Here is a 72089-nt window from a genome sequence, read left to right as displayed (position 1 = left end):
TTTTCTCGTAAAAGAAAAAAACGTTGAACCTTTTTTTTTATTTTATTTTTTTTTTCCTTTTTCCTCTCTCTCTCTCTCTCTCTCTCTCTCTCTCTCTCTCTCTCTCTCTCTCTCATTTACGTGAATCCATTTCCGGTTGAAATGCACGCTTACGTTAGTGTTGAATAATTTTTCACGTTGACGAAGGTAACCGATGTCGATACGAACTTTTCGAATCATTAAGATGCGGTTTTTCTTTTAAACCGTTTTTTTTTTTTGATTTGTTCTATTTGAATTTTGAACTTTTTTCTTCCCCCCACTCTCTGCCCTCCCCTCCCCCGAATCACAAACTTTTAAAATTACAAGCATTCAGTTGAAAAATACGCGTAATTAAATGTTGAAACTCGGTCGTCGTCGTCGTCGTTACGTTGGCAACACTCTTCCTGTTCTTCTTTTTCTTCTTCTTCCACTTTTAGCAAACCGGAAATAAGAAAATAAAGGATGTCATGTGCCTTAACATTTTAATTATTATTATTATCTCTCGTATTTTTTCCTCTCGAATTCACGATTCTCGAGAGACCGTAAATTAATTTTATATAAATATAACGAAACGTTTCGAAATATCAAAAAACAGTCCCCGCCTCCCCCCGTTATTATCATTATTATTAATTAGATATCCTGTGTTGTTGTTGTTGTGTGTGTTGTTGACTTAAAAGCATTAATATCTGATTGAATTTGAAAAGGATTTACGCCGCGTAAAAAGGATTTCCTTTTTCTCATCCCCATCGAAAACGAATCATTGAAATAAATGATTATCGCGATAATAATATTAGTAATAATAATAATAATAATAAATACGTCATTTTCGTTTTTTATTTTTTTCCGTTAGGAAAAATAAAAAATCAGTGATAGTAATAATAATAATAATAATAATAATAGTAATAGTAAAAAGAAATGGAATGACCGAGTGTTTCGTTTTACATGTTCAAACGTTCGGATGTGAAATTGTCGAATAAAAATATTATTAATAATAATAATAATAATAATAATAGTAGTAGTCGTAATAGTAGTTTAAAATTAAAATCGGAAACCGGAAACGTGATTCGTAAATCGGTGTCATCCGTGGAAGAAGATTTAAAAATATTAGATCGGATATTGGACGATATAGAAAACATAGGAGATGATAATTATGTTGTTGATACTATGTTAAATAGCGGTAATAAAAAAAAGGAGAGTAATAGTAATAATAATAATAATAAAAGTCACAATACGAATAATAATAATAATAATAATAGTAGTTACAATAACAATACAAGGAAAAGTCATAAGAGATCGAATTTGAAAAAAAATGTTTCTGGAAAAACAGAAGAAATACAAAAGTTGGTCGTGGAAAAAAAGTTAACAGCAACAGAACAGGTAAATTTAATTAATTAATTAATTAATTACGTTATTTAATTGATAAAATTGGTCTTTCGTTGAAAAAAACGTTTCTTTGTCCGCCATTTTTTATTTTTTTTTAAACAAATAATAATAATAATAATAATAATAATAATAATAATAATAATAATAATAAAAAGGATACGTGGGAGAAGAAAAATTGATATCGGATCCCGCGCGCGTTTTTTTTTTTTTTTTTCGAGCGAATAAATTCGGATTTAGAGATAAAAAAAAAAAAAAAATTTCCGTTTGATTGTTTGTTTTTGTTCGTTTGTTTGTTTTGTATATATTTTTCTCTCTCTCCACGTCGTGCTTTATTATTATTATTATTATTATTTAATGAAATATTTTACGGATTACCGGTAGAGGGGGGAAGGGGAAATTTCGTGTTTTTTTTATTCAAAAGGTTGTCGTCTTTTGTATTGTTCGATTTTGTTCACTCCCGTATAAATTTCTTATGATTATTATTATTATTATTATTATTATTATTGTTGTTGTTGTTGTTGTTGTTGTTGTTAAAAAAAATAATCCTCGTGATGTTGGAAAATCGATTTCGAATTTTTTTTTTTTTTTCTTTTCAAATTTTTTATTGTTTTGGTTTTTTTTTACGTACTAAGATAAAAAGGAAAGACAAACAAACAAACAAACAATATAAACGCGACGACAAACGTAATAAATTATTAAAAAATAATTCTTCCAATTTTCGTTCCGTCGTTTTTCTTTTATGGTATAATAAATTTATTATCATCATCATCATCATCATTATCATTATTATTAATAATATTTCATTTATGATAAATTGATTGAATGAAAATTCTCGAGTTGAAATGAGTTGGGGGGGGGGGTTAAAAAAAAAAGAAAGGAGGGGGGAGGAGGGAAAAAGAAAAAATGAAAATGAAAAAATTCTAAATTTTATTGTACGAATAAAATAATAATAATGATAATGATGATGATGATGATGAAAGGGCGGTTGTGGGGTGGGTGGGGGAAACGCCACAAAACGAAAACGAACAAAAATAATATTAATAATAATAATAATAACAATTTTTTTATTTTTATTTTTGTTTTTCTGCCCGTCAGCAAAAACATCAAATAATTTTCTGACAGCAGAAGGAAAAATTTTTTATTTTTATTTTTCGGTTCAAAAGAAAAATGATAATAATAATAATAATAATAATAATAATAATAATAATAATAATAATAATAATAATAATAATAATAATAATAATAATAATAATGATGATGATGATGATGATGATGATAAAAATAAGTCGAAAAATAATTTTTCACATTTATTAAAAAGTTTTTAATAACCTTATTAAAGTTCAAATTATTGAATGATAATGATAATAATTATGAAAAAGATCGACACGGAAAGAAACGAAAAAAGGGAAAATTTTCCAAGTTTATTCCATCGGGATAAGGTAGATCCAGGAACGGAATGAATGAAAACAAAAAAAAAAAGTCGCGTTAATTTTTATTTTTTTTTTCTAAATTAATTTTCCAGGTAAAAAAAAAAAAATTATGACGATGATAATAATAATGATGGGTTAATGGTAAATCATGGAGAAGTTGATTATTATTTGACGCGAATTTTACTGGAGAAAAAAAGAGAAGGAAAACGATTTCCATTTTTCCCCTCCCACTTTTTTTGGAAAAAGTTTGTTTTTTTTTTCAAAATGTTTTTCTCATATTCCACGTCCGCCATTTTTATCCTTTGGGTATTTAAACTTTTCCAGATTATTTACATTTCGTGTTTGGAGAAAAAATAATTTCCAGTCGAACAAAAAAAAAAAAAAATAAAACTTGACAAATGAATTCGTCATTCGGTTGTTGGTTGTTTGGTTGTTGTTGTTGTTCGGTTTGGTTGTTGGTTTGATTGACGACAAAAAAAAAATATTTTTTTTTCCTCCTCGCGTTCGGGTTTCTTATTTTTTTCTCGTTTTTCCAGCCTTCCAGATTTTTATTCCAAAAAATGAAATTTTATTTTCCAGTCGAAAATTTCAAAAAAAATTTGATTTTGATTCTTTTTTAAATAAAAAATATTTTTTCCTTTTTTTTCTTTTGTTATTATTATTATTATTTATTTATTTTTTTTAGAATTTTCTTTTTGCCGTCGCGGATTTTTTTGTTGTTTTTCGTGACGTTTCGTTCCAGTTTATTTTATTTTTTTTCAATATTAAAATAATTCAGGGAAATTCAGGGATAAATTTATTTTATTAAAAAAAAAAAAAGAAAAATTTATTGGAAAATTTTTTTTTTATTCTCGAATTATTTACGATTGAAACAAATTGATTGAACCTTTTCTACCATCCCTTTCCTTTTCCTCTCCTTACCACCGACCTTTGACCTTATTTTACCTCTACCGTTATTACATGTTCGAATGAGGAATTTGAAAACGGGGTGGGGGGAGGGAGAGGATGGGGGGGAAATAAATGAAAGTATGCGGGAATCCGAGCGGAAAAGAAACAAAAAAAAATTTTTTTTTTTTTTCTCTAAAATCAATCACGAGCACGTTTGTTGCATTTTAAATTTTATTATTATCATCATCATCATCATCGTCATTATTATTATTATTATTATTTAAATTTTCTTTATTAAAATGAAAAGCGGTTTAAAATTATTTAAAATAAAATAAATTTATATTTTAATCAATTACGTAAATCATCATTTTCTCGTTCGACGGGCCGATTTTTAAATTATTATTACTATTATTATTATTATTATTATTATTATTATTATTATTATTATTATTCTTAAGGTACAGTTACGTGAAAAAAAGATTACTTTGGATTTGATTTTGATTTATTATAGGTATGTAGGCCCTCCCCTCCCCCACAAAATTTACACGATGTATTGATCAAATATGGCGTGCGAGTTTAAATTTTAATAACTTATGGACGTTTGTTCGGTGAAAAAAAAAAAAAAACTCCCTCGACCTTCTTTTTTTTTGGCGGGGAGGGAGGAAGCGTTTCGGGTCGGGTAGAATCGCAACATGGTCGCCTGTCATTTTTTTTTTTTTTTTTTTTTTTTGCCAAAAGGATCTTTCGTTGAACGAGGAAAAAAAAAATATGTAAAAAATGGTGAAGGGAATGAATGAATGAATGAATGAATGAAAAATAGGAGAGAGAGAGAGAGAGAGAGAGAACGTATAAATGACGAATGGAAAAATTGTAAAATATTTTTTGCATGCACGAATTTTTTATTCAAATACGGGAAGAAAGAAAGAGAGGAAGATAGATAGATAGATAGATAGATAGATAGATAGATAGATAGATAGATAGATAGATAGATTGAGAGATAGATAGATAGATAGATAGATAGATAGATAGATAGATAGATAGAGAGATAGATAGATAGAGAGATAGATAGATAGAGAGATAGATAGAGAGATAGATAGATAGAGAGATAGATAGATAGAGAGATAGAGAGAGAAATTTTCCAGATTTACCAACCAAACAAATACAAATGCAAAAAAAAAAAAAAGAATTGAAAATTCACAAATTTACGATTCCCTATTATTCCTTTTCTTCATTTCTCGCTCTATAAAACAAATATTTTAACCTTCGTATTATCATCATTATTATCATTATTAATTAGCGCGAGTATTGTTTTAACAGTTTTTTTTTTTTTTTTTTTTAAATGAAAAAATTAAAAATTTTAATTTTCTATTCATTATTCGGGAAATTTTACGGTACCGTGGGAAAATTTTTTTTATGTAAATTTTTTTTTTTTTTGACGATAATTTTTAAAAAATTCGTTAAGGATTGATTTAAGAACACAAATTTTTTTTTGTCCTCTTCCCACCCCCCTCCTCGCTGAAAATTTTATAAAATTTAAAATAATGTTTTCTAAAGGATTAAGAAAGAGAGAGATAGAGAGAGAGGAGGAGAGAGATGATTTTATATTTTTACGATGGAAAACGTTTTTACTATTATTATTATTATTATTATTATTATTATTATTATTTTATCCAAATAGAATTATTATAATTTACGATTAGAGGGAAAGGCGTTAAAAAAATAAATGGGAGAAAAATTTTTTTCTTTTTCCAACGGTCACGTGATGTAATTTAACCAATGAGAAAACTACGAAAAAAACTCGCTTTCTCATTGGCTCAATTATTTTTTTCGTGTTTATAAAATGATCGCGAGTAAACGATTATTATTATTATTATTATTATTATTACACGAAGAGAGCGGGGATGTTTTTCGAGGGGGAGAGGTGAGGGGTAGGGAGGAGAGGGAGAATGAGGGAGAACAGGGGCAACGTCATTATTATTATTATTTTTTTAATTTTTCCGTTTCGGAATTTAAAAAAAAAAAAAATCCCTGCTTTCCCTTATTCGTTTCTTTCACTTTTCCCCTTCCCCCTCCCCTCGTAAAATTTCCTTTGAGAAAAGTGAAAGAAAAAAAAGGTTTTAATTTCCCCCCTCTCTCCCCTCCAAAAAAAAAAAAAGATTCGAATGATGATGATGATGATAAATGGTTTTCGAATGAGTTTCGTTTATCAAATTAAAAAGAAAATTATTAAATTTTCCAGACGGACGGACAAACGAACGAACGAAAAGGATTTGGCTGGCAAAAGTCTGGAAAATTTATATTTTTAATTTTACTGATAGGAAAAAAAAAAACTAAAGAGAATTTCCCGAAGAAAAAGAACGAATGGCGTCGTAGATGACGAAAGTTTTTTTTTTTTTTTTAAACGCCCCCCTTTTCCTCCTCCCCCTTACATTCTTTTCGATTTTTTCACCGGACGCCATTTTTTTTTTTTTATTCTATTTATTATAAAAAAAAAAAAAATTATTTTCGGTTGGCCTTTAAAATAACCTTTTCGGTTAACTAATTCCAGCGTATTCTGCATTGCTGATTTACGGTTTGTTTTTAAATATCAACCCATGAAAATAGAAAAAAAATATATTTTTGTCGTTTCTCTTCCTCCCCTCACCTCCCCTCATCCCCCTCCTTCCTCATGTTTCCCTTTATTATTATTATTAATATTGAATTCCATATTCGGGTTTTAATAGGAGCCCATACACACACACACACACGCGCGGACGCACTTTGACGACTAAAAAAATAATAATAATAATATGTAAAAGAAAGGTGACGGATGGGGAGGAGTAGGAGGAGGTGGGGGTGGTGGCGATTGAGAGAAAAAATCGATTTTTGGCAGATGACAAAATTTAAAAAAAAAATTTTTTTTCCTTTTTTTTAATCTATTTTTTCTTAAAACGCTTCCAGAAACATTTTTTTTCTGGAATCTCCGCCCAGCAAAAGTTTATTTTTTTTATTTTTGTTTTTTTATTTTTTATTTTTTTTTTTTCAATGAAAATGAATGAAAAGATTTTGCTGGAGAAAAAAAGGAAAAAAAGGAAAAAAAAGGAAAAAAAAACGTCTTTTATGAATTTTTATTTAAACGTTACTTTCTCTCTTTCTCTCCCTCTTTCTCTTTCTCTTCCCCCCTCTCTCTTTTTCTTTCTCTCTCTTTCTCTTTATCCCCCCCTCTCTCTTTCTCTTCTCCAGTTCGAAACACGAATTTTATTCTTTTTTGAATTTCCATCTTTAAAACTAATAAAAGGTTTTGATGAGGTCGATAAAAAAAAAATAATAGTAATAATAATAAAGGCGAGAGAGAGAGAGAGAGAAATATATATTTAAATATTTTTTTTTTTTTTTTTTTAAAAAAAAAAAGGAAAAAAAAAGTATAAAGAATTACATAAGTAAAAATTACAATGTATAATCAATATTATTATTATTGTTGTTGTTGTTTTTGTTGTTATTATTATTATTATGTTGGCAATACTGCTGTATTTTAACACAATAATAATTTTTCACTCGTTTCGCGTTACTTATCTTTTCTATCGGTTGGCAACAATAACGAAATGAATTTTTTTTTTTTTTTTTCTATGACGTAATTTTTAATTAATTTTCTTTTGTTTTATTTTATTTTTTGTTTCTTATCGAGGTGAAAAACAAGGAGAATATTTTTTATCTGGCAGGGAATGAGAGAGAGAGAGAGAGAGAGAGAGAGAGAGAGAGAGAGAGAGGTGAAGAGCAACAGAGAAAAAGAGAGAAAGGGAAAGATAGAATGATAAAATAGTAAAGAGAAGAGAGATAAAAAGCAACAGAGAAAGAGGGAGGGAGGGAAGAGAGAGAGAGAGAGAAATACAGAGAGAATGAGAGAAAAGGAAAGAGAGAAAGAGAGAGATAGAAAAAGAGAGAAAGGAAGAAAGATCATTAAAAAGAGGAAAAGGTGAATTTTTCTTTTTTAAGATCCGACCCAGTTTTTTTTGCTCCTTCTCCCTCCTCCTCCCGGCTCCCCACGATTCGTCTTCGAGTTTTCTTATTCCCTTTCAGGATGATAAATTTTTCAAGAAAAAATTTTTTTGGCGACTCTTCGACTGGTGATCCGCATTTTTTTTTGCATTTTTAAGCTCCGATGTTTTTCCTTTTCCTTTTTCCTCTCTCTCACTCTCTCCCCTTTTCTCTCTTTCTCTCTCTCTCTAATTCCTCTCAATATTTTCGCCATTTTTTTTTTTTTTATTATATAATACTTTTCAATTTTCTTATCCCTCAAGTTTCTCGTGTAATTTTTTTTTTTTTTATCCGGGAAAAGAAAACCCTTTTCTTATTTATATATTTATTTTTTCTTTCACCCTGCGGCGGCAACAGCAGAATCAGCAGCAGCAGAGCAAAAAATTTTCTTTTTTCTTTCTTTTTTTCTTTTTTCCTTTTGTTGATATTTCTCATCCGGATAAGTTATATGTTTCAATGGTTTTAAAGTTTGTTATTATTATTATTATTATTATTATTATTATTATTATTATTATTATTATTATTATTATTATTATTATTATTATTATTATTATTTTAGTTGAAACATTGATTTTATTTCATTTTTTTTTTATTTAGAACGTTCTAGAAAGGTTTCATTCAATGTATATAATAAACGTTCATCTTTTTTTTTTTTTTTTTTTTAATTTTAATTTTACTTTTAAAGTTAATAAAATTTTTCCGGTAATAACTAGGATTGATTCCAAGTATAATTTAAAGTTGGAAAATTTGGGAAGAGGGGAAAAAGGGGAAGGGAAAAAGGGAAGGAAAATTATTTACGTTGAATAATTAATTGCGTGCAACAACGATCGAAGCAAACGAGAAAATTACCGTTTTTGTATACAAAAAATTAAAATTACCCTAAGGGAACAGACAGACAAAACAAACAAACAAACATTGTAGGAACAATAAACAAACAAACAAACAAATCAATTTCACATATAGAAAAAAAAAAAAATCACGAAATTAATTTAAACTTTGTTACTTTACTTTATAAGGGACGGGGAGAAGGGAGGAAGTAAAAACTTTTTTTTTTTTTCGTTTTGTCTATTTACACGACATTTTGTAAAGATTAAAAAAAAAGAGAGAGAGAGAGAAACGGGGGAGTGAAAGATTTTTTTTGTTTGTATATTGCGTGCGGTTAATGTGAAGATTTTACCCTGATCTGTAAGTAAAAATTTTTTAACGGGAACTCAAACACTCCCTTAAAGACCCTCCTACTCCTCCTCGTCTTCGTGTCTTCCCATCTTCCCGTGTAATTTTTTTTCGTAATTAAGGGAGGATAAAAAAAAAAGAAAAAGGAAAAAAAGGAAAGGTAGATGGGAGGGTTTTGTGGATTTTGTTTGGCGTGAGTGTTTGTGTGCGTGTATCCGTCCGTCCGTGCCGATGGTAAGATGATAGGATGAATATACATACATATTTTTTTTCTGGAACGTTCCTGGAAAACTTTTCTATTTTGTCTGTTTGTTTTTTGAAAAAGTCTGGAGTAATAATTTAAATCTCATTTATTCAATTTTAATAAATTTCTCAAATGACAAACATTTAAATGAATTTCATTTTTCATTCTCTCTCTGTCTCTCTCTGTCTCTCTCTCTCTCTCTCCCTCCTGTTTCTTTTCTCTCTTTTTAAAGCTCTCTTTTATCCCTTTTCTCATTCTCTCTCTCACTTAATCATTCATTTTTTCTTTTTTTTTCATTCTCCTATTTATTCATTCATTTTATTTTTTTTCTCATTCTCTCTCTCGCTCTCAATTTAAAGCTTTCTCTTTTTCTCCTGTTCTTTCTCTCTCACTCTTTCTCTTTTATTCGTTCATGCTTTATTTCTCTCTATCTCTCTTTCTAAAGCTCTCTCTTATCCCTTTTCTCTTTCTCTCTCTCTCACTTATTCATTCATTTTTCTTTTTCATTTTCCTACTTATTTATTCACTCTTCTTTTTCTCTTATTCTCTCTCTCTCTCTCTCTCTCTTTCTTTTACGTTTTTCTTATACTAATTCACTCGTTCATCTTTTGTTTTCTCCCTTTTTTCGGTTTTCTAAAGCGTTTTCAACGTGAAAAAATTTTCACAGTGGAAAGCGTTTACCCGACGGTTCGGTAACGTGTCATAAAAATATTCTCAAAGTTCCAGAAAAAAATAAAAAAAAGATTTTTTTTTTTTATTTTCGCTCCAGCGATTTCACGTTTTTATGAAAAATAAAAATTTTATTTTCCAGGATAATTTTTCGTTTAATTAACTTAATCGAAATTAAAACGACCAAAAAATTTTCAAAAAAAACGTGAGAGAGAGAGAGAAAGAGAGAGAGGGAGAGAGAGAGAGTTAAGTCGGTCGACGATTTTTAAAAACGTGTTAATTTAATTGTTTTTGTTTTGTGCCCCCAAAACTTTTTGAATTTTTTCCGCGCGCGTAGAGGAAGGAAGATCGATTTCTATTTCCACGTTCATGTGAAATTATTAAATTAAAAAATCCGTTTTTGTCGCAAAGTTCGATTTTCTTTTACACGTAATTTATCCTTTTTTTATTTTTTTACAAAGGATAAAGATAACAGCAAAAAAAAAAAAAAGTTTTCCAAAGAATTTTAATAATGATAATAATGAAAAATTTTAGGTAAAATTTATTTTTTCTAGAAAGTTTGAATAAAGTCATTCTCTGTAACCCCCCACTCCCACCCCCACCACTTTCTTTTCATTCCTTTTATCCCTTTATACGTTTTAAAAAAGGGTTTTTTGTTTTGTTTTTTTATTAAAAATTTTACTGCTTTGCACAAATTTTGTGTTTTTAAATCCGACGATATTACGTCGTGGCAGGAGAATAGTTTGACAATATTTTGATAAAATTTTTTAATTGATTGCGTTTTTAGGATAAATTTCCCTTTTTTACGTTTTCGTGGGTTTGTCAACGTTGAAAAAAAAGGCGAACTGTTTTCGATTGTTTGTTTGCTTCTCATTACTCGTAAACTCGTTTGTTTGGTTTTATTTTGTCGCTTTGGGAATTTCAAGTTTAAAGAAGAGAACAAAAAAAAAAAAAAAAGGAAAATTTAATAGGTTTTTTTCCATGGAGTCTAATGGGAAATCGCTGTCGTAGTAGTAAAAAAAAAAAAATTTTTTTTTGTTTTTATTTACATTTTTTTTGAGGGGGGAGAAGGGGAGGAGAGAGGAGGAATGAATATCAAAATTTCTAGAAAGGTTTACGAAAAAATCGAGAGAAAATACGCGTGGAAAAGTAAAAAAAATTTTTTTTTGGGGGGGAAAATCGTCGATTTATATATGGTTTCGATTGATATGGGTTGGTAGCAGGCATGAAATCGTCTGAATGCGCTCCCTTTTGCAAAACCGTCTCTGCAGTTACCGGCTGGATTTTCATTTCCTCTCTACGTTTTCCACCACCACTTTCACCTCTCCTTCTCCCCTCCTCTTCTCTCATCGTGCATCACCTCGAAACGTAAAAACCCACCGAAAAAACATTTATTCTAAGAAAAACTACGTCACGATTCTAAATACCGTAGCGAAGAAAGTCATTGTTTATTTCCCCGTGCGTTTTTTTTTCCCGTTCGGTCGGTGTATGTTGTACAAAATAAAAACGGAACTTTTAAATAGAAATATAAAATGATCGTGAAAGTAATCGCGTGGGACATTAAACGAAAAGTCTTTTTATTTTTGTTGTTGTTGTTCATTCGGTTTCCATGACGACGGCAATCCGCACTGGAACGCTAAAAAGTCGATAATGTATTTTTCGCGTTCGGGCCTGAACGGAAAAACGAAAAAAAAAAAAATTTTTTTTTTTTTCGTTTCTCCCCGTTTGTCTGCTTCCACGATATTAATTTATTTATTTATATTCATTTCCCTTGATTCGTCTCTTTTCCCGTTTTAACCATCGTCAGTGCGATAATTTAACGTTTTCTTCCACCCCCCACCCCCCGCCTTTCGGTTTTCTTCTTACTATTATCATTATTAATTTTTTTTTTTTTTGTGGAATTAAATTTCTCCCTTTATTTATTTATTTATCGTTTGTTTGTTTGTTTGTTTGTTTTAACCGTCTTTTCAATTATTCTGTAAAATTACACATTTGAAGTTGGAAAAAAAAAAAAAAAATTCCAGGGGAGAGTATAAACGATACGAACAATTTTGTTTGTTTATTAAACGATGGGAAAGGGAAAGAGAGGGGAGGAAAGGGGAGGGGAGGAGAGTAAAAGATTTCATAATTTAGGTTAAACGTTTAACCTGGAATCGTAATTAATTAACTCCGTTCCAGAGCATGATAGAAATTTATTCGTTTTTTTTTTTTTTTTTTATTAAACTTAATTAATAAATTTAATAATAAATTTTTATTTAAAAAAATGACTAATTACGTTTTTAATTTATTATTATTATTATTATTATTATCCGTCAACACGTCAAAAAATAACGAATTTGAAATTTTTTTTTTTGCACCGAACGTATTTTTTTAATTTTTTACATAAATTATTAAATACCGTTCAATAAAATTCACGTAATGTCCAAAAAACGTTCAAAAAAAAAATTTAATTACACGTTAATTAAAAAAAAGAAAACAGTAATTTTAATTATCGTCGTCATCGCGACGTTCCGGAACATTTCGAAAAGAAAAAAAAACACGTTAAAAATTTAAATTTACCGCCAAAACGTCAAAATAAACGAAAGGGAGGGGGGGAGAAGAATCGATAGAGTTTGACCCTTAAATTATTCCGTTGTTATCTTATGCGTTTGTACGATCGTGTGGCGAGTAATTGGTTTAAAAATTCACCCTTATAAATTATGTTGCGTGTGTTGTGTCCTCTCGTGGATTGCGTTCGTTTTCCCTCCCCACCCTCCTCCCCTCCCTCTTTCCCTTCCCCTCTCGCCTCTCTCTTTCCTCCCCCCGATGGAAAATTAAGCGCGTGAATTCGTGTGTGTGTGTGTGTGTGCGTTCGATAGTAATTTTCGTTTTTTTTTTTTTTTTTTTACGTGTTTCAAATTAATATAAAATAATAATAAACTGTTCCCACTCCCTCCAACTCCGCTCCCCATCGCTCCTCGTCCTCATCATCGTCCATGTTTTTTTAATATTTTACGAAGTGGAAGAAGAAACAAACACGAAATGGTATTTGTAGTAGTAGTAGTTGTTGTACCACTTGTTTAATTTTACTGACACGATCGCATCAAAAGGGTCAATAATAATAATAATAATAATAATAATAAAACTGGGGAGAAATAAGGGAGGAAAAATAACGGGGGGGGAGGTAAGAGTGGGACCCCGGGGAAAAAAAAGCAAAAAAAAAAAAAAAATTTTTTTTTACTTATTGACTTCTTGCATGTTTTACTTTTATATCGTTATTGCTATTATTATTATCATTATCATCATTATGACTGTTATTATTATTATTATTAGTTTTTTATGCGTTAGTGACTTGCTTTCACGGTATGAATTATTTATTATAAGTGTTCGTTCGTGAAAGTTAAAAAAAAACGAAATTAAAAACGAAATGAAAAAAAAGTAAAGTGCGATTGTAGGATGGAATTAATCACTAAGGAAACCGTACGGTTGAAATATGAGTCAGGGATTGATTGATTGATTGAATGATTGAATGAAATTAAATAAAATCAAAGGAAAATTTTTGGATAAAAAGAGGAGATGTTAGGTTGGAGCGGTTAAGCGGGGAAAACAAACACAAACCTACGACGATTCCACGACAAAACCGTTTGATTTATTATTAATTAAAATTATTTCCACGAACGACGACGACGACATTTTCAAAATCAAAGGAAACATTATTATTATTATTTTCCATTGTTTCGAAAGTAATTTAAATGCAAGAAAAAAAGGAAAGAAAGGAATATGGAGATTTCAAAGGATGGAATCGAGAAATGTACTCGAATGTACTCATCGTGAAAATTGTAATTTAGGATAGGGAAGAAAGGAAAAAAACAAAATCCTTCGGGAAAATTTCGTGAGGAATAAAAAACAACATAATAATTATGATTTTAAAAGGTTCGCACGAAGTTTCAAATCCTAACCGATAATTATAAGGTTTAAAAAAAAAAAAAGGAACGGACGGAAAACAAATGAAAGGCTGGAAAATTTTTTTTTTTTTACAAAGGAAACATGTGGCAGGATGTGGGATCGTTTCTGGAATAAAAAAAAAAAAAAAAATTTTTTTTCTGGAAGAAAAAGTTAAAGTGGAAGGAAAAAAGGAAGGAGGGATAAGGATGATGACATTTTTAAACCGAAAAAAAATAACCGGGATAATATCGCAAAAAAAAAATATGGTAACGAAGGTTATTTATATACGTGTATAAATACACACGTGTGCACGTGAACTTAAAAAAGAAAAATCCTTAATCCGGTAATGCGGAATATTACTTTAAGCAGAGGCGTACGAAGGAAAAAAAAAATACGACGATGAGAAATTAATTAACATGAGTTTAAATTTTGTTTTTTTTTCTCGAGAAAAAATTTTAGCGCTCATGTTTAACTTATGAAAATAAACGAGCTTCTTAGGTTTCTTTTTTTCTTTCAACGTCCCACGCAAAGGAAGGAAAAAACGAAAAAATGCAAATTTTTCGTTTTTTTTTTTTTTTTCCTCCGAAAAATTGAAATTTGCCGACATTTTGAAAAAAAAAAAAAAAAAAAGAAAAAAGAAAAGAAGTTGAACGCTTCGGGTCAATTTAAGATCGCACGCTTAAACGGATTTTCAAATTCGGAAAATTTAAAAAAAAGAAAAAGAAAAAAAGAAAATGTCGGTTATGACGTATATAACGATATTCAAACGTGTTAAATTTTTTTGTGACTATTGACTATTGTGACTATTGTGAAAACAATTTACATTCGTCGAAGAAACAATCGCGACGAAATTTTCCATTTTCCAAGCGCTACGTGTACCTACTGATAAGAATAATAACTGATAAGATTCGAATCCGTTCAATTCATGAAAAATCATTCCAGAAATTCCAAATTCTTCCAATGGGGCGCTTTTCTTTTATTTCACTTTTCCTTTCCCTCTCTATTTCCTCTTATTATTATTATTATCGATTGCGATAACGTATTACGTCACATTTCGGGAACTATCATTTTTTCCAGAGCTAAAAGAGAAAAATTTTGGAATATTCTAAACGTACGGGGGGTAAACGTACGGCGTAATTAAGTATACCGAAACGCCATCTTTGTTTTATAATTCAAATAATAATTTCCAGGTATTCTTTTTTTTTTTTAAATGCTGTTGTAATTATTATTATTATTATTATTATTATTATTATTATTATTATTATTATTCCGTAATTAAAAAAGAGTTAGGCGAAATGTTCGTTTGTTTGTTTGTTTGTTTGGTTCGTTTGTCGTTTGCTTGTAAACTCTTGCGTACTTAAAAAACCATTTAAAGGTTTGTTTATAATTAAAAAAATTTTTTTTTTTTTTTTGACATCACGTTGGCAATTCTGAGAATGGGGTAGTAATTTAAATAATTTGTCATTGATTTTATAATTTTATGAAAAATTTGATCGAATGCGATGATGATGATGATGATGATGTGTTTGCGTTTTTCCGACGTGTCGCACGCGTATCTTCGAATGACTGAAAATTTTCAAAAAAAAGGCGGGAAAAATTTTTAAAAATTTTCCTGTTTTTCTTTAACCCCCCACCCCCATCTTTAAATTTTCTTTTATTTTGCAAAAGGTAATAAAATTTTTTTAAAATTTAAAAAAAAAAATTTAATTTCACAACGTGCGCGCAAAAAAAAATTTTTTTAATTTTTATTTTTTTTCACTTCAAAGGTTGGCAATACGTAACAAATTTTTTTTTATAAATAAATTAATTTGAAATTAGTTGCTCACATTAAAGGAGATGAAAATTATTAATGAAAACTTTTTTTTTGGGGGGGGGGGAAATTAATATAAACTTTAATACGGTGGAAATTAAATTTGCGAATAAATTGTCGTGGAAGTAGAAGTAGTAGTAGTTAGCTGTAGGAGCAACATGGTTGCCACAATAAGTAAATAAAAAATAATGACGTCATATGTAAACAACTTCGTCTTTTAATAACAACAAACAAACGACAAAAAAAATTTTTTTTTTTTTTTTAACGTTTCGCATTTCCTTTGAATATTTTCAATGGACAAAATAGATAAGGTGATCGCGAGACATGGTTTAAACGAATCGGTTAAAAGCAGAAGATGCAAAAAATAATAATAATAATAATAATAATGCAAAATCCACGTAAAATTCGATTCGATTCGGGAAGAAAAAAAAATTTCTTTTCTTTCTTTCTTTTACTATTTTCTCTTGGTAAATAAAAAAGAATCTAGAACGTTCGATACGAGCGGGGAGGTGGGGAAAGTGTAAAAAATAAATAATAATAATAATATATTTTCGTAAATACTTTTTTAACGAGGGCCAGCCAGCCAAATTGTTTTTAATTGGCGTTCCGCCATTTTGTTTTTAATTTTTTGTCATGACGTCAGAAACCGTTTAATTTTTTTCTTTTGTTTTCTTTTTACAATTCTTATCGAACGAATTGTTTTTTTTTTTTGTAATGTTGGTAACGTTCGTAGGGGAAACGATTTTTTGTTTTCTTTCTTTCTTTCCCCTTTTTCTTTTTTTTGGTTTTAATAAATCCTATTTTATTTTTTCCCTCTCTTATATTTACCTTAAATAAATAATTAAATTTCTTTTGTAAAAAACGAAAAAGATTTTATTTAAAACGACATTTTCGAATAACAAATATGGTTGACAAGTTAGAAAGAAATGGAAAATGGAAAAACAATTTTTTTTTTTTTTTTTTAATGATAATTTCCTGTTTGATTAAGTTTGCCAGTTCGGATGTTTGTATTATATATAAAATCGTTTTGAAATCCGATTAGTTAAATAAAATATTCGATGGTGAAAAGAAGTTTTTCGTTCAAAAGAAAGAAATAAAAAAAAAAAAGCGATAATAATAATAATAGTTAACTGATGGAGAATGACGGAAAAATTTGAAAGGGATTGTTGTAAAGAGGGAAAATGTGGTGTGACGGCTCCGGGACATTTTCACGGGAGTAAAAAATTCGGGATAAGGCCTCACTGCAGAGCGAGACATAGAAAATTTACCAAACAGTGTTTGAATCAGGTTTTCGTTAAGGCAAGTTCAATCGGAAATGAAATGTATCGAATTTCCGGTCGTTCGAGTTTTTTTTTTGTGATGAACCGCTTGAAATGTTGTTTTTAAAATCGATTCAAGAGGTTGTTGTTTGTTGTTGCTGTTTGTTGTTGTTGTTTGTTGTTTGTCAGAAGAAGAAGATGATGAACGATGGTAAATTTTGTGGTGGTAGAAGTGAGAAAAAACATATCACACAGACGTGTCAGTAACTTTTATTTCGTCGGAAAATCACATTGCGAAAGATGAAAGAAATTTTTAAATGACCGGAAATTGAAAAAAAAATTTTTTTCCTTTCCTTCTACTCTCCTTCCCTCGCCCCCTCCGCCATCCCCCAGGGGAAATTAACAAATTTTTTTTTTTTTTTTTTTGTAAAAGAAAAAAAAAAAGTAAATAAATTTACGTGAATGGAATTAAATTCGCCTTTATTTACTCGCCGCCATTTTCATTAGAATTTCTGAACGCGGTTTATAATTCGCGGATCGAATCGATGAGGGAAGGAAAATGTCGAGGAGGAAAAGGGGAGAAAAAGGGGAGGGGAGAGGGAATGGGGAGGAAAATAAATCGATTTAAAAATTTTTTTTTTTTTTTCTGATTTACCCGTGCTTCTATTTTTTCCCTTTCCACCCTTTTCCCCCTCCCCTTCTCCTTCTCCTCCACCTCCTCCGTTAAAAATCGTCTGCTTAATAATTTTCCTTTTTCTTTTCCCTTTCGATTGTGAAAGAAACGTCGAGTGACGAGTTTTTTCTTTTTTTTCTTTTTTTTTTTTTTTCGTGGGAGGGTTCGTGAAAAAATGAGTGAAAACGAACGTGACGTTTGTGCGTGTGCTCGTGCGTACGGGAATTTATAGTAATGAAAAAAAAAGTAAAAAGCAGACGACAAAATTTATTTATTTATTTTTCGTTTCGAAAGAAATATTATAATTATATTTGTATATTAGATAGAAATGGTGTTTAAATTGAGAAATTGTGAAAAGTAAAACCGGGGGGGGGGGTGGGGACGGGCGAGGGAGGAAAGTGAAAAAAAAAAAAAAAGAGTGATGAATGAGGGAGCAGACGACGGCCTTCGATGAGGGAACGTGAGAAAAATTTCAAGGTTTTTGCCAACATTGTAACACACGCACAAAAAAAAAAAAATTTAATTCTGGGCTTTGCCCGTTATTCCCCCCCCTCTTTCCCCCTCCCCGTAATATTCCATCTTTTTTCCTTTCTCTCTCAACCCCCCCTCTTCCTCCCTCACTTCCTTTCACCTCACGTGAATCACCTGACATCTCATGTTTGTTGTTAATAATAATAATAATAATAATAATAATAATAATAATAATCGTAGCCAAATATTTTTTGGCAAATTTAATTACGTCATTATTTTACGTCACGTCATCACCATCATCATCATCATCATCATCCCGGGATTAATTTTTCGGCGGAATTTAATTATTATTATTATTTTTGCTTTTACGAACGCCGACAATCGTGCAGATGTGGCCGAATTTCTTTTTATTATTATTATTTTTTTTTTATTATATTTATTATTATTATTATTATTATTATTATTATTATTATTATTATTATTATTAAAGGAATTTTCGATCGTAACGGACGATTCGATTTTGGCGGGTTTTTTTTTCTCTCTCTCTCTCCACAAAATGCGTTTTAAATATTTTCTTTCAATTTTATGTCTTGTAGCGTCTATTGTGTGTTGCTTTCCAAGTTTTCTTCTTCCACGTCAAATTTTCCGTTTTTTTTTTTTTGTCCGCTCGAATGGATCTTTTTTCTTTTCCTTTCATTTTCTCTTTCTTTTATTCTTTCCTTTAAAAATTAATTCAATACGTTCCTTTTTCCGGTTCTTTTCCGAGTGGGATCGTTTGTAAGGGTCGAACGAGTGCGTGTGTGTGTGCGTTCAGAAACTTACTTGTGCGTTTGGTGATGACGTCACGTAGACTTTATCCAACTTTGTCGTAGATTATTAATTTTAATATCGTCACACGAGAATAGTAATGATGAAAATTTGTCGTAGTAGACATAAGAGAAACATTGAAAAAAAATTTTTTTTTTTTTTCTTTTTCACGCTATAAATTTTATAAAAGGTTGAAAAAATTCGTTAATAATAAATTTAGGTCGTCGCGTGTATCAAAAAGAAAATTATATTTTTCTTTAAAAAAAAAATAATAATAATAATTTTTACCGGGAAATTCGATTACGCACGGGAAAAACCGAAAGAAAGAAAACTTGCGACATTTTTTTTTTTTTTTTTTTGGTTTTTAAATCTTGTAAAGTAAAAAAAAGGATTTAAAAAAGGGCCGAAAACTTTACAACGAAAAAAAAAAAAAATTTTCTTTTCTTTTCTTTTCTTTTAATTAGCTTATAATGGCGGAAAATTTTTTTTTCGTTTTTTCCGTTACAGCTGTATTTAATGGCGCTAAAAAAGAAATCAAATAAAAATAAATTTTTTTTTTGTATCGAATCGTTAGATCGTCGCCAAAAAAATTCAAATTATACGTTTTTTTTTTGTGTTTTTTGTGTCGAACGATTGTAATTTAAACCCAACTTAATTATCGCAAAAAGGAAAAAAAAAAAAAAAAAAGGAAAAAAGGAAAAAAAAAAAACGAAATTAAAATTTTTTTTTTTAACGACGTACTTACTGGTGGAATTAGAAAAACCGTTTTTTTTTTTTTTTTTTTTTGAAAACAAATCCTTTGAACAAATTTTAATTGTTTTTTTCATTTCTTTTTATCTCATTAATTAAATTAATTTTCTCTCTCTCTCTATCTCTATGGAAAAGAAAACATTTATTTATTTCATAGAGTGTCTTTGGTTTTTTTTTTTTTTAAACGACAAAAAAAAAAACTTTCCGGGAATTTTTTTCCGTTAAAAAGTATGGAATGAGACGCGCGAAATGACGATTTCGTTGAATAAATCATTATCGCGATGTTGCCGTTTTTCTTTTTGTTTTTTTTTTACTCTATGGTATAAAATTATTGAAAATGATGATGACGTCACACGCTAAGGAAGGATAAATTGCAAAATTCGAAAACAAATTTCCGTTTCGTTTAAAAAAAAAAAAAAAAAAAATTGAAATAAATATTAATTAATATATTTGAAAAAGTCGTTGTTAATGACACTTTTTGTTTTTTCCAAACGAATTCTTTTTCCACGACGATAAAACATTTATTCCTTTCATCGAGTATAAATTATAATTAAATCTCGTTTAAATAAAAAAATAATAAGCGAAAGGTTTGGAAAAATTTTTTTTTGTTTTTTTAAATAAATAAATAAATAAAACGAAAGAAAGTTCTAGAAGGAAAGTGAAGACGAAAAAATAATAAAAGTTTATTATTATTAATATTCTTTGTCGTGGTTTCCTTGTTGTTGTTTTTAATAATGTGAAAAATAATAATAATAATAATAAGTTTTCCTTATTGAAATTTCGTAAATATATAAAAAATTTGTTTTTTTCGTTGTTGGGGTTTTGATGTGATGACGTAATGATTTATTTTCCCAGGTACTTTCTTTGGGAGCCGATGTACTACCGGAATACAAGTTGCAATCGCCAAGAGTACACAAATGGACCATACTTCATTACTCTCCGTTCAAAGCAGCTTGGGATTGGATCATACTCATACTCGTCATGTACACAGCAATATTTACGCCTTATGTCGCCGCCTTCTTGCTAGAAGACAGCGAAATACATTCGAGGAAGGCGAAATACGGAGATGACCCCATCGTCATTGTTGATCTCATCGGTGAGTTTTCATTTTGTCTTTTCTCTCTCTCTCTCTTTGTGTTGCTCTTTCTCTTTGGCTCTCTCTCTTTGTGTTGCTCTTTCTCTTTGGCTCTCTATCTCTCTGTTTGTCTTTCACCTTCTCTCTCTTTCTCTTTGGTTCTTTCTCGCTCTGTCTCTCTTTTTTTCTTTTTCTACCTCTCTCTCTGTTTGTATTTTTCTCTTTCTCTTCATATTTGTCTTCCTCTCTTTCTCTCTCTCATCTTGTTTACCTTTCATTCTCTGTCTGTTTGTTTTTTTCTATCTCTCTCTCTCTCTCTCTCTCTCTCTCTTTTTTTCTTTTTCTCTTTGGCTCTCTCCTCTCACTCTCTGTATGTCTTTTTCTACCTTTTTCTGTCTCTTTCTTTCTTTTTTACCTTTTTTTCTTGGATCTCTCTCTCTCTCTCTCTCTTTGTTTGTCTTTCTTTCTTTTTCTGTTTACCTTACTAATTCACTCTTTCTCTCTCTCACTTTGTTGGTCTTTTTCTACATCTATCTTTATTTGTTTTTCTTTCTCTTTCTCTTTTTTTGTCCTTCTCTCATTTTTGTTTACCTTACTTATTAATTCATTCTTTATCTTTCTTTTTCTGTCTCTCTTTCTCTGTAAAATTCTGACTGTCGTGCAAATACAAACGTTTTCCTCCTTTTTTTTTCGTTTTGTTTTATGTTTTATCTAATAATACGGGCATCACCCACGTTTGGAAAAAAAAAAGAAAAAGTTTTCAATTATTCCCGTGGCACAGGAAACTTTTAATAAATTTTTAATTCGATTTTTTCATTTTCTCTCTCTCTCTCTCTTCCTCTCCCCTTCCGTTCATTCCACCTTCTTCTCTCTCTAGTTTTGTTTTGTTTTGCTTTTGTTTGTTGTTGTTGCTTCTGCTGTCGTCATCATGTTTCCCCTCCTCTCATTTCGTTATTCCTTATCGGGTCGTTTTGTTTCATCACGAGATGTTTTTTTACATTAATTTTATATTTAAAATTCGACGATGATCATTCAATTTTTTTTGTCTTGTTTTTTGAAATTTCATTCCGGAAACGACGGAAGACATGCCCGAAAGTTAAACAAAACCGGAAGTACGTCAAATTATTATTATGCCATCCTTTTGTGAAATGTTTTTATTCGAATAAATGATTAAATTTTCTTTCTGGAAATTTTCCTTTGTAAAATTTTTTCCTCCGTCGCGAATTTTTCGAAATTTTATTATTATTATTACTATTATTATTATTAGTTTTTTATTCCCATTTCGATCGTATTGAAATCGTTTTAAAAATGGGGGGGGGAGGAGAAGAAAAAAATAAAAATAAAATCCCTGGAATTATTATTCAAATTGGAAAATTTTTTTTTTCTTTTATAATTTTTGAAAAAGACAAAAAAAAAAAAATTTCCCGATTGTGGAAATTCGAAGTCAGTCGCATTTTTTCTTTTTTTTTCATTTTTTCTGGAATTTTCCTTTTTTTCTTTTTTCCTTTTTTAATTAACAAAATTTAAATTTAAAAAAAATTCAAATTGTTGGTCTTTAGTAAAAAAAAAAAAAAAATTAACATTTTTTTTTTGGGTGATTTTTGCCAATTTCTCTTACCCCCCTCCCCCATCTCTCTCTCTCTTTTTTCTTCTTCTGTCTCTCGTTTCTCCTCTCTCTCTCCCCCCCATTTCGGGAAAAGTTTTCAATTTTATCATAAAAGGAACGTCGAGTTTTGTAATGCTTTTATAAAACTATTAAAAAAGTTTAATTATACATTCATTGTTAATGTTTAACTTTTCTTTTTTTTTTAATCTGGAATTTCCAGAAAACGGGAAAACTACGTAAAATGAGAAAAAGAAAGAAAGAGAGAGGAAGAGAGAGAGAGAGAGAGAAAGAAAAAAAAAGAAAATTATTCATTATTTTATATACATTAATTTTCCTTCTTTTTTTAATGTTTTTGTTAAAAACTCCATTTCCAGTGAATTTCCAGCGAAATTAAAAAAAAAAATCTTTCTCGTATGGTGGATGACGTTTGATTCCCTCCCCTCCATCCCCCGCTCCCCGATATTGGAAAAGGAAAAAAGTCCCCCACATGAATCGATTGTTTAAAATATTAAATAATTTTTTTTTTTTATTTTGCGTTTCGATTTCCCCCCCCCCCCCCGGTCGAAAATTATCGTTATCATCATCATTATTATTATTTTAAAAGATTCCAGGTTTTTAAAAAGAAAGTCCGGAAAAGCCGCTGGAAAAATCTTTTTCTCTTTCTTTCTCTCTCTAAAAAAAATGAATTTCAGCTTCATTAAATGTCTCTCCAGGGTTTCGAATAACAAAAAAATTCGTATCGGAAAATTTAAAAAAAAAAAAAACGATTTTCAGGACTTCTCCCCAAGCGTCCCGTTTCGATCTTTCTTCCCCACCACAACTACCACCCCCACCCCCAAAAGGAGGGGGGAAATATCAAATGTCGATATATTCAAATTAATTTTTTTTTTACCTTTCGAAATTCTCATTTAAAATCGAATGTTGAAACAATGGCAACGTTGGATTTACTTTTCTTTTCTCGGGAGACGGGGAGTTGTAAAAGGGGGCTGCTCCTAAGGACTCGAAGAGATGAAACTGGGGAGAGGGAGGGAGGGAGGGAGGGAGGGGAAAAGGAAAAAAAATAATTTTCGAAACGTATTAATTTAAAAAAAAATTTTTTTTGATATTTTTCAGTCGATGTCACGTTTATCGTTGACATTCTTATCAATTTTCGTACGACGTATGTCAACAGCAATGACGAGGTCGTGTCACATCCTGGTAAAATCGCCGTCCATTATTTCAAAGGATGGTTCGTCATTGATTTGGTCGCTGCGATTCCTTTCGATCTTTTACTTGTCGGTTCCGACACTGACGAGGTGAGTGTTTTTTTTTATTTTGCCATTTTTTCCCCTCCTCCTCTCTCCCCTTTCATCCTCTTCTCCCTTTCCTCCCTTCCTTCCCACGCACCGGATTTTCTCACATCCTAACGGCGTCCCTTTTTCCCGAAAAAAAATTCCCAAGTTGCCCACAAGTGTGTCGACGTTCAATCGAATCCAAAAAAAAATTTTATTTTTTTTTTTTGTCATGTTGGTACATTGGTTTTTTATTTTATTATTTTTTCTCTTTCTCTCTCTCTCTCTTTCTGTCACGTGCAGCAGCTCGGATTGGAAGCAGATGAGGTAAACAATCGTCCCAAATTTATTATTATTACTTTTTTTTTTTTTTTTTTTAAAAAAGTTTTGCATGAAATTTTTTGATTCATTCTCTCTCTCTCTCTCTGCCCCCCAACTTTTTGCCCCTCCCCCTTCACCCGTAGAAAAAATAAAAAATTAAGTAGATTAATTCGTATCGATATTTAGCACGTTGTAAAAATTCCCCATAATTAGAATTTTGTTTTTGTAGATTGTAACGCGAATGATCCCCCACTTTTCACCTTCCGCCCCTCCCCCTGCCCCCGCAGATGTATATTTCTAGAATTTTCCATTGCTTTTCACGGGATTTTTATAAGAAAAAATAGTTTTAATTAAAAGAACCTCGGTCATCGATGTGAACGTTTCGATAGGACCTGGAAATTAAAAAAAAAAAAATTCGATCGACAATAATAATAATAATAATAAAACGAACGAATATAAAAAATTTAATTACGAGATTTGTTAATTAATAAATCGAAGAGAGAATCAATTATTTAATTTTAATAATAATAATAATAATAATAATTTTTATTGATGTCATCGATCACGTTAAATCAACGATTACGGTGGTTAAAAAAAAAAAAAGGGAAAAATGTCGGACGAATGTAAAAAACATTAATTAATTGATTTTTTTAATAAAAAAAAAAAAAAAATAAATTTCAAACTTATTCATCAATTATAAATGAAATTATCCCGTGGGAAATTTAATTAATAATCAGGAGAAGCATCGGTATCGAAACCGCTGCCGCCGCCGCCGCCGTCGCCACGTCTTATCATTATAATCATTATCATCATTATCGTTTTGCATGTTTTTTATATACCCTTGAAATGTAAAACACCCGCGTGAGTGCGTACACGCACTCACTCACGCACCCACGCACGCACGCACACGTATTAATTAAAAAAAAAAAGTAATTTTGATTGATTGATTATTTTATTTTGTTGAAATCACTTTTTAAAAAAAATTTTTTTTTTTTTTTTTTTGCTTTTACGACCTTGAAATATCAATTATCATTTGTGGATTTGTTTGATTTTTTTTTTATTAAATGGCGTGTGTTTTTAATCCCCCGGTCCCCCCAGCTCCCCCTTCCGAGGAAAGGGAAACCTGACGTGTGAAAAAATAATAAATGAGTTATAAGAGGAAGAAAGAAAAAAAAAGATGGCGGATCGTTATCGTATTTTTTTCGCATAAATCGCGCGTAAATCGTGGACGCGAGAGAGTTTCCGTTTAAAAAAAAAGGAGGGGAAGGGAAAGAAAAGGAAGGTGAGAGGAGGAGAAGGAGGGAGGAACGAAAGAAAATCCTGCGACATTTCCCCTCCTCTCACTCTCACTCTTTTTTCCTTTTACTCCTCTCCTTTCCTCCTCCCACTCTTCTTCTTTTACTCCTCCCCCTTTCTCCTCACTCTCTCCTCCCCCGCCCGCGAACGATTTGTCGGTGAAAAAAATTAAAATGATATAATTAATTCAATACGAAATTTATTATTATTATTAATATTATTATTTATTCATTCGAATGTTTTCTTTTTCTTTTCAAAATCGTTTACGAAGAACTCGGGGAAACGTAAGTTAAACACGTGCGCGATGGTTTTTCTTACGATTTTTTAAGTGTGTCGAGTATCGACAAAGTGGAAAAAGCGGCGACAGAAATATTATTGCATTTTTTTCAATTTTTTTTTTTTTTTTTTTGGCTGCTTTCTTTTTCATTTTATTTAACATTTTTATTTTTTGATCATTATTATCATTTTTTCTTATATGAAAACAGACGACGACGCTTATAGGATTGTTAAAAACGGCGAGATTGCTCAGATTGGTACGGGTAGCAAGGAAAATAGATAGGTATTCGGAATATGGTGCCGCCGTTTTACTTTTACTAATGGCGACATTCGCTCTCATCGCTCATTGGTTGGCTTGCATATGGTACGGGTTTTTCCTTTTTTTTAATTATAATATTTTAATCGATCGTCGTTAATAAAAAAAAAAAATTAAAACGTTTCAGGTATGCGATCGCAAATGCGGAAAGATCAACTCTCAAGCACAAAGTCGGTTGGTTGGACATACTTGCAAATGATACTCATCAATTTTACCAACCTAACAACACTGGCGGTCCTTCAATAAAGGTTACTTTTATTTGTTTGTTTGGTTTTTTCATAAGAAAATCAAATTAATATTGTTAATATTATTATTATTATTTCTTTTTTTCCGTTTAGTCCAAGTACATAACAGCTTTATATTTCACATTCTCCAGTCTCACGTCTGTCGGATTTGGCAACGTCGCACCAAATACGGACACGGAAAAAATTTTCACAATATGCGTCATGTTGGCCGGATGTACGTTTGTTTGTTTGTTTCCGGTAAAACGGTGTCGCGTCCGTTGGTTTGTTAATTATTTTTGTTTTGTTTCCAGCACTCATGTATGCCAGCATATTCGGTAACGTGTCGGCCATAATTCAACGTTTGTATTCCGGTACGGCGAGGTATCACACTCAAATGCTTAGAGTGAGAGAATTCATAAGGTTTCATCAAATTCCAAATCCGTTGAGACAAAGACTGGAGGAATATTTTCAGGTAGGAAGGCTCTAAAGTTATAAGGCGATCACGCGGCCGCACCTACCTACCTACCGTTTTTTATGATTTTTTTTCAGCATGCTTGGACGTACACGAACGGCATCGACATGAATTCGGTTCTCAAAGGTTTTCCGGAGTGTTTACAAGCGGATATATGCTTACATTTAAATCGAAACCTTTTGGCAAATTGTTCAGCTTTCGACGGAGCATCGCCGGGTTGTCTAAGGTAAACAAACAAACAAACGACTACATTCCATAATTTTCCTCCTTTTCGATATTTTTGTCTGCGCAAATCTTTTCTCTATCTATCTATCTTTCTCTTATTCTCTCTCTCTTTCTCTCTCGCAGGATTTTTACATTAAGGTAAAGTCTACGGTTCTTTTAACGGATGGTAAAACAACCGAATATAACCTTTTCAAATTAGTAAACGAAATATATAGTTGTGCGTGTGTGTGCGTGCGCGTGCGTTTTAAATAGAAAAATTCAAAGGTACTAGATAGATAGATAGATAGATAGATAGGTAGATGAGTGAGTGAGTGATTGTTTTTAGGAAAAGGTTGCGTATATATATATATTTAATAAACGTAAAGGAAACGTAGACTTTAGCGATCGATATATAGATATTTATTTATATTTTACGTAACCGTCGGAAACCGATACCGCCATTGTCTCCGCCGCCCCCCTACCCCCGAGAGAAAAAATAAACGAATTAGTTGCAGAAGCATGATCTGTTTACACGTATTTGCCTATTTTTTTTTAGACTTGTGAGTGCGTGCGTGCGTGCGTGCGTGTGCGAGTGCGTGTGGGTGTGGGTGCGTGCGTAGCGGAAACTCTAATTTTTCCAATTTTTTAGAGCATTGTCGTTAAAATTCAAAACAACTCACGCTCCACCCGGTGACACGTTGGTGCACAAAGGTGACGTTCTCACGCATCTACATTTCATAAGCAGAGGGTCTATCGAAATACTAAAGGATGACATAGTCATGGCGATACTCGGTAAATAATAATCTATTTATTATTATTATTATTATCATCGCTTTTGTGGTGCTCCTCACTTCTCCATTACCCCCCCCCCTCTCTCTCTCTTTGTAGGTAAAGATGACATTTTCGGTGAAAATCCTTGCGTGTATTCGACGATTGGTAAAAGTTCATCGAACGTTCGAGCACTCACGTATTGCGATCTTCACAGGATACACCGGGATGATCTTTTGGAAGTTCTTTCACTCTATCCGGAATTTTATCATTCTTTTTCTAGAAATTTAGAAATCACGTTCAACATGAGAGACGTAAGTGTTGTTGTTGTTGGTTGTTGTTTGTCGTAAATGGGTTGTTGACACGTGACGTGTGTATTTTCGCAGGAAGAACAAGCGGGTGTGGATCCGAGATTTTTCAGGAGGAAAGCTTCGAGATCGAGTAGCACCGATGAAGAATCTCAAGCTAGAAAGCAATACAAGTAAGAACGAAAGATGTCGGCGACGGCGACCAGGACGGAAACGGAAACGGACATGATTTTTTTTTGTTTGGATTTTTCAGACCGAATTCGTCGAGAGTCGCAGCTGAGGGTCATCAATTTTACAACAGTTTCACGGCGAGTTTCGATTCCGGAAACAATCATGGCGATAGCATGGACATGGCTAGGCAATTGTCGCAAGAAAGGTTTTTTTTTTCCCTACCATATCCGGTCGTCAATAGAGAAAGAAAGAAAAACACGTGATGGTAAAATTTTATTTCTTTTTTTTTTTTTCAGCGATCAAACAATCGACAATCCCACCGGTGCCATCGAACTATCAGCGGAAAGAGCAGAAGAATATGAGGAACACGACGGTCACACGTCATCAATAACCGGTAATTAATGTCGTCATAATAATAATTAATTACATTTTTTAATTAATTAATTAATTAATTAATTAATCACCAACGAGTAACAAAATTAATAATAAAAAAACGAATCGTTTTCCGCACGCGCACGCACACACACACATCCACACACAAGTAATAAAAAAAAAAAAAAACGCACCGATAACATAGAAAAAGTTTTTCACTCCGAGATTCTCTATTCGAGTGAATGAATGATTGATTGATTGATCGAACGAACGAACGAACGAATAAGTGAATGAATGAAACGAACGAACGAACGAACGTAAAGTTTTTTATTTATACTTTTTTTTTTATTATTCATTTAGAATTTTCCAGGTTTCATGTTTTTTTAGGTTCCGTCATCGATACTAACACAATCTAACGGTGAGATTTAAAACTACGATAACAAAAATAATAATAATAATTTCAATTAGTTTAGATATATAAATATTAAATATGGCATTGTGTTTGATTTTTTTTTTTTTTTCATTAGATTATTAGAAAGTAATAATAATAATAATAATAATAATAATAATAATAATAATAATAATGATTTTTTTGTCGTCTACTGACACGAATTATTATTATGACGGGGGGAATAAAAAATTCTTTATCCACGTCGCGATAATCTCGGAGTAAGACTTAGCTATACTATTATTAGTCCATTGTCGAGGAAGAGTGTGGTGAGAAAGAAAGGGGATGACGCGGTGTGGGGAGGGGGGTTAGGATCACGCGCGTTTTTTTTTTTTGTTGTTGTTATTCCTGTTCCTGTTTACTAACGACGACGACAGGAATCAGAATCGTGGGATTAACGGAAGTAAGACAAAACGGACGACAGGACGATTTATTTTCCGACGGAGAGTGTGTGTTTTCTTTAAATAATAATAATAATAATAATTTTCCTTCGAAAAAAAAAAAAAAATTTTTTTTTGCGAACGTCGCTGTTGTGCTGCTGTTGTTTCTAATAATCATTATGACTATGACGATGATGATGATGATGATGATGATAGTACACGTTCGGCGACGGTTATTACAAAATATACATTTAAAAAAAAAAAAAATTTTTTTTTTTTCCCCGTTTCGTTTTTGTTTTTTTTTTTTGTACTTGTTAACTTTTGCTGCTGTATATTATTGCTTTGTAGGCCGCATGCTAAATTCGCTAAGAAGGAGTTTGTCGGATATGCGACTAACAACAGGATTGGGAAAGAGATCGTTTAACACGAAAAACGGAGGAGGAGGTAGGTTCGTTATTACTTCGAATCAACGTTATCATCCTCCTTTAATTTCTATCTCTCTCTCTCTCTCTCTCTCTTTAACACTCTCTGTTTTATTAACCTAAATCCGCTGTTGCATTTTTTCTTGTTGTTGTTGTCTCTGTCGCTGTTTACCCTACCCCTACCATACCCTCCCCCGTTTTTTGCATTTGTCACGTTATCGTTACTAAATATTTCTGTTTTAATTTATATGTGAAAAATTAACGGCACGTTTTTACCCCCCCCCCTTTGACCCTCCCCCCGTACCCCCTTTAAACCCACTGCTTGATTGTTTGTTTTCGAAAATAATTCTAATTGAGATGTTTGTTGTTGTTGTTGTTTCGTCGTAGGTTTTAGTCAGCAGCATCCTTCGGAACCTTTATATGTTGTTATCATCGTACCTATTAGGTATAAGGTTGTTATCACGAACGTCATTAGTGTTTGTTCTTCTTCTTCTTCTTCTTTCAACATCATCAAACCCGATATAAATTGTTTCTCTCTCTCTCTCTCTCTTTCTCTCCCGAATTGTTTTTCTTAACGTTCAAAGCTTTTGCTGCTTTTTTTTTTGTTTTTTTAACACAAAGTTCGAAGAATAGATAATAATAATAATAATAATAATAATAATAATAATAATAACTAAGATATTAAAAAATTTTTGAAACTCTCATTCCCCCTCCCCCCTCCCTTGCCCCCGTTCGACCTTTGTTAACCTTTTCGTTTACTTTCGAAATCCTTTCCCGAACCTTTTCTCTCTCTCTCTCTCTCTTGTTTTTTTTTTTTTTTACATAATATTTATTGTAATCTGCTAGGCATCAAATCGAATACAATAGTTACGTTGGATCCTAAAATGCGACGTAGTCGTAGCAATCAAAATGGAGGACGACATACTCCAGTCGTTGGAATAACTCCATCCGTAACAATACATTGCTATAATCGAGACAAGATGCCGTTGCTTGGTCAACAAGGTAGGAAAATCCGATAATTCATTCATTTTTTTTTTCTTTTTTTTTTTTTTTTTTTTTTTGGTTTTTTTTGTTGACATCCCGAAAGAAAAAATGAAAACAAAAAAAAAGAAAAAAAAAAATTTGGCTTTGCGATGAGGTAAAATTTATATATACATACTTAACTTATGTGCAAATCACTTTTTTTAAAAAAAATAAGATTTTCATTTTCTCACACGTCACACCCGACGGGCTCAAGCAACAAACAAACACACGAAACGCGAAACAACAACAACAACAAAAGTTTCATCATTCATTTGCTGCTACTGATGATGATGATGCTGCTGCTCCTGCTGCTGCTGCTGCTGCTACTCTTATTACTATCCGTCGAATCTCGGCGGAATTTTTTTTTTTTTGAAAGGTTGCCTTATCACTCACTCACATACACCCGCCGCCCGCTCTTTATTTCTTATCAATCGATCGTGTAAATAAAAATTTTCTCCTGCTGCGAAATGCTGACGACGATGAAATTTTCCCCCTGTTTCCGCTCATTTAAATTTCAAATCATTATTATTATTATTATTATTATCGTTTCAAGTTTATTTTTATCGATTTTCAGTTTCGTCAGTGTCGACTCCCGTTTCCGTCCATAAAGACAGTTTTCAAAACGGCAGAGGAAGTGATAGTTTATCGAAAAAATATAAATTGGGAAGTTCGATGATGACGTATGCGACGAATCAACCCGTACCGGAAATTGCTCATCCGCCGCCGACGACGATGCCTGTGACGACACTGTTGACGTCATCTCATTCTGGCTCAAATTTTCAATATCAGAATAATAATAATAAATCGGGGGTGTCGTCGTCGTTGTCGTCGTCATCGTCGCCGCCGGCGCCGGCGCCATCGTCGGGATCGTCGTCCGGTGCGACGACGGCTGCGGCAGCTGCGTCGTCTGCACCACCAACAACGTCATCGTCGTCGTCGTTTTCGCAACAAAAATACGTCAAATCCATGCCATCCGCCGTTGCCAACGCACATTCCAATCTTCGTTTTCCTTTAGGCTCTCAATCGGCAAATAATTTAGTTTTAGATTTAAACGCGGTTCGAGGTGGTCCTCAAACGTCGCAACCGTCTTCGAACAATAATCATAATCTATGTAATAATTGTACGTTAGCAATACAAAACGATGGTGACGTAAGCGAAATCGAAGGTATCGATACTTCGATTATCGAAGAATCCATATTGGAAACGTTTCAAAGAATCGATGCTCAACACGTAAGCAATAGCACGGATGTGGAGGATGAGGAAAATAAGAAAATGTCGATAATAGAAAATCCGCTGTCGTCGGAGAGCGTGGTTTTAGATCGCACGCACGGTGACGACGTGAAAACCATTCCATCATCGTATCAGATAACGGGCGGAGATGTATCGAGATCGAAAGATGTCGGAATACACAGCATGAGCACCTGCAGCGGAAGTCACGGGAAATCATACGGTCAGCAGTGTTCTTTCAACGGTTTTCCTTCACAATATCAATCCTCGCATTCTCAAATGAGTAGCGAAATGATGTTGTTAAACAATAGAGTCGACGAATTAACCAAGTTAGTATATTCCGTCGTGTAATTAGAAAAATAAAAAAAAATGATTCTTCCACGATGATATTTTTATTTTCAGACAATTGCAATCATTAGAACATTCTGTTGCGAGCGACATAAGGTTAATATTAAATCTTCTTCAGCAACAAGTCAGCGAACAAAGAAATCAACAACAACAACAACAGCAACAGCAACAACAGTGTAACAACGTAATGGAATCGAATCGTTCCGAATTAGATTCGAACGACGGATTCGAAAAACGTGGTGGCGGCGGCGGTAGTCATGGCGTAATGCAAAGAAGTCTTAGCATTCCTTACGGTTCAATAATTGCTCACAGGTATCGATCAATCGATCGATCCATCGATCGATGAATCGATGGATTTATCGATTTTCCGTTAATTCAAAATTCATTTTATTCTAGTAGAAAATCTCCATCCATGGACCTTTCGCAGTCTTGGGTCGGCGGACAACATGGTTCTCACATGAGAAGCAGTTCGGATTCCAACAGATTTTCATCCTATCAAACGGATACCGATTCGATCGATGGTAGTAATCGTAACAGATTGCAACCATATTTTACGAAAAAAGATTCTTCTCCGTCGTCCAACGCCGCCGCAGCCGGTGTCGCCACCCCCACCACCGCCGGTTGTTACACGAACAACAAGAAGCAATACCATTCGAAAGAAACACTCTTCGCGGGCGATGAAAATTATTTGAAAAAAATAACGGATCCTTCTTCGAAATCTTTGAGCGACACGAACGTGACCATATTGATCGATTCGACTCCGAGTCGATCCCTGAGTCAACCCATAAACATGACGACGACGACGACGCAGGTTAGCCAACTTTGATAATGTTTAATCTTATTTAAAAAATTTTTCGTCTATACTAACATTCTTCTTTCTTTCTCTCTCTTTTTCTTTCTCTTCCTTTCTTTCTCTCCCTCCCCCCTTTTCCAGGATGCCACGTTTGAAAAAATGAACGAAATGAGAGATGATAGAAAATCCGGAGCTTATGACGCGACGAAAGAAAAAGACGAAACGAAAAGATAGAATGAGACAAAAACAAGTGTCGCTAACGAGAAGAAGAAGAAGAAGATTAAAAAGTGTCACGTATCACCTTTTCGTTTATTATTATTATTATTATTATTATTTTTGAACATTTTTTAATCAATGAACGGTTTCGCGACGTGACGTCATAACCATTTAACCGAAATCGGGTTGGATTTGAAGGAAAAACGGGAATGAAAGCGACCCGATCGCATTTGCTTTTGCTTTGTTATATTATTATTATTATTATTACTCTTACTACTACTACTACTACTACTACTACCGTTACGTCATTATCATCATCATCATCATTATCGTTACCACTGAAATACAAATAAATAAATAAATTTGGTCGCGAGCGTATAAAAAAAATAAAAATAATAATAATAATAATGATAATAATTTGAATTTAAGCCCGTAATCGTAATTATCGATAATAATAATAATAATAAATAAATAAATAAAGTCATTCTTTACGCTTTGAAAACATGCTTTAATTATGTTATAGTTAATTATTATTATTAAAAAATTAAATTAAATTAATATTAAATTTTATTCATATGATATGAATTATAATAATAATAATAATAATGATAATAATAATAATGACAGAGTAAATATAAACGAAAATTTTGTGATATTCGAATTTAACATTTGTTTTTTTTTTTTTTTTTTGTTTTTGGTTTTTCTAATGACCCGATCGATCGTTTTTCAAATTTTATCCCAGTCAAATTTCCCATTCCCGAAAAATTCCCGCGGGGGGAAGAAGGGGGAGGGGAATTCATGGATTTTGCACGCACGCGAGGGGAGAATTTGTTCTCGTTATTCTTACTTAAATAAAAAGAAAACTTTCGGTTGTGCTTTAATGTATAAAAAATTGCATAAACAATAATTATAAAGGGTTTCCTAAAAGAAAAATTCGGAAAAGTCGTGGATTTAAACGAACGCGTTTTTTCGTTTTAACCGTCGTTAATTCTCACAAAAAAATATTTTTTGTTTTTCCCCTTCCCCCCACCCCGTAAAAGATAAGACAGGAAATAATAATAATAATAATAAAATATCTTTTTCTTTCCAGTTTTCCTTGTTCCCCACTTTGTTTCCATTCACCTACTCCGGAGAAGGGGAAAGGTCAAAAATCTTCTTTTTTTTTCCTCATTCAAATATATAAATAATAATAATAATAATAATAAAATATTTTTTCAACTCTCTCCGCGTTTTATTTAATTTTGGCAAAACGCCCCTCGACGCACGCACGCACACGCACGCACAAAATGGAGAATTTCAATTAAAAAAAAAAAAAAAACTTCGCGCGCAAATTTAAAATTTAAAAAAAAAAAAAAAAAAAGGAAAAGTTTTAGTATAATCGAATTAATAATAACCTATGTAATAAAATTTAAATATGGCGTCGACCGTTTTTTTTCACGTTTTTCGCGACGCCGCCGTTCGTTTTTTTTTAATCATCCGAATAAAATTTTCATATCGTATAAAAGATAATAATAATAATAACGATAACGATTATTATTATTATTATTATTTTTATTATCGTGACGTTGATCGTATAATCCGACGCGTATACGCACGCGTTGAACGTCAACCCGGTGGTTCAGGTTCGGTGATATACGAGGCGCCAGGTACGCATTAACTCGAGTGTGGTCTCATCTCGTCTGTGAAAGTTTTTTTTTTTTTTTTTTTTCCTTTTAACAATTCGTTAAAGACGAGTCTTAAAAGAAAGAAATAATAATAATAATAATAAAAACCAAATCCGACGCACTCGCGCACTCACACACTTTTTGTTTTTTTTTTAAATTAAAGATCGATACACATTTTCAAAGGAACATCCTCGATCAATAAATAGAAAAAGAGAGAGAGATAGAGAGAGAGGAAACCTTCGAATAGTTTGCCAAAGGACATTTTTAGTTATTATTATTATTATTATTATTTATGGGAGTGGCAGTACCGCCGACAAAAAGGTGGAATATACCGACATATTCGATTCATTTGCATACTCAAACACATACATTAAAACCACGTCTACTCTTCTTCTTCTTCTTCTTCTTCCACTCCTTCAACTCCTTTCTCTCCTCCCTCTCCTTCCTCTCCTCCCACTTCCTCCTCTCCTTCCTATCCTCCTCCCACTTCCTTCTCTTTCCTCTCCTCCCACTTCTTCCCCTCCTTCTACTTCTTCTTCTCCACCAACTTCCTCCTCTCCTTCCACTCCTTTCTCCCTTTTTAAAATTCTTTTTTCATGAACTTTGAACCCTAAAAGGTTTCAGGAAACGCATTTCACTCTTTTTTTTTTTCAACAAACGACTCACCCGGAAAAAAAAATAAAAAATGGCGTCCGTTTGTTCGGTTCTAATCGATATTATCGATTCCTCGCCATTGATCGATGTATCGATCGATCGATCGATTGATGAATCGATTTTCATTCCTCGAGGTGTAATAAATATTAAAAAAAAATTTGTTTCGGTCACGTCTTTCGTTTCGAAAAAAATAAAAATAAAAGAATCCACGAATCGTGTGTGGTTGTTGTTGTTGTTTGTTGTTTTATTGAGTTGAAAATCCCTGCAGGATGTCAAAGGACTTAATTGATTCGGCTCTCATCACGACGCTACCCTGACCTCAACGTATACGTCGGTCGGATGTCGAAGGTTTTACGCATTTTAACCCATCGTAAAAAACAATCCTCGACTTCTTTTTTTTTATGGGTTTAACTCGTTTCCTAGTACAAGATTTTTATTTTCAAATAAATCCGTATACGCATGTATATGTGCGTGCGCGTGCGCGTGGTGTATATCTATATACATTATTTACGATTAAATAAAAAATCGTAAAAATAAATTCAAATTCTTCGAGTTGGGTGGTGGGAGCCGAAGCGGCGGCGGCCGCGGCGGCGTTGGTGGTTCTTGCATTCTTTGGTCCCTCCGGTGCACGTAACTTTTCATCCTTTTAAAACTTTCCATTCCCTTATACCATCGTGAAATTTTCCCATACAACACGACAAACAACAAACGAACAAAAAAAATAAAATTTCCTGTCGGTTGTTTAAACCTTGCGTGCGTGCGTGTGAGGTAACCTGTGCTCTATGCTAATACCTAACATTGTTTTCCCTTCCCTATAAGTAGTAGTAGTGGTAGTAGTAGTAGTAGTAGTTGTGCCACGACAACTATGACCGGTATTTTTTACGTACCCGGTAATAAATTGTCTTTGTGTGACGTGTTTTTAATAATTATTACCTACCTTTGAAAAAAAAAAAAAAAAAAAAACCAATTTTCAACAATCACAACACATTCTTCGTTTCGATTTTTTTTTTTTATGACCTTGACGTTGTTCTTAACGATAAGAGGAGCAAAAAAAAAAAAAAAAAAAAAAAGTTTGTACTTACCGACGGGTACCACCTGCGACAAATTCCATAACGTGCGATATTCCCTACATATGGGGTCAAATTTTCCGTGGCACTAGTATAAAATAAAAAAAATCATTATTATTTTCATAATTCACGCATTCACACACTCACTCACTCACTCACGCATTTTAATTACTTACATAATTTACTTATAATGACGCTCTCCAGTTTATTATAATAATAATAATAATTCATCCGTTCACTTTATTCTGCCATGAGTCGGTTATTTTACGTTTTTTTTTTTTTTTTTTTTTTTTTTTCTCGTTTCGTTTGTTTAACAAGAATCCCTTTTTGTATTATTCCGATAAGGAAAAAAAAAAAAAAACCATTGACGTGTATCAATCTAAAGGAAATTTCGAGAACAATCGAAATCGAAACGGCACAGCCCTCTAAAAAAAAAAAAAAAAATAAAAATAAATTTTTGTTTTTTTGAATCATCATGCTAAAACATAAAAATCATTTATAAATAGTTATTTAATTATTACGTGTCAATAGATCGAATAATAATAATAATAATAAGATATAAAAAATAAAAAATTCTTTTTATTATTATTATCATTATTATTTTTTTTTTTTTCCATAATCGCGTCTGGAACGAATCATTTTTTGTTTTGTTTTGTTTTCAAATCGGAAAAAGAATAATAATAATAATAATGATAATAATAATAATAATAAAATTATTTACCTAACAATGACATACAAATATAGTAGTAAAAAAATAAGAAAAATCTTTAACGCGGATTAGTTTCGGACACGGTTCGAATCGCAGCATCCATCCTGGACCGTATCAAGAAAAGTAATTTTTTCTCTTTTTTTCTCCCCCCCTCCCCCGCCTCTCCTCCTCGTTATTTTTTTTTTTAACCTAAAAAATTATAATAATGATAATATTCGTCGTCGTCGTCGTCGCCGTCGTCTGGTTTCGTATACGCGAATAATTTCTAATAATAATAATAATAATAATAAACGAACGAATGAATTTATCACGGTGCATTCAATTATTATTTTTACTCCAGCCGATTTTCACCCCTATCTACTACCACTCATTCTCATCATCCCTTAAATCTTCTCTCTCTATCTCTCTCTTCCTCGTAATGTTTTCTCTCGAGTTTACCCCCGTAACAATAATAATAATAATAATAACAATAATAATTTTTTCTTTTTTTTTCTCTATCTCTCTCTCTCTCTCTTTCTATCTCTTTCCATCCTTACTGACGCGGGAAAAATTTTGTTCTTTGATGTTATTTTTTTTTTTTTTTTTTTTTTTTTTTAGGTATGAGAGAAGAGAGAGAAAGAGAGAAAGAGAGAAAGAGAGAGGGGAGGGGAGGGGAGAAAAAGTTAACCCGAAAATGCAGCCGCCACTGGATAAGCCGTGGCGCCAGTGGTTTATTCCAGTTTATATCCAGTCAGTTTCTAATCGACAACGAACACTATCGGATCTTTTCAATCAAATTTTTATTTTTTTTCATTTTTTTTATCGTCAACTTTTTATTATTATTATTATTTTATTAATTTTTTCTTAATTTTTAAAATTTAATTGTGATCGTTTTAACAACAAAAAAAATCATTATGCTTTCGATATATTATTATTATTATTATTAATAATACCATTAGTCGTTGTAATAATAATAATAACGACGACGACGGTAAAAACAATCGCAAAAGTAATTACAACAACAATAATAATAATAAAATTAAAACTTTAACGGTTTTTCCCCCTCCCTCTCTCTTCAGCTTCAAATTATCACCGGTGGTATAATAAAAAAAAAAAAAAATGTGTGGGTTATCATCACTTCCGGTTAAATTTATCAATTACCGTCATTATCGTCACGAGATTTCATTCTGGAATAATGAATTATCACGTTAGGGTAAGTTTTGTTTTACATTTTTTCTTTTTTTTTGTTTATTATCGTACTCGAAATTATCGATATACGATTCGATTCGATACGATACGATTCGATTTTTAAATAAATATGTTCGGTAAAAGGACAAAAAAAGGGGGAAAGAGTAGTTTCGAGTACCATTTCGTTTGTTTTTCCAGTTCCAGGTTTTTTTTTTTTAGTTTATTTAATTATTTGTCTGGAATCGCGACCGTAAAATCCTTCTGGAAAATTATTATTATCATTTACGACATTCGTAATTATTATTATTATTATTTTTTGTTAAATGTTTACGTAATTCGGTTAATTAGAAAAAGAATTTCGAAATTGTGGTAATAACCGTTACTTACTTTCCCCCCTTCGCCCTTTCTCCCCTTTCCCACCCCCCACTTACGAAACGATTTAAATTAATTATGTAATTATAATTAAATCACCGTTAATGATGATGATGATGATAATGGGTATGAGTAGCATGAAATAAAAAAACCAAAGTGAAAAAAAAAAAAAAAATTTTCTCTTTCTCTCCAGAATTTAAATTTTTTTTTTTTTCACTATTTGACGATGTGTGTGTGCACGTGTCTGCTGTTAAGGCGCCGGCATCACACTGGAATGAGAAGATATAAATTTTTTTTTTTTTTTTTTTTATTTATCCCGGAAAAATAATACATTATTTTAGATTTTTTTTCTTTTTCGTTTCTCTACTCGTATTTTATGTGTGTGTGTGTGTGTGCGTGGGTGGGTGTGCGCGTATCGTTTCTCTAACGAAAATAAAATGAAAATTTTTTTTAAATTCGACACGAAATTAATAAAAATAAAAATAATAATCGCGAAACATTTAACGTATTTTTTTTCCTTTCGAAAACTATAAACGAATCGTCTAAACTTCCGGTTATTAAGTAAGTGACGAAAACTCACTTCCGGTTTGTGTTCGTTGCAAATATTTAAATGATAAACGTTAAGATTTGAAAACACCAATCGGGAGCGATTAACGCTGATCATACGTCATCGAAAACATTAAATTAAATATATGCGCGTTCAGAAACGAAACTTTTTGTTTTATTTCTCACAAGTTAATTAAGTTAATTGTGACGTCACGAATTTCAGTTAACCCGTTCGAAAATTTTTAAAAAAAAGTAAACAACGGTGTTTTGTAACGAATTTTCAGAAAAAACGTTTGTTAGTATTATTAAAATACAAAATGTTTTTTTTTTTTTTTTAGTTTAAAAATACGAAAATAAAAAAAATAACCGTGAGAGAAAGTAAAACTTTATAAAATTATGCGTATAAGAAAAAAAAAAAAGGTTTTTGTAAACCTTTGAGGCATCCATTGTTTTTTTTTTTTATAACCAAACTTATTATTACCGTAAAGCGCATCGTCATGATAGAAAAAAAATCAATTAAATACGTATCGATTATTATTATTATTATTATAACGATTAATGTAATCATAGTTGCGACACAGACACGCACACGCACACGCACGAATCGAAAAAAAAAAAAAAAAATGAAAAAATGTCTCGTGCCACGCCGCCTTTCTTTCCTATAAAAATTTTTTTTTTTTTTTTTTACTCCTTTTTAAGCGTTAGTTTAGGTACAAAACAAATCCGTGCATAAAATAATTGTTTTCTTTATCTTTTGTACCTGTCATCGATTAGGTTCTACCTTAATATCGTATTAATGATCAGCCATTATGTAAACATTGCTCAAGGGTCGAATTAACGTTATGTAAATACGACGTAACGTATATATATGCGTGTGTGCGAGTGTTCGTGCGTGCGTGCGTGCAACAATTTCCGTTTGCTGTTGTTAAGTAAAATAAGATAAAATTCTTTATAGCAAATATCGCGATGATAAATAAAAGCAAAAGATACAACCGCCATTAAAATATTCAAAAATAAATTATTGAAAACCTCGTTTTCGTAAGGTTGTTTTATTATTAAAAAATGGCGACACTCATTGGCAACGATACGAATTTTTACAAAAATAATTTTTTTTTTCCTTATATTGAAAACCGACTGGAACGATAATAATAATAATAATTTAATAAAAATAAACGAGAGAAATCCCGCCAAAGCAAAAAAAAAAAAAAAAAAATGTCGGACACGATTTTAATTGATGAAATTTGTACGCCGCCGCTTTTAAAGGGCGGGGGGAAGGGGAGGGGGAAACAAGACGAATGATGATGATGATGATGATGATAATGATGATGATAATGATAAGAACAATATTAATTTTTTTTATAAAAAAAAAAAAAAAAAAAAAACAAAATTTCAAATCGTCGTCGTGAATTTAATGCATAGTCTGAAATCTACCACCACTAACCTCAATGCATTATTTAAATTTTTTTTTCTTTTTCTTTTTTTTCTTTTCTTTTTTTTTCCTCCATTATATTACATAAAGATTTATTGTAATTTTTCTTACGACGATAAATAAGATTCAAGGTTAACGACTTTTTACAAAAAAAAAAAAAGAAAAAAAAAATTTCTTATTAAAATATTTTTTTCAAAGTGACAATAAAAATTATCCGAAACAGATTTTATTATTTGCTCTCTCTCTCTCTCTCTCTCTCTCTTCGTCATTTCTTTTTTTTTTCCTCCTTCATCTTGTCCCACCTCCTCTCTCTCCCCATCACACCCCCCCTTAACTTCCCTATACTATTCTTCCAGTTTTCTCTTTCCAGCACGGTTTGTAACACACACACACACGCAACGTTTGTAATATATGTGCATGCCAAAGATTTATTTTAATAATTTTTATTTTTCACTTACCACCATCACCTCAAGCAGAAGACTTTTTTCTCCAGAATCCGCGTGTCGAACGAAAGTGAATAAATCGAGACGATTATTAATCTTGTCGCGAATTTTTTTATTTTCCCATCCATTTCTACGATTCATCCGAAACGTTTACGCAAAAAAAGCTAAAAATTTTATTTATTTATTTAATTAATTAATTAATTAAAATTTATTAATTACGTGTTTTAATAATAATAATAATAATAAATTTATTACCGTAGTTTTTATAATGAACTCATAATTAACCATCAAAACAATTTAAACTTTCCAACGTTTTTTTTTCCTTCTTAAAATTTTTTTTTCGATTTTTGATAATTTATTATTATCATCATCATCATCATTATTATTATTATTACCAATTTTCGATTTGTCTAAAAAAAAAAAAAAAAAACGATCGTATTATTATTATTATTATTATTATTATTATTATTATTATTATTAATAAAAAAATATCAAATTTTTGAATTTACGAACGAACGAACGAACGACCGAACGTAATGAATAAAATAATAATAATTTTTTTTTTGGGGGGGGGGGAAAGGGGGGGGTAGAAATAGAAAATGTCCTCCGGATTTTTTTTTTAATTTTAAAAAATTTTTTTAAAAATGAATAATTTAATAAATAATAATTTTTTGGGACGTTTAAATAAAAAAAAAAAAAAAATCGAAAAAGTCGTTTTTAGTATGTTTTGTAATGAAAAAAAAAAAAAAAAAAAATTTCCACCGCCTTTTAAAATTTAAAAAAAAAAAAAAAAAAAAAACTTTATAACGAATCATCGTCTTTGTCGTCATCTTTTACATATATACGATAATGATAATTTTTATATTAAAAACAAAGTTTTATTTGTTTTTTTCTTTCTTATTGTCCGCGTTTTAAAATTTGTCACAGTATAAATTTATTTGTAACTATCGTATTATTTATTATTTTTGTGACTTTTGCCAAATTTTCAACAAGCGACTCGGTTCAATAATTTCACGTAGCTGACGAAAAAATGAAAAAAAAAATTGAAAAAAATTGAAAAAAATGTAAAGGACTCTGGGCACGAACCCAGAAAAGAAATTTGTTACTTTTTTTTCCATTCCTTTCCATTCCTTTCCTTTTCTCTTCTCTTCTCTTCATGTCATTACAAAAAAATTTTTTATGATGGCTACCCTCTCAACAATCATTTCCAATCGATTTCAAATTTTTCTTTTGATCTGCAACAAAAAAAAATAAATAAATAAATTTAAGGTGGTGGTGGTAGTGGTGGGAGGGGGCGGTGACAACACGATTTTACAATTAGCTATTAATAAAAAAAAAATTAATTCATAATGAAAATAAAATAAACAAAAATTTTCCTCTCCTTCATTTTCATTAATAAAAAAAAAAAAAAGGAAAATTTTCTTTTATACATTATGGGAAAAATAAAATAAAACCACGTGGTTGACGCCGCGACACGAAATAAAGCTTTTCGCGATTTAAACGTAATAATAAATAAAGTTGGCACCACTGATGATGTCATCCTCATACGCACCGTCAAATCATCCATCGCACGTCGTTCTTTCGTTCGTTCGTTCGTTCGCCATTTTATAATTTTTCTCTTCTGCTTTTTTTTTTTTTTTAATAAAAAATAAATTAATATTTTTGTTTAAATAAAAAAAATCGAACGTATCGATTCGCACAAAACGATACGATAAAAAAATTTCAATATTTTTATAAATAATTGTCATGCGCACATCAAATCCGACATCTTTTTTTTTTTTTTTTTTATACCCAAAACTCAATAAAATAAAAATAAAAAAAGTTTTATTTCAACGTATAAACACATTCAGGTTGTCTCTTATATTTTTCGCCGACGAAAAACAAAATAATAATAATAATAATAACGACGACGACGCGAAATACTAATAAAAATTATTATTATTATTATTATTATATTTTTTATTATTATTTTTTCCACCTTATAAAATTAATTTTTTTTTTAAATTGTCAAATTTAAAACGTGGCAGTAGTGTAATCATTCGTTTCCGTTATTAAAATTATTATTATTATCATCGCGAATATTATAAAAAATAATAATAATCGTTCGATTCGAATATTTTTTAAAAAAAAAAAATATTATTCAAATTTACGGTAATAAATCTTTAAAATGGTGTGAGAGACACACAAATTAATAACAAAAAAAGAAAAAAAAAAAAAACCAAAACTTCATTGCATACGATAAAGAGAGAGAGAGAGAGAGAGAAAATTTATCTTCTTGGATGGAAAAATGCAAGCAGACAACATTCTTCTGACCCTAAAAAACGGCAGCCATAATAAAAATTAAGTAACTTGGAAAAGGCAATAAATAGTTTTTCTGCTTTTCTTTCCCCCCCCCCCTTCTCCCATACATGTACATATACAATCATATATATATTTTCTTTTTTGTTGCAAAGTGATCATTCTCTTGCAGCATCCCATACATTTTTTCTTTTCTTAACGATATGCCAAAATTAATAATAATAATAATAATAATAATAAAAAACTTTACTTTTTTTTTGTGTGTAAATCCCTTATAGTATTCTTTTATTTAATATACGCGACGTTCTTTCAACTCCATCTTCATCTTCCTCTTTTTCATCTGGAAAAAAAACGTATCGATTAATAATAATAATAATAATTAATCGTTAATTAATTGTTTGTTTTTTTTTTTTTTAATTACAGGTAAAACTGAAAACGAATACCTTATTAAAAGACTTACTACAACTTACACCATCGTACGCGAAAAATTTTTTTTTTTTTACAAATATGGACGTGCACGTGCCGAGGGTAAGTAAACGTGCACGAATAAATTAATCGGTAAAAAAAATTAAATCGAAATAAATCAGTAAAAAAAAAGAATAATAATAATAATAATAATAATTTACATGGATCGTTCCCCCGGAGAAAGATAATCGATTTGGAAAAATCTTGACAAAATGACAAATATAAAAAACAACGATCGAAGCTAACGAAAAGCAATATTAATAATAATAATAATATGGAACAAAAAATGTATTATCAAAATAGTAAAGCGTTCCGCCATTTTATAACATGGCGTCAAAGGTATCGCTTAGGAAAATATTTTTATTCCATATATTCAATTGTACTTATTATAATTATTATTATTAATTGTACTTCCGCTTCTATAAATAGTGAAAAATTACATTTAAGCAATTATAATAACGAAAACGTTAATAATATTAATAATAAAAATAATAATAATAATAATAATAATATTAATGGTAATAGTAATAGTCACAATAGTAATAATAATAATAATAGTAATAATAATAACAATAACAATAATAATAATAATAATAATAAAAATAATGGTAATAGTAATTTAAATAGTGATAATAGTAATAATAATAATAATAATAATGATAATAGTAATAGTAATAATAATAATAATAATAATAATAACGACGACGATGGTGTGAGTTATGGGAATGAACATAATAGGAGACACAGTCATAAATATTCTCAAACTATTGATAGTCTGTTAAATAGTTTAAAAAATTCTAAAAATATGATATTCAACTTAGAAAAGGAAACGCCGCGTATGCCTTGGTTGCCTTACGATAATTACCATTTAGGCGAATCAATATGTCCGACGTGTTATTTCGAAAGAAATTCCGACGAGATAAGGTTAGAAGCGATCAAACTTCAAATACTTTCAAAGCTCGGATTGAAAGAAAAACCTACGATAACACTTCCGGTTCCGAGAGATATACTAATTGAAACACTTTCCCGCGCCGGAGATTATCCGATGAACGGTAATTTTTTCGGCGAGCAAGAATATGACGAAACGATTAATAATAAAAAAGAAAAGGAACCGGAAATAGATGAAGGTCTTTTGGAAAGCGAACCGGATGATTTCTATGGGAGAACGAGTGAAATAATCACATTTGCCGAACCGGGTAAGTCATTTCATTTTCTTTCTTTTTTTAATTAATAATTTTTGCAATATGATTTCTTAATATCAATGATGCCAACCTTGAATTGCAAAAAAAAAAAAAAAAAAAAAAAAAATGATAAATTTTAACAATTACTTACTCGTCCATTTTAATTTTGATTATTTTTTATTGTCGCCATTTTGTTTTGTTTTCTTATTCTATGCTCGATTTATTTTTTATTTGATTTTTTATTGATTTTATTATTGTGGTTTTTCATTCTCCATTATTTCAAAACTTTTCTTTTTTTTTTCTCTCTCTCTCTCTTGTGTGTGGGTGCGTGTGTGCATGTGCGTGTGTGTGTGTGTGTATCGATGTTGATTTGTTTTTTTTTTTTGTCATTCTTTTCCTTTCTTTTTTTTTTTATTCATGGAAATCGCTTTTGTATCTTTTTTCTTTTCTTTTTGTATACTTGGCTGAATGATGTTAACTTCCTGTTTCCTGTATTGTTGACGATGTGACTCTGTAATTTTTCAAACTCGAATTATTATTATTATTATTTCTTTCTAAAACTTTGAAAAAAAAAAATATTTTTGGTAATTATTATTTTTTTTTTATTAAATTTAATTTTTCTTACTCTTTCTCTCTCTCTCTCTCGTTATCATTACTCATTTAAAAGTCATGAAGCAGAAAATTTTTGGCAAGTTCAATTGTTAGCTGTTGACCCCGAACATCGTATACATTTTGAATTTTTTTTTTTTTTAATGACATTTTTATTTAGCTCTTCCCCCTTCAACATCAATTTCCGGTTTTTCATTACTTTTTTTTTCTTTCATTTGTTTTTAGAAATTAAAATTCTAAAACAAAAATTAATTAATTAATTAATTACTAATTTAATATATATATTTTTTTTAACTTAACCGACAGTCATCAACCGACACCATCGAAAAAATTTAAATCACGTTCTTTTCTCTCCATCTCTCTTTCTTTCTCTCTCTCTCTCTCTTTTTAAAGCCACAAACATAATAAAAAAACAGAAAAGTACATTTCAAAGAGTAATAAAATTTTATAACCTTCTCATCCACAACAACAAATGACATAATTAAATGAATTCACACAATTTTCCAGGTACGTAAAAAAATTTCCATTCCGATTGCCTTCATATATATATATGTATATATATATAGACTCACGTTTATGGAGAAAGATATGAAACATTTTCACAATTCCAGTTAATAATAATAATAATAATTATTATTTTTATTTCAATAATGTCTCAGGTAGTAGTGACTGACTGACTCATGGAGAAATAAAAAAAATAAAATTAACTGTAAATAAATTTAATATTTATACTTGTCGAAGTTGTTGAGTTCCCTCTCTCTCTCTTTCTCTCTCTCTACTTCTTTTTCTATCATTTTATCTCTCTCTTTTTACCTTTTTTCAATGCGAGTAATAAAAATTTATTAACTTTTCGAATAGGTAAAATAAGTTATAAACCGATAGTTTTATCTTGTTAAGATTTTTTCAAGAATCGAAATAAAAAAAAAAAAAGCATGATAATGATGATGATGATGATGATGATAAAAGGAATTCTTATTGACGTAAAAAAATAAATAAAAAAGTTTTCGTGTCAATTTAGCGACAAATTACAATTGCATTCGTATTATCCAGAGGAAAAATTTTTCTTTTTCTTGGAACCTTCAGATTTACCCGATGTTTTTTTTTTTTTTTTTATTACTCTTTTTCTTCGTCTACCAGTAGTTTTACTTTTATTACGTAACACTTTTATGGTTTTTTTTTTTGCGCGCACGTCGTTGTTATTATTATTAATTTTAATTTTGTTTTTTTTTTTTTTTAATATGAAATTTTTGCTCGATTTGATTTATTATTCGTGTTGTTGTTGTTGTTATTGTTGTCGTCCGTTGTTTATGCCGGTGATTATTGTCGTTGTTTCTTTTTTTAAAAGAATTCTGTTTTTTTTTATACGTTCTTACTAATAAGTTTTTAAAACGACAAATTTTTAAACGTGTGGGATTCGAATTTTATTAATTATTATTATTATTACTTTTTAACGTGACAAATTCCATTTGAACCAGGCCTTCATTTCGATTTCTTAGAAACAAATGTTCGAATATCGGTTTATGATGCTTATAAAGAATGTGGGTTGTCCCGTATAACGCTATTTCCTGTACGGTTTTTTTTAAAAATCTTCTTCAAACTTCTTTTTGATAAATAAGGCATGGTTCCCAGAGCTCCTACGATGATTGGAATTGTTATCGTTATCACTCCTTCTCTCACTGTTATGACCGTCTTTAGATATCTGCAATTTTTCTTTTTCAATCTTCTGCTAACCCAAGAGAAATTCATTTCGCACTAACGGTAGCAGGAGAGTGTGGGACTCAGTCGAAGCCACCACCCAACTAAAACTCCTTTCCCGAAGGGAGGGGCGTTCGCGGGTGTTTTAACCTGCATTTCAGCCTTAACCTCCTCCTGAACCAGAATCATCAGGTTCACACTCGCGAAGGTGGGAATAAGTTCCTGGTGCTTCCCTTTTTTACCCTTGGAGAGACAGTCCCGGGCTGCCACCATCATTCCTGCCTCTTCCGCAGAGTTTCCGGGGTCGTGAATCCCGTTGATCGTTCCTTCCTCTCACACGGTAGCTCTGCATTTTCCCTATTTGTACTCAGACTCACTCCCTCGACAAGGGTCCTAGGTCACTTTGTAGGTATAGGTCTGTTCTTGTTTGAACGAGGTGCAAATGAACTCCCACTCCCAGGATTTAAACTCTCAAGTCGGTGACTTTTGGACCGATTTTTTCCCTTTTTGGACGCAACTTGCCTACCTCGAGCTCCTCCAATACATCCAAGTGGAAAATTTATCCCTAGAGGACGACTAATCTCTAATTCAATCCCAGAATCCCCGCCCCTAAAACATCCTCTATACCTGCCTCCGAATTGTTAGATTACAGGAATACACCCCCACTCCCAACAAACTTCTCCAGACTTATGTTACATTTTTTATGATTATTATTAAAAATGACAAGTACCTTTTAATTTTGGCGAAGTTTTCCCAGCATTTACTTCAAGCTTTACTCGTTTCCTTAGGTATAAATACTCTCATTACAATCGATATTTTTATTTTGACCTTTCGCAGAATCAATTCTTTCCGAACTTTTTCTTTTCTTTTCTTTTTTTTTGTTTTTCTTATGCAGCAGTTTTCAAAGTGATTCAAATGCAGAGACAGATTTTCTGTTTGAAAACAAAAACAAAATATTTATTTATTTTTCGAAATAAAAATTTCAATTAAATAATTATAAAAAGAATAGTAAATGAATAAAAATGGTAAATGTTGGGAACGGGGGCGAAGGGGGGTGGGGTGGAAATTTATCAACTATTATCATTATTATTAAAGTTATTATTAATTAAAAAAAAAAAAAAAAAGTTGTAACGTAATATTTAATTAACATTTAAAATTAACGTTTTCTCCTCCCCCTGTCTTTCCCACTCTCTCTCTCTCTCTCTCCCTCTCTCCACCCCCCTTTCTTTTTTTTGTATATTTTTTTACATACATTTGAATATAATTTTTCTTTTCACTATGAAAACGCTGTCTTAGCTTATTTTCCTTGCCAAGAAGATTGCCAATTTTTTTTCTCTCTCTCTCTCTCTCTCTTTTTTTTTTCATTTTTATTTTTTTTTATTTTTATTTTTTTAAATAAAATATATTTCTAATTTAAGTTATGTACAAAAAGAAAGAAGAAAAAAAAAACATTAAAATATTGGCGCCAAGTCTAATAGAAATATTAACATGAGAGGAGAAAAGAAAAAAATATATATATATATTTATATAAAAAAATAAAAAATGTAAAATGTGTGTGCGTGTGTGCGTGTATGTGTGCGTACGTAAATTTTTTGTTTTTTTTTTTTGTTTACTTGCCATCTTTACGTCAATTTTTTATTAATTTTTATGAGTGGGTTCGTAATTAAATAATGTGGGGCAGATTATCTCCAATAACAAACAAACGAATCGAAATCGATCGATGGATCGATCGATCCATCGAATTTTTTTTCGATTCTCGCTATTATTAACATAATTAACATTATTTATACTCCGTCGATTTATTTAAATTAAAAAAAAAAAAAATTCACAATACGATACTACGTAAACAAGGGGGGTAAACGACGCCCTTTTAAAATTTTAAACTATTAACTTTTAAACTTTATGATTTGTTATGAATTTTTTTTTTTTTTTTTTACATTCGATTTATTTATTTATTTTTTATTGAATCCTAGTTTTTTTTTTTTTTTATTTAATAAATAATAATTTTTAATAATATTAACGAATTTTCTATTTTTTTTTTTTTGCGTCGCGGGGAAAAAAATATGAGAGAGATAAAAGAAAAAAAAAAAAAATTGAATAGTCAGAATGTCGTCTCGATGTTGGGGGGAAAAATTTTTTTTTTTCCTCCTTTTATTTATGTGCGTGCGTGCGTGTGTGCGTGTGCAAAACCTTGGATTTACAAGAATATAAAAATCAAAACAGTAAAAAAAATTTAAATCAAATCGTTTTTTAAGAAAAAAAGAAATAAAAGACGTTTCGTAGACCGTGCAGCATAAATATAATAAAATAACGAGCGTTGCATCGGAAGTTAACGTTTTTTTATGAGATTTTTAAAAGTAGCCCTGACGAAAAATAATAATAATGATAATAATATTCAACCACGACTTCCGGAATTTCGATTTTTTTTTTCGATAAATAATTTCGAATCGGAAAATTTTTTTTAACTTGCGAAAAAGAGAGAAAGAGAGAGAATAAGAAAGTTCATGCGAAAAAAGATGGATAAGTTTTATTTTTTTTTTTTAAAACTTATAGAAAAAAAAAAAAAACTTTATTTTTTTATTCTTCTTATTCTTTTTTCTTTCATCTTTTTTTGCCGTCTAGTTTCATATTAAAAGTCTAGACTTTAGACTGCAGACGACAGTTTTTTTCTTTCTTATTTTTCTTTCTCGTTAAAAAAAAAAAAAAAATTCGCGTGAATCCTATTAATTTAAAAAAAAAAAAACGATTGATAAAAAATAATTTAATTGATAAAAATCAAAGTTGATTTTTCCTTAATCGAACCTAATAATAAAAAAAACCTTCTAGAATTTTCTTTTTGCTCACGCACAAAACAGGCATTAACAAAAATAAAATGAAAATGTGTAAAAAAAAAAAAAAAAGAAAAAAGAAAAGTGGAAAATCAAGTTAAATTGTCATTGAAATCAACCTACTATTTACTTCTTCTTCTTTTTCTTTTTCTCTTTTCCTTTTCCTTTTTTTTTTGGAGGGAGGGGGTGTTTTTAAAAACTCCATAAATTGATTTACACATGAGAATTTTCTTCATTTTTCCCTTTAGTTTTTCCTAAAAATAAAAATAAAAAAATTGTTGTTTATAAATATTGACATTCAATAATGTTTTACGTGGGTATTTATATTCACATCCATTTTTTTTTTTCGAATCGAAAATAAAAGAAAAAAACAGTTTACGAATTGTTTTTTTTTCTTTCGAGGGGGGGGGGAAGGGAGTGATAAAAGAAATAAAAATTTCCAGCTTTGAGATATCGGAATCAAGGGAAAATGATTCTGTTCGCCACATAGACGCCTTTTCATCGATTCAACGCTAGACTGACCACCAAAGACAACCCTACAATTTTCAAATCTATCGTTTTGGATTGTTAAAAAAATAAGAGAAAATAAAAAAAAATTTTCTTATTTTTCCCTTTTTTTTTTTTTTGGCAATAAAAAACATTCGAGAACCAATCGTTGTTAATACGTGTTCAATTTAAACTATTTTTTTAAATTTTTTTAATTTAATGAAAGCATTCAAATTATTTTTTAATTTCATCCTGAAATTTAATAACTTTTTAAAATACGTTCATGTTTAACAAAATACATAAGTAAAAAATTGTAGGCGTACATTTTTCCTTTTTATTTAAATTTTACATTATTTTTTTTATAAAAAAAAAAAAACAAAAATAGAAAAGAAAAAAGTTTATTCCTTTTTTTTTTTTTACTGTTGAAATAAATTTTGGAATTATTATTATTATTATTTTTTTTTTGAAGGTTTTAAAAAAGTCACGACCAATATCCAGACTGTTCACCCCATTTTTTTTTCCCAGAGTTTAAATATACTTATTGGACAATGTTTAAAAACGAAAACAAAAATATTATACTGGACGTGATAAGGATGATTTACGATAATATTTGTTTGCGTCCGATCAATAAAATCAATGACGTTATTATTATTTATTGGTTTGTTCCCCCCCCCCCATTCCTTCTTTCGACTCCCCAAAAACAAAAAAAAAAAGTTTTTTTGTTTTATTTCGTTTTTCGAATCTTATATTCACCTCGAAATGGGGGGGGTGGGGGGGGAAAACAATAAAATTTATTTATTTATTTACTACTGATGAAATGATTTTTTAAGAAATATTTTACTAACAAAACTACTAACCTTGAACATGAAAAAAAAAAAAAAACAAAATTTGTTTTTTTTTTTTTAGTTAAACAAATAAAATAAATTTATATCATTGAATATCAATCTCACACACGCACACGCACATACACACTTTGAGTAGTCTAGCCTTAATTTATAAAAACCATAAATAAATTTAAAGTTTGTAAACAATTCAATGCAAAACATGCATTAAATAGAGTCAGTTTAAAACTTTTTAAAAACTTTTCCAAATTGTAATTATTATCATTATTATTACTTTTTTCCTTAACATTAAACAATTTCGCGCGTAGGTTTTTTTAAATTATAATTTATATATTTATACCTTTAGTTGGTAGTTTTAGTTTAGTAGTTTAGTGTTCATTTCACAATAATTTTTGACTTGATACATGTGTCATGGCCTTGTTGTATTGTTAATGTTTCGAGTATGTGTTCTCCTTCATTATCCTTGAATTTTTTTTTTTTTTTTCACATTCCAATACTGGAACAATATAATAAAAAGTGATAATTATTATTATGATTATTAAGCATTAATTGTTTATCAAATTTATATGAGTGAACAAACAATTTATAAACATTCACAAAAAACCTTTTTTGTTTTCTACTCTCCTTCTTCCATATTCTTTTACTATATATTATTATTATTATTATTAAAGAACAGGTTATCAAATAATAAAAGTCCTTGAAAAAAAAAATAATGATAATAATAATACAATAGAAATCTTTCAATAAATAAAATAGAAAAAAAATTATTATATGATAAATATTTTATTATTATTTTTTTTTTTATTGTTTCTCACAAGTTGAAGGGACTTTCTCTATTTTTCTTTTTTTTTTTTTTTCTATCTTTAATACATGAATGTGTCTTCTTCTTCTTCTATACTTTCTTTTGTATTAATCGTAAATCAAGAAAAGATTTAAAAGGGCAAACTTTTTCGTATTAATAATAATATAAAATTCATGGTGAGGGAAAAAGAAAAACATTTTTTTCTCCCCATATTCAACTTTTTTTTTTTTTTGTTTTATTGGTTTTTTTTAAAGAAAAATCTCAATAAAATCTCTTAGAAGCGTAAATGTTTACGAAAATTTTATAGTTTTTTCTTCTTCAAATTATTATTTTATCTTAAAGGGAGAGAGAGAGAGAGAAAAGTTTCAATTTACTAACAAAATTTGGAATTCATTAATTTGTTTTGCTTAAATTTTATGATTTAAATTACCTTGAAAATAAAATAAAATAAAAAAGCCGGTAAAAAAAAAAAACTTAATTTAATTAATTTATCACACATTTGAATAAATAAGAGTGTTAACTCACCATTTTGTCAGATATAAATTTTTTCTGATGTATCAGATTATGTAATCGTTTTTCGTTATAACGAAGGAATTAACAAAAAAAAAATGTCTCCTTTTATCAGGAATCGAATTAAATGTCATAAAAATGAAACTGGAATTGAGAAAACATTGTTCCCCATGTAGAAAATCATCATTTGTAAAAAAAAATTTCACGAATTTACCTAAACATATAATTCCGTTCATAAAAAAGCTTCCATTTTGAATTTCATCCTTTCTCGAAAATTTATTTCTTCATCACTTAATTATTGTTTTAATCGAATTAAATAAAGGCATCGTATATTATAATAATAGTTATTAACATTACTGAAAAATAATTAACAAAAAAAATATAGTTTAGTATTAACGGGTAAAATAAAAACTTAAAAAAAAGCAAATGAATAAACTTGATATTGAAACTGTGGAACAAACGTTAGAACATTCTAGAAAAAACGTGGAAGTAGAAGGTTTGAAATTCGAACGACCGTTGCACATTCTATTCTCCTTATCTCATTTTTATGCTTATGTATGTATCTTTACATGCTTCTCTCTCTCGTATTTTCTTTTATAATAATATTAATAGGGAAAAATAAAAAAGAAAATAGAAGACAAAAAAATTTAACCGATGATTAAATTAATGGTTTATTCTACGAACATAAAAAACAATTTAAAAACGTACCTCGTTTACGTCGCTATGCAGTAACATTCATTTTTTTATTTTTTGCATCGAAAAAAAAAAAAACAAAAAAACTTTTTTAATAAAAATAATAATTTTAATTACTTATATAATTCCCATTTGCATCGTTATCACAGATTTTTATAACTTTTTCCCCAAGTTTTTTCTTCATTTTTTTGAATTGACAATTCAATCTCGTAGCATTCAATAAATCTTAATTCGACAGGGAAATAACTTTTTTTTTTTTTTTTTTTTTTTTTTTACTGTTGGCAGCAAAGCAATCGCGCTATAAATTTTGGTATATTCTTAACTGAATCCGCATTAAGATGGCGGATTCAGTTGGTGCCTAAATGTCTGTGTCGTGGTTTTTCATCGCGAAAAATTGCAATTTTCATTTTCATTTTTTTTTTATTTTTTCACTCAGTTTCTGACTTATATTTTCCGAGTGGTTAATTTTGTCTGTCAATTTTTTTTTTTTTATTTTTTGTATACGACGAAAGAAAAAAAAAACAAATAATAATAATTTCATTATTATTACTATTATTTTTTTTTTACTTAATATTTAATGCTTTCGAGTATATATACCACGAAAAATTTTGTTTTTTATCGATTTTTTTTGTTAAATTTTTTTTTTTTTTTTACCACACCCCGTCTGGAAATCCAAAAAGGAAAAAAAAATTAACCAAGGTTAGAAATTGCATGATTTCTTATTTTTTTTACACATCAATGTGATGTTGTTTTTTTAAAATTAAAATTACTTGAATAAATAAATAAAAATAAGTTTTCGAAATAATAATAATAATAATAACGATAAATTAATAAGTAAATAACGAACGACCGAGAAATAATAATAATAATAATAAGTTGGTTGAAACTCTTAAAAAGAACCTTCAACTAAATAATTTTTTTATTTTTTTTGCTTAAAAATCGTTTACCATTGACGTGACATTTAAAATGGTTTTAAAATATGTCTAGACTATTTCTCTTTATCTTATCTCATTTATTTCTCACGTTTGCAAAATATTATTTTACTCAAAAGTATAATGTTACTACTTAATGTTGTCTGGTTTAAAATGGACATTTGAAGAAATATATATATATATAAAAAATTTCATTAATAATGCACTTTAGTAATAATGGAAAAGTTTCTCTCTATCTCTCTCTCTCCCTCCCCCTTTCCCCCCACACACGCACACTTTGTCCAAAATAAATATTTAAGTCCTTTATTTTATAAAAATATATATTTTTTTATTTTATTAAGTAAAAAAAAAAAGTATGACAGCTAACATAAAATATATCACAATAAAAAGTTTCTTTTTGTTAATTGTATGCAAGAAATGCAAGAATTATTATTATTATTATTATTATTATTATTATTATTATTATTATTAAACATTTATATAAAATTTTGGTTTGAGTAAACACAATTACAAAAAATTAATTTAAATAAAATCACTGCAAACTAAAAAAGAAAAAAACTTTAATAATAATAATAGTGTTTGAGAAATTGGAAAAAAAAAAATGGATTAAATGCAATTGCAGTTTTTTTTTTTTTTTTTTTTATTAAAAACATTTAAAATATAAAAACTTTTTTTACATAAATTGTTATTAAAAAAAATAAAAAAATAAATAAATTATATTTTGAAAATGGATGGGAATAAAATAAAAGATCAATAAAACAAAAGGAAAAAAAAAAATTATTTTTTTTTTTTAAAACTAAACTCATTATATTAAGTGAATTTTTTGTTGTTGTTGTTGTTGTTGTTGCTGCTGCTGCTGTTGTATGCAGCAAAATTATCCAGACTGATTTATGGGAATGTAATTGCTGCCAAAAAAAAAAAATAAAATAAAAATGTTTTAAATAATAATAATAATAATAAAAAAAGTGCACGTTTTGCATGACAATTGCATTGAAAATAAAAAAAGAACAATCATTAGATTTATAAAAGAATGAAGAAAGAGAGAGAGAGAGAAACCCAAAAAAACAAACTATAAAGCAAAACATCGTATTTAATAACTTCCGGTTTAGTTGCATGTTGTAAAAAAAAAGGAAAATCCCCCCGAGACGATGGAAAATTTTGAAGGAAAAAAAAAAAAAAAAAAAAAAACGGAATTTCATGCCTAAAAAAAAAAAAATGTCTGGAACATGTTTACGTCTCGGACATCGAAGAAGGTTTTTTTTTTTTTAACGACGACGACCTTTTCTTCTCGTCGTGACCTTTTCGATCTCGTTTAGTTACACGATATAAATTTATTATTTACCTTTTTTTTTTTTTTTTATAACATTTCCATGTCGTCCATAATAATAATAATAATCGTTTTTTTTGAAAACCACATAACTTTCGAAAGGGTAACTTATTAAAATAAATTTATTTATTTATTTATTTTTACAGGACAGTTATTAAATGGTCAAACCCTTTTGGAATTTAGTCATTCGTCTGAAAGCGATCCAGGTGTTTTTATAAGTCAGCTAAGAGTTAAATCAGCTTTATTATGGGTTAAAGTCGCACTCAATCAATCAATTGTCAATCATCATTTGATTATTGGAAATAAAAATATGACCTTATGGGTATTCAAATTTAAACCGTCCGTGGCCAATACTTCCTTTTTAAGTGGTAAGGTATGTCAACTTATCATTTAAAACAAACAAACAAAAATAATAATAATAATAATAATAATTTTTTTAATTAAATGTATTTGAGAGTGAGATAATAATAATTTAATCAAATCATCATTAGTATATATTAATTTGTAAGAAACGTGTAAATGGATATGAGAATATGCAAACCGCCAAAAGTGTTTCGTCTGCAAAAACCGTGACAAAAGTTTTAAATATGGAGTTTTGTTTTTTTTTTTTTTAAATAATACGTGTTTTATGGATAATGAAACAACTGGTTAATTATACAATTTCACATCATCGACACGTAAAATTTACTCATTGTCTGCTCAAAAGTTTTTATTATGATTTAAATTACTCTTTTAACAAACAAACAAACATGGTGTTCGATAGTGTTGTTTACCTTACATAAATTTTAATTGAATTTTATTTTGAAATTAATTAATTAAAAAAAAAAACACAGTCTACGTTTATGTTTATTTTATTTTCGTCTACGAGAAAATGCACACACGGAAAACAAAACAATGACACATACATTAAACCAGTTAAACCTTTTTATTAATAATAATTATAAAAAATATTTTTGGAATAATAACGAATTTTTTCTTTTTTTTTGAAATTTGTCATAGAGTAATAATGTATCGTGTTTGTCAATTGAAATGTAATGTAAATTTAACTTTAAACGGATAAAACTTTTATTTAAAAGATTAAAAAAATATAAATTTACACTTTATTTTTGTTAATAATAAATAAATAAGTAAATATATTCGTGTGTGTGTGTGTGTAAAAATAAAAAAAAAGTAATTATTCAGTTTGAGATAAAATTAAAAGATAATAATCGAATTACATACGTCATCATTAATTGACGTAACATTCTTTCGTCTGCTACAAAATGGCGGCGGAACTTGACAAGTCCACTCATTCGAAAATTACATCGAGCATTGTTAACGTTTTTTTTTGTTTTTTTTTAACATAGTTTTTTTTAAAATACTTGAGAATAATTTCAAATAATTTATTTTTAAAAGGTTTTTTAACATAAATGTATATTTTTAAACGTTATTTGTTTAAATTTTTACTTTTTTTAACGGTTTTTCCTTCGCGTTCTCACTCTTCCATTTGGTATATGTAAAAAAAAAAAATTTTCAATGATTTTAATTCGGTAAGTTATTTGTTTTTTTTTTTTTTTTTGAAATTTTACTTATTTCGGGGTTATTTACTGTTGAGACAAAACAAGATTTAATGTTCAGGTAAAAATATAAAAAGAAATTTAATAAAAATGAAAAAAAAAAAAAAAAAAAGTTTTCATTACATTGTGTTGAATTATACAAATGGTCATAATTAATTTTTTTATGTTAAATATTTATAATAAAGTTGTAAAATAATAATTTTATATGATAATAATAGATAGTTTTAGTTTAGATTATTTAAAAAAAGGAAAAAAATATTTTTCAAGAGCTTTTGATTTAAAAAAAAAATGTATTGAAGTAAACTCATTTAAACATAACAATAACTTGAATTTACATTTAAAAAAAAAAATAATTTAAAAGTTTAAAAATTTGATTTTAAATATAATACAATAATTTATTCCCAAGATAATATAAATAAATATTCTTGATAAAACAGAACACTAATTTTATATTAAAATTACTTTCTAAATGTTATCATATAGATTTTTTATATCATTTTATTTTATTATATTTTATTTTATTGTATTTGTTTTTATGCCTTTTTTTTTAAATGAAATTGTTAATAAACCATGAAAAGGTTTAATTCTAAGAAGAAAAAATAAAAAAAAATAAAAAAAAAAATCAAAAGCTCAATTTTATGTTTTCTATAAGTTTTTACAAAGCTTTAAGAATTTTTTATCAAATCACTTTAGTTCATTACTCAAATATCCGGATGTCCTTGACATCCCCCAATCTTCGGTTTCAGTTTTTAGATATAATATTAATTTTTTTTCTATTTTCTGGATGGGGAGGATTTAAAAAAAAAAAATTATATGACTCAAATGGAATGAAGGGGGGAGGGAGAGGGGAAAAAGGGAAAAACAGAAAAAAAAATTGGATGGAAAAAACAGGGAAGGAAGGAAGAGGAGGATGATGATGATGGGGATTATAAAAAACCACTTATCAAGCACTAATCATTTATGCTGAGATTTTATATGACCTAAATAATTTTTAAATTGTCAATTTAATGAAATTAAATTAAAAAAAAAAAAAAAAAACTTTTTAACAAATTAATACATTTGTTATTTTATTTTATTTCTCATGACAAATGTTTTTAAGTTTATACGTTTTTATAAAAATGTTAACAATTCAAAATAAATTTATGTTTTTGCTAATTACTACTGTACACACACACACACAGACAGACAGACACACACCTACACCTACATATACACACACACACACCCACATACATTCCACACACACAGACAATCACACACAACAAACACACAAACAAACAAACAGACAACCAGGAAAACAAAACAAAATAATAGGAATATAACAAATTTAAAATAATAAAACCAAACAAAACGTCCGGCGAATTTCTTCCATTATGTCATTTTATTATTCATTTTTTTTTTTTTTTTTTACAGGATTTCGATGAACACACAGAACTAGTCAGTTCCCTGTCTGTGTCATTAACGAATTTAGGATGGCAAAAAATTGATATGACGAATGCAATAAAAGAATGGTAAGAAAAGTATAAATAAAAAATTATTAATAATAAATAAATTTTATTACTCAGTACGCGAACCGTGAAACACAACAGTAAAAAAAAGGAAGTAATAATAATGATGATAATGATGATGATGATGACGACGACGACGACGACGACGACGACGACGACGAGATTTAAATTTAAAATGTCTCGACCTATTTAAAAACATCGACTCGACTTGGAAAAAAAAAAGTATCTGATGGAAATCCATGTTTTCTCCTGGCATAATTCCCAAAAAAATATTTCTCCAGTTAACTTTTTTTTTTTTTTTTTTATTTGAAAAAAAAAAAGGAAAGAAGGGGGAGGGGAAAAGAATTTTTTTTTTTTGTATCAATTAAAATTTGATTTTAATTTTTAAAAAAACCGTAAAGAAATTATTGTAATAATAATATTGATAATTGTTTTTAGGTATAAGGAAGGAAACGTTCACAAAGAAAGATTAAGACTGTTAGTTGATTGTACAGGTTGTAAAGACGTCGTACAGGTATTAATATTCAAACGTAATAATAAATTAAAAAATTATAACACGGTCGTGACGAATCGAAAAAGCAGAAGAAGCGTAGAATATGGAAGAGAGAATTTTAGATATGAGAAAAGTTACAACGGTAGCAACAGATATAAAAACGAAAATGGCGGAACAAAGACGAACAACGGGGGGGAATCGTCGTCGTCGAAAGGGAAAGAAGAAAAAGAAGACTATTATTTGAAAAATATTTCTAGTCAAAATGAAAAACTCGATCCGAACAGGCCGTTTTTGGTCGTGCACACCGAACCGGTTGTTATGAAAAGATCTCGAAGGAGAGCTCTTGATTGTTCTGGTGCTGTCAAAGGACAATGCTGCAAGCAAAATTTTTTTGTGAGTTTTAAAGAATTGAAATGGGACGATTGGATAATTGCTCCCAAGGGATACCATGCCAATTATTGTAGGGGTGATTGCGGTGGCATGCACAGAACTCCGGATACTTTCCTTAATTATCACACACACGTGATTGACGAATATAGGAAAATGGATAGACTTTCCGGTATACAACCCTGTTGCGCACCAGTTAAATTTTCAAGCATGAGCATTATTTATTTCGGTCCCGATAATAATATTATAAAAAGGGATTTACCCAAAATGGTCGTCGAACAATGTGGTTGTCCTTAATTACTTTTTCTTTTTTTTTTTCGTTAAAATATTAATAATAATGATTTTAAAAAAAACGAAACGATGACGACATCATAAACAGAGTATTACTATTATTAATAAATAATATTCGCATTTAAAAAAAAAACAAACAAAATTAACGAAAATATTATTAATAATAATAATAATTATTAAGTCGAAAGTCTTATTACGAAATGAAAAACAAAAAAACCGTTGGAACGTGGCAATAGACGAATAATAACGATTATTAAATTTAAATGTTTATATAAATATTAATTAACTTTATGAAGTGAATTTTTTTAAAAATTTTAAATTAATTAATAAAAATATTATTAAATTGATGACGGAATTAAATTAGATAATAATGATATTAAATAAATAAATAAATCAATAAATAAATTAATTAATTAATCATGACGATGATGATGATTTTAATAATTATGATGATTATGATAATAATAGTAATAATTAGTTTAAAAAAAACATTTTTTTGTATAAATAAATTTTAATTCTTTTTTTTTTTTAAATAGAAAATCGAAATTCATAATAATAATGATAATGATAATAATAATAATGAATTTAAATAAATATTTTAAAAAAAAAAAACGAAATAATTAGAATAGAAAAATTGTTTTCATTTGTTTATAAAAAAAAAAAAAATAAGAATTTATTTTAATGTGTTAAATAATAATGCTTAAAAATGACATAAATTAAAAAATAAAATTCCCCCTTCCCCTCCCCCCAATAAAAAAATATTTAATAATAATAATAATATTAATTATGATGATAATGGCTTTAGTGATGGTGACCAATAGTGATGATTGATGGTGATGATTATGTAATAATGACAAATAATAATTAATTTTAAAAATTTTATACGTTTCAAATTGTCTTTTTTTGTTAACTCGATAAATAATAATAATAATAAATAATAATATTAATAATAATAATAATAATAATAATAATTACAATAATGATAATAAAACGAATTTTTTTTTCACGCGCGCGTTTAAATAAACTTAAATACAAATTAAAAAGATGACGCCATTTTGGCGCCATGTAATTAGGAGAAAGAGTGCAGGGAAATTTTTTCCCTTTCCCTGCTTAGCTTGTTAACGAATCATTTGCGAAGTTCAGTTTGACATGTTAACACGTATTTTAACGGTTAAACTTGTTTCATTTTTTTTTATTTTAATTTTTTCTTTATTACATGTAAGTAAATGAAATTTATTTATTATTATTATTATTATTATTAATATTATTATTTTATAAACGAATAATTTAAAAATATTTTCAAGAAAAAAAAAAGGGAAGGAAAGGGAAATTACAAAAAAAAAAAAAAAACGGTTTTGCTTGAATAAAGTAAAAATAAAAAAACAATTTAAAAAAAAAAAAAATTTTTTTTATTTTATTTCTTTCTCGTAAGTTATATATTAATGTTTTTTTTTTTTTTTTTTTTTTTTTTTAACAACAATTTCATTTGAATAATTTTATTTTATTTTATTTTGTTACGAAAACTAAATGAACATAAAAAAAAAAAAAAAATTATTCTACGACTTTTTTTTTTAGAAAATTCGTTCGAAGTTTAACCAATCTTCTTAATGTACTTTTTTTTTTTTAAAAAAAAAAACTTTATTTTTTCCAATCATTGTTAAAAAAAAAAAAATTTTTTTTACATGTGCACTAATTTTAATTTTCCCTTGTGCATGACAGTTGCAGTCATTTCTTCGTCCGAATATTCCGGTCTTGGTTTATTCGAATGTTTTTTATTGCTCACCTGGAACACAAAGAAAAAAAGAAAAAAAGGATTCAAGGATGGCGGTAAGAAAAAGGAAAAAGAACAGGAGCACACCATTTTTAAAACAGGTAAGAAAAACATTTAAATTATTTAACAACAAATAATTTTTTTATTGTTTTAAATCTTTTTTTCTTTTTTTTTAATTTCTTAAATTCTCTTATGCGAGATTTTCAAAGCGAAAACAACTTTAAATTCTCTCTCTCTCTCTCTCTCTTTGTCCAATTAACGAAACAATGTGAGCACTACTTTCTAAAATAACTAATTTTCCAACTTTGACAGCATTTAAAACAATGCTTTCATATTATTATCATTATTATTATTATTTAAAACGACTTTTTAACGGCCATTTTTTATCCTTTTTCATTTCGAAACTACATAGAATTACTCGATTGATGGTGGCCCCTCCGAAGACTTTAATATTTTATTATGTTTTGTTTTCCTTTTTATTTTTCCTTCTCGCACAAAAAAACAAACAAATCTATTAAAACATTCTTAATGAACTAACCACAATGATAATAATAATAATAACAAAAAGAGAAGGGAAGAAAAAACTTTAAACGAAAAATTAGACTCCTTTTTAAAAAAAACTTAACCCGAGTTTTTGTTGCTTTTTTGTCACAAAACTGTCTATGAAATTCAAATTTTAGGGTAACTTTGAACATTTTTTTACTGTTTTGTGGGGGGAGAGGCGGGGGGGCAGGAGAGTAACTGATAAAATGCAAAAATGAGATTTAAAACGATGAAAATCTGTTCTGTTTTACTTATTTCTCTTTTTTCGAATGTCTACTGTAACCAAACATGATAACCTGACATTTTTTTTTTTTTCTACAATTAAACTTTCTTATCGGTAACAGTTGTAGTTGTAGTACTAGTAGTAGTATTAGTGGTAGAGGGAGGAGAAGAAGAAGATTCATTTTTTACTTTTGTTTTGCCTCTTTCCGTCAATGATTTTCTATCCGTTTTTTCTTGTTCGCTCTGCCAATCCACCTAAAAAATAAAAAAATTTTTTTCGTTTTTATAAATCCTGATATCACAAGATGATGTTTATATAGATATCGCAATTTTACCTTCTGCTTGTGTTGTCTTATGGCGTCATAAACGCGATCCATAACCATTTTTTCAGTTAGGACTCCGTCTGATGACGCGTAAGCTGCAGCTTGCCAAGCAACTCCTAATTTTGCTATTTCTCGACCCGACATGCCTTCTGTCATTTCCGCCATTTTTGAACACAACGCACTGTAATCGAACTAGGGGGGAAAAAAATAATTCGAAGTTAGCAACTTCAAAAGTGACAAAGGAAAACTTTCTTATACCAATGATTATACTCACCTGTCCTACTTTAAGTCTTTTGGCTCCTTCTAAAGCAGGCTCTAAAACAAATTTATCAAAGTACAGCCTAACTAATCTTTCCCTTTCTTCTAATCCTGGCAAAGTAAATTCAACCATTTCGTCGAGCCTATCGTTGACAGCCCAATCAAATTGTTCTGGAGTGTTTGAAGCTAAAACTAACATGAATCTACAATACAAAAAAAAAAAAAAAACCCCCCGAGTTAAATCAAAATGCTCTTTTTATGAATCCAATCTGGTACCCCGATTAATATCAGGCTAGTAAAAGTTAAAAAAACATTACTTGTTAGATTGTTCACCGGTTCTATATAAAAAAGCATTTAAAGCTGCTCTTAAATCCTCAGAAATAGTTTCCGAACTTCTCTTTCTAAGGAATGCATCAGCTTCGTCCACGAATAATAAAAGACCTCTTCGAGAAGTGGTTGCCCAATCGAAAACTTTGTGAATGGCGGTAACTCCGTCACGTCCCATGGGTGCAACATCTCCTCCTGTTAATATAGCATAGTCCATTCCCGAATGAAGTGCTAATTTCTAAACATAAACATTTTTTCTTTAATATTTGTAACAGGCGTTAGGTTAAACGAAATTGAAAAACAGAAAATAATTACCTTAGCAAACATTGTTTTACCAGTTCCTGGCGGCCCGTGCATCAATATATTCCTGTACATTCCTCTATTCTGTTTAGTATTTTTAGTAGCTATTGCGATATCTCTAAGACGCTCCTCTAATTTTGGCGCCAAAACAACACCTAAAATTTTTTTTACACAATTATTATCAATACTAATGTTAAAATGTAATACCAAACGTGAATATAAAACTTGATTTAAACATGTACCTGATAATGCATCCGATGGTTTTCTTATCAATTTTTTAAAATTTTCTATCGGGTTAAATAAGCAGTCCATTAGGGAAAATCTAGAGGTTTCTCTGACTAAAGATGGTTTTCCTAATAACAAAAAAAAAAAAAAAAAAAAAATTTCATTAAAAATTTTTTAAAATCCAAATAGATTTCATCTTTGATAAATTAAAATCGATAAATTTACCTAATCTCGCTTCTAAAAATCTAGTCGCTAATGAAGTGCTTCCTTTGGCAGAGTAAAACCCTAAAGCCAAAAGAGAAAGACCTCCTACAGCTGTTAATACTTTATCCCAATCATTGAGTAAAGCATTCAAACCATTTCCAAACACATGACCAGCTGTTCTAAAAAAAAAAATTATCGAAAAAAATTTAGAAAACATTATAATTAATAACTTTAAATTTCTGAGGGGGTTTTTTTTTTTTTTTTTTTTTAATTATATAAATTTACATTATTGATTCGAGTTTAGTGGTTCTATCTTCTTTAGCTTTGAGTTTTATTTGTTCCAATGTTAAATCTTGATTTTCACGATCAACTTTGGCTTTGGCTCTCATTTCAGCTTCCAACTTTTTCAAATCAACTTCTTCTCTTCTTTTTAACTCATATTCAACTGTATCCCTTCTGAGTTGTTCTTGTTTCGCAACAGATTCTTCCTGCCTCCTAAGATTTTCTTCATTTGTTTTCCTCTGCTGCTGCAATTGATCTTCATACCTGAACAAACATTTTTTGATTGTATATTTTCAACAAAAAAAAAAAGGTTAAACAGAATTTGAAAGCTTTTTTAAAATTTGAAATATTAACCGTTTTCTAGCTAACTGATCTTGATACTGAGCCCTGAGTTGGTGTTGTTTCGTTTCTTCGGCAAGAGTTTTACGTTTTTCTTCATCTCCCACTCGTATTTGCTCAATTTTGGCTTGTTCAATGTGTGCTTCATATTCTTTCAATTTTTTATAATACTCTTGCTGCTTTGTTGCCTCCTGTTGTTTAGTCAATTCTAATATTTCTTTGGCATTTTCTAATAATAAAAATAATAACTTATTGTTAAGGACAAAGAGTAAAATGAGGTGGATGATGTAATAGTTTGAAATCTTTGCAATTGTGAAACTCCTAACTTTAGAAATATAATTTAACCAGCAAATAACATACATATTGTGAGTTAAAAAAGGAATGGACAAAATAAAAATAAATTAATATTTATATAAGAAATATAATTTTCAGAAAGACTTAATGTATAATATAATGTTAATGTAATAAACGTAAACATTTGAATAAAAAAAAGAGAATGTGATAATTTAAACCCTTTGAAACGTTTAGGGTAAATAAAACAATGTGCTTTTACAAATAGTTTATAAAAATTTATCAGAAAAAATTATTTATTTCATTATAAATTGAAAAAAGTAAAATATATCGAGGTAAAAACAAAAAAAAAAAAAAAATTCAAATTGATTGTTTTTTAAGGAATTTGATGGAAAAATAATATCTTTCTTACTAGATTTTTCTAATTCTCTAGCTGCCGCTGCCGCTCTTTCCAAAGCTACCGAATCAAAACGGTAAGCTTCCATTTTTTTCTTGTCTTTGGGCAAATCATCACCACTTCCATCTTCGGAACTAGGGGGATTGATGCCGGTTATACTTGAAAAATCCGAAGGGGTTTTTCTATTATATCCAAATAACCACGACATTATTAATTACGAATTAAAACTTAAAATTTAACGTGCACATAACAAATCATTAAATAACCTATTTCAGTAAGAAATAATTCATTGGCCGCATACTGCCATGTGATAATTAAAAGAGGTCGAAGTGCCGTGGCAGAAGATATTTCCACCACCTTCCCGAATGGAAAAAATCAGGAGCATAACGGAAGAATTTTTCGTACTAAAAAAATTCAATTCGGATTGTTTTTTTAAAACGAGATTTTATTAACGATGTAACAATTTACACATTATGTAATTCAAAGCTACGTATCATTTATTTAACTTTATTTTTTTAATTCGAACTATATTTTCATTTTAAAATGTCTATTCTTATTTAAGTTAACAGAATAATATTCGTTAGATATTTATTATAAGTAGTGAACGTAATGTAGTTGTTTTTTTTTTCAATGTTAAAATTTTTTTAAGACAATAAGTGCCAAAATTTATTCGTTAACAAAAAATTTACTTAAAAATTAACGTTTTAACTAATTAGTTATAAAAAAAAAATTATTAAATCGTTTATTTCCTTGAACGTGTAATTTAAAATGTGAATTTTATAAAGACATTTTTCTTATCTCTACTTGTTTATTGATAAACTTTACTGCTTTAAAAATTAACACTTCATTTACAAATTAAATCACTTCATTATACAGTAATGTTGTTTTTTTTTTTTTTTTTTTTTTTTTATACTACGCCAGACATTTTGAAAATTTACATAATTTGAAAAAAAAAAAAAAACTGATTGTGAATTACGTTAAAAATAATTTTTTTAATATTCACTCCAGATCATATACGCACAGCGTTTATTTTAAAGCATTGAAATATGAATAAAATATATTTTTTATTATTTTTCATTATAAAATTGATCAAGAGTGAAATTTTGATAAGTTTAAATTCAAATAATAATAATGATTATACGTGGACAGTTCGGAATCGAAACAAAAGTAAGTAAAAATCATAAATTACACTTTAATAATAATTTTATTTATGATTTAGTTTTATTAATTGAATTTAATTTTACAGGTATAGAAATAAAAGGAAACGTGCCAGGAGGAATTTACACGGATCTGAAAAACGCGAAAATATTGGATGACGATTTATTTTATAGATTTAACGACATCGATTACCGATGGGTATCAAAAGAAAATTGGACGTATTCGACTTCGTTTGACGTTTTTCCAGAAGTTTTAGAAAAAAAAAATATCAATTTGGTATTTCATGGTATCGATACCGTTGGAGACATTTATTTAAATGAAAATTTTTTGGGGACCGTCAATAACATGTTCGTACGTCACGTAATACCAATTAAAAGTGTCATAAATGTAAGTTTAAACGTCCCCCCCTTCCCACCGTTATTTTAAAAATGTTTGACACAATTATTTTATTACTTTTTAGGAGAAGAACAATAACCTTAAGATTTCCCTTAAATCACCCATATACGAAGCTAATAAATTAGCCGATTTACAAAAAAAAAAATATTCCATTCCACCTGAGTGCACTCCGGATTCGTACAATGGCGAATGTCACGTCAATTTCCTAAGGAAAATGCAAGCTTCTTTTGCTTGGGATTGGGGTCCGGCATTTCCCTCAGTTGGAATCTGGTAATATCATTTGATTTGTCCACCATTTAAAATCTAAAAAACAAAAAAATGTAATAATAATAATAATTAAATAAATAGGAAACCCGTTGAAATCGAAGCTTATGATTTGGGAGTGATTCGAGATATACAAGCAACTCCAAAAAAATTCAATGAAACGACTTGGTCAGTTCAATTAAAGTTTTTTGCCGAATTAGTTGATAAAAACATTCCAGAACATGTTTTTTCGGGTCATTTGTCACACGATGACGATTTAAATAGAAATTTAAATATTGAATTAACACGAGAAAAATACGAAAACGATGATTCATCAACGATCAACAATTATATTTATTCGACAACTTTTTTCCTTTCCGAAGTAAGTAATGAAATAAATTTAAAGAATTACGGTAAAAAAAAAATTAAAAAAAAAAACTATTTACTGCAGTCTGATATAAAATTATGGTGGCCAAATGGTTTTGGAGACAGTCAATTATATAACGTTACCATAATGATGAAAATGATAAATGGAACTGAATCTTCAAAAAAAACTATTAAAATTGGATTTAGAACTATCGAACTGATTCAAGAAGAAATCACGCCGGGAATGAAAGGTTTAAGTTTTTATTTTAAAATAAATGGCATTCCCATTTTCGCAAAGGGTTCCAATTGGATACCAGGACATATTTTACCCGAGTTGAGTTACAACGAAACAATGATTCGTCAAACGTTAGAATCAGCCAAACAAGCAAACATGAACATGCTGAGAGTTTGGGGAGGAGGTTTATACGAGTCAGACTTTTTCTATCAGGTGATTATAATATTTTAAAAATTAAAAAATAATATTTCTTTTAAATAACGAATTGTTATTTCAGACAGCAGATGAACTCGGTATTCTTATTTGGCAAGATATGATGTTTGCCTGTGCCATGTATCCAGCAGAAGATGATTTTCTTAAAAATGTGAAAACGGAAATTCGACAACAAATAAGAAGACTTCAACATCATCCGAGTATTGCTCTATGGGCAGGAAATAATGAAAATGAAGCTGCATTAAGAGGAAATTGGTAAATCTAATTTTTATTTTATTTTAAATTTTTTATTGTTAATTTTACACCGTTTTTTTTTGTTTCAGGTACAACACGAAGAACAACTTCGATTTATTCAAAAAGGATTACGTAACTCTTTACGTGGATACCATACGATCTGTCGTATTGGAAAACGACGATTCGAGGTCATATTTAACATCAAGTCCTTCAAACGGTTTAGAATCGGAAAAAGAAGGTCATATAGCAGAAGATCCATATAGTGCTCTCTATGGAGATGGTGAGAGAATTTAATTTAACTGCGATAATTTAAAAGTTATTGATAAAAATTTTATTTATTTATTTTTAGTTCATTATTACAACTACATTTTTGACGGTTGGATTGATTATTTATATCCCGACACGAGATTTGGTTCCGAATATGGTTTTCAATCCATGCCTTCGTTTAATAGCATTTCTTCGATAAGCCTGCCATCCGATAGGAAACTAGATAGTGACTTCACGAATAAAAGACAACATCTTCCAAACGGAAACAATTTTATGAAAAATTTAATTCTTCAACAACTTCCTTTGCCAAATGACGATGGCTCCGAATCATTTTACAAAACATTCATTTACTACAGTCAGGTTTGGAAAAAAAAATAAAAAATAAAAGTAAAAATGGCGATTACCGTTAAAAAAAATTTTTTTTTTTTCCCCAACCCTAGATATCGCAAGCTATGAGTACAAAAACGGAAACTGAAAAATTAAGAAGGGATCGTAATAAACTGACACGGGATAATAAGGGACACACGATGGGAGCCATGTATTGGCAATTAAACGATGTTTGGCAAGCTCCTAGTTGGTCATCCATTGGTAATTTCGATTAATATTTTTTTTAAACAACAGAATAAATATGGCATCTTATTTTATCCAAAAACTAATTGAAAACAATCATTCATTTTAGAATTCGGTGGAAAATGGAAAATGCTTCATTACTACGCCGTGAAATTTTTTTCTCCGGTGCTCGTGTCACCAGAAACCACAAGGCACGGTCTTATAAATGTTTTTTTAATATCGGATTTATTAAACGACGTTCCCAATGCAAATCTAACCGTTTTTGTATACTCGTGGAATGATTTTACCCCCAGGCTAATCATTTCATCACAAATGTTTTTGGTACGATTCCCGATTTAAATCAATCGATTCGTATTTTATTTTTTCATAATTCTAACGGTTTTTTTTTCTTCTTTTTTTTTTTCAAAGGAAAAAGCTTCCGCCAAAATTTACGCGAGATACGAAATGGAAAAACTATTGAATGATGGAAATTGTAATAAATACGAGTGTTTTATATATTTTAAACTCGAATCAACTAATTTTGTCTCCGATAATGTTTTGTATCCTTGTAAACTTTATGAAATACAGAATTTAAAATCGCCAAATTTGGAAGTAATTTTTTTTTTTTTGTTTAAATTCGTACCTGTATCGCAACGTTAAAGAACCTTTTTCAAAATGAAACTTTTTTAATTTCAGATCACGTCCGTGAAAAAATCTCAGAATACGAATGAAGCAACAATTACAATAACTACAGATAAAATAGCTCCTTTTGTATGGCTGGAAACTGAAGAAAAAGGAGAATTTTCCGATAATGGTTTTATTCTTTTAAAACCAAATTTTAATTTAAAATTTAAAAAAAATATCAACAATGAAACGATTAATATTGAAAAATTAAAACAAACTCTAACAGTACGATCTCTCGTATAAATTTAAATTCGATTCTGCTTACACTTTATGGTAAGTATAAATTTTTGTTGAAAGATATTTTGCAAACATATTAAAATTAAATGATTATTAATAGTTTTTTTTTTTAGGAAAATTTATGTTTTAAAGAACTGACTTACCATAAAATAAATTCATGTGAAGTTTAGTTGCGAGTATCACATCAGTATCCAATTACTCGTTTTAAATGAGTTGAAAAATATTTCATACTGTTTCACTTTCAGAGCTAGATGAAGATACATATTCTGGAACTAACGTGCTGGGTTTTTTAATCACTACACCAAGTTTACTTCTGCTTAAAGCCGTTTCTTTTAAATGCTTTTCAGCACGGAGTCCTGTAAATACTGTGGATCGACCCGTACTTGATGGTAATGCTGGTTTCATCATAATATTTTTTCTAGTTTCTTCTAATTTTTCAGATATGTCTAAAATAAAATTTTAATTTCAAACAAATTGAATGCATTTAACAATTGTCATAGGTATTTATTTGTGATGCTCAATTATTATTAACTAGAAGTTTCCTTACCCTGTGAAGGTTTCAATGATAAAAGAGAAGCTAATTTAACATCATCAGGATGTTCAGGTAATAAATCTATGCTTAATGAATTTTTTTTTATTATTTGTCTACTTTGAGCTTCTTCTGCTTCTTTTTTTCTTTTGAAAGCCTGTTAAAAATGCAGGAAATTTTAATGAAAATTTTTTTTTTTTAAATTTCACTTAAAATTTCAAATTTAAATTCATTTTTCTTACTCTAAAACTCCTTCTCAATGCTGAATTGGCTAGAAAATCATCTTTCCAAACATCATCATTTCTTTGTAATAATTTATTTAATACCGGATTTTGTTTTTTACTCGTACTCTCATCTTTGCTCGTGTGTTCTAATTTAAACATGGCATCATCAAATAATTTTTTAGATGTTTCTTTATCCTCAGGTACTACCTGTTCATTTTGAGTAGGATCCCACCTGCTTTCTTGTCTTCTAGCTCCAGATACTATAACATAATCTAAATTCTAAGAAAATGATTACAAATTTTTATTAATTTTTAAAAAAGAAGATTAATGTGTGACATTCGTATACATACCCCAGGATCGGTTTTTATTTCAAAATGATTATCACATAAATGACATTTCATTCGAAATTGATAAATGGGTGTAGTGTAATACATTCCTATCTTTTTTTTTTCTGCATTGTATCTGACACCCATTCCGATGTGATTTCCACAACCATCACACCAAATGTTATATGGCATTTCAAATCTGATAATAAGAATCCCCATATGTAATTTTCTGGCTCTTTCTCGCAAAGCATGAGTTCCTGTAAAAAAAAAAAAAAAAATTACTCAAGTAAATTTTAATAAATTTTATTATTTCTATTTTCCATATTAATGATATAATTAAATTTTTAAGGCATTTTTTATTTACTGTTTTTGATTAATTATTAACCCAAAATTTACCTTGAAATTTGTTAATTCCTCCTTTTTTGGGATCATAATCCGGAGGGTAATACAAATTTGTTCCTTTCCTTTCTCCCATTTTGTAGAGTTATAATTAAATAAACTTATATTTAATAATAAAATTATTTTGTAAAAATTACAAAAAAAAAATAAGTCTACTTTACTGTGTGTTTACAAAATTTTATTTTTTTAATAGTTGGTAGTACATATAAATTACAAAATGGCGAGGTTTGATGCAGATAATTTGACTGACAGTGAATTACGTTCAAAATTAGCAGAATATGGACATCCCGTTGGTCCAGTGACTGAAACTACACGTAAAATTTTATTAAAAAAACTTAAAATATTAATGAAACAAAAGAGCACTTCATTAAATTCAAATAGAAGTTTAGCACAATTTAGTTCGGCTGATGAGTCCGGATCAGATACTGACCAAAATGGCGGCAATAGAAATTTGGGAAGAGTTTCCATGCCGCCTCCTAGTAGTTATAGATCGACAAAGCGTAAATCAATTTCAAGGAATTGTGTACCCGATTCTTCTGTGCC

The 72089-nt window shown here is 29.4% G+C and overlaps 9 protein-coding genes across 9 annotated transcripts in view; 7 read left to right on the top strand and 2 right to left on the bottom strand.

Moving 5' to 3' along the window:
• Window positions 1–20579: 20579 nt before the first annotated feature.
• On the top strand, window positions 20580–27692 carry Phum_PHUM193530 (voltage-activated ion channel, putative; the record flags this gene model as incomplete). Its single annotated transcript, XM_002425298.1, has 11 exons — window positions 20580–20613; window positions 23308–23489; window positions 23635–23654; window positions 25412–25430; window positions 25568–25722; window positions 25802–25922; window positions 26013–26133; window positions 26210–26370; window positions 26448–26596; window positions 27224–27366; window positions 27463–27692. 11 exons carry the CDS (start codon window positions 20580–20582, stop codon window positions 27690–27692), a joined length of 1335 nt encoding a protein of 444 aa, XP_002425343.1.
• A 2635-nt stretch (window positions 27693–30327) lies between these two features.
• Phum_PHUM193520 (uncharacterized protein) lies at window positions 30328–33068 on the top strand (the record flags this gene model as incomplete). Its single annotated transcript, XM_002425297.1, has 5 exons — window positions 30328–30445; window positions 31041–32022; window positions 32096–32353; window positions 32438–32852; window positions 32976–33068. 5 exons carry the CDS (start codon window positions 30328–30330, stop codon window positions 33066–33068), a joined length of 1866 nt encoding a protein of 621 aa, XP_002425342.1.
• Window positions 33069–44669: 11601 nt separating this feature from the next.
• On the top strand, window positions 44670–45886 carry Phum_PHUM193510 (inhibin beta, inhb, putative; the record flags this gene model as incomplete). The annotated part of the gene is made up of 2 exons (XM_002425296.1): window positions 44670–45064; window positions 45880–45886. 2 exons carry the CDS (start codon window positions 44670–44672, stop codon window positions 45884–45886), a joined length of 402 nt encoding a protein of 133 aa, XP_002425341.1.
• A 9771-nt stretch (window positions 45887–55657) lies between these two features.
• Window positions 55658–56163, top strand: Phum_PHUM193500 (uncharacterized protein; the record flags this gene model as incomplete). Its single annotated transcript, XM_002425295.1, has 2 exons — window positions 55658–55695; window positions 55953–56163. The coding sequence occupies 2 exons, from the start codon at window positions 55658–55660 to the stop codon at window positions 56161–56163; spliced, it is 249 nt and encodes an 82-aa protein (XP_002425340.1).
• Window positions 56164–58813: 2650 nt separating this feature from the next.
• On the top strand, window positions 58814–60010 carry Phum_PHUM193490 (Bone morphogenetic protein 3 precursor, putative; the record flags this gene model as incomplete). The annotated part of the gene is made up of 2 exons (XM_002425294.1): window positions 58814–58836; window positions 59272–60010. The coding sequence occupies 2 exons, from the start codon at window positions 58814–58816 to the stop codon at window positions 60008–60010; spliced, it is 762 nt and encodes a 253-aa protein (XP_002425339.1).
• A 2629-nt stretch (window positions 60011–62639) lies between these two features.
• Window positions 62640–65694, bottom strand: Phum_PHUM193480 (uncharacterized protein; the record flags this gene model as incomplete). The annotated part of the gene is made up of 10 exons (XM_002425293.1): window positions 62640–62795; window positions 62876–63055; window positions 63138–63324; window positions 63439–63686; window positions 63764–63903; window positions 63991–64101; window positions 64199–64356; window positions 64463–64723; window positions 64814–65027; window positions 65502–65694. The coding sequence occupies 10 exons, from the start codon at window positions 65692–65694 to the stop codon at window positions 62640–62642; spliced, it is 1848 nt and encodes a 615-aa protein (XP_002425338.1).
• A 923-nt stretch (window positions 65695–66617) lies between these two features.
• Window positions 66618–70074, top strand: Phum_PHUM193470 (beta-mannosidase precursor, putative; the record flags this gene model as incomplete). The annotated part of the gene is made up of 12 exons (XM_002425292.1): window positions 66618–66657; window positions 66733–67031; window positions 67105–67310; window positions 67389–67665; window positions 67735–68097; window positions 68162–68352; window positions 68421–68611; window positions 68681–68958; window positions 69039–69186; window positions 69278–69489; window positions 69577–69759; window positions 69844–70074. The coding sequence occupies 12 exons, from the start codon at window positions 66618–66620 to the stop codon at window positions 70072–70074; spliced, it is 2619 nt and encodes an 872-aa protein (XP_002425337.1).
• Window positions 70075–70293: 219 nt separating this feature from the next.
• On the bottom strand, window positions 70294–71622 carry Phum_PHUM193460 (uncharacterized protein; the record flags this gene model as incomplete). Its single annotated transcript, XM_002425291.1, has 5 exons — window positions 70294–70514; window positions 70616–70754; window positions 70840–71100; window positions 71172–71404; window positions 71544–71622. The coding sequence occupies 5 exons, from the start codon at window positions 71620–71622 to the stop codon at window positions 70294–70296; spliced, it is 933 nt and encodes a 310-aa protein (XP_002425336.1).
• Window positions 71623–71763: 141 nt separating this feature from the next.
• The window catches only part of Phum_PHUM193450 (uncharacterized protein), a gene marked incomplete at both ends in the record, with an annotated part of 3345 nt that continues 3019 nt past the window's right edge, over window positions 71764–72089 (top strand). The window contains one exon of the mRNA XM_002425290.1: window positions 71764–72089. This exon is cut by the window's right edge and continues 167 nt beyond it. Within this exon, the coding sequence (XP_002425335.1) occupies window positions 71764–72089 (326 nt within the window).

Source organism: Pediculus humanus, genomic scaffold (genome assembly GCF_000006295.1).
Source record: "Pediculus humanus corporis 1103172107542 genomic scaffold, whole genome shotgun sequence".
Lineage (NCBI taxonomy): Eukaryota > Metazoa > Arthropoda > Insecta > Psocodea > Pediculidae > Pediculus > Pediculus humanus.
The sequence above is the reverse complement of the archived record's forward strand: the minus strand, read 5'-3'. Positions and strand labels throughout refer to the sequence as shown.